Source organism: Hyperolius riggenbachi, chromosome 11, assembly GCF_040937935.1.
Source record: "Hyperolius riggenbachi isolate aHypRig1 chromosome 11, aHypRig1.pri, whole genome shotgun sequence".
Classification (NCBI taxonomy): domain Eukaryota; kingdom Metazoa; phylum Chordata; class Amphibia; order Anura; family Hyperoliidae; genus Hyperolius; species Hyperolius riggenbachi.
This window is the reverse complement of record NC_090656.1, coordinates 49510154-49582242: the sequence shown is the minus strand read 5'-3', so window position 1 is coordinate 49582242 and position 72089 is coordinate 49510154. Positions and strand designations below refer to the sequence as shown.

Below are 72089 nucleotides of genomic sequence, written 5' to 3'. Positions count from 1 at the left end.
TCAACCACATCAAAGAGGACAGCCAAACAAACCCCTTGACTCCGAGAGTCACGTTAACCCACCAATTTGGGTATTAATCTCAGTGGGGTTTTGGTCTGTCCTAAATTATTTTTGTAACTGTCGGGTCATCCCACCATCTAGAAATATAGACAAACCATAGTGAGATAAAAGATGAGGTGGGTATGACCCGAGTGAACTAAATAGTCTAATAGGCAACACCTTTACTCAAATTACAAAAACTTTATTAATCATGTATATAATCAAAGGTATTAAAAAATGTGCCCCCCCGGCCCCCTCCACATCCCCTGCCCCCTTCACCCGCAATCCTCTAATGCATAAGATGTTTAAGCTGGCCCTGACACACAATCTCACATACAACCACACATGCAGATCTGTATGATCAAAAAAATCTCATTCTCTTATTCCACTGAATATTCAGTCAAAAAAAAAAAGCTTTGGTTGGATCCAGAAAGATTATATGTATTCCTGCCAGTCCTACATATGTTGTAGCAGAGAACTTGTCCAGCCAGAAAACCGCAATATAAGCACAGCAGATAGATTGTTCCAGCCTCAGAATGAGATGACTCCCCAGTATTGACAGATATGCAACATACAGGCTGTAGCAAAGAAAAGCAGATTGATCAGCGTAGAAATTGTAGCACATGCAGGGATTAAAGCCAGGCAATGCAAGTGTCAAAGTTCCAGTTGTCAATGCATTTATATATACTGCATCACCAGTGCGATACTTGATAATGGCAGTCCACATACACAAACAAAAGTCATGCCCGTGGGGCTGCTTAGGTTTCCATAGTAGAAGTACTAGGATGCATTGTGACCATGGCCGCTGATCATGATGTGTCCAGAGGTTGATATCTGCAGTGGATAGAGTATCCAATAGTTTGTTGGAGGAGGCAGAGGCTTGGTCCCTATTAAGTTGAAGTATGCGGTAGATATAACGCCGGACTGGCTGAGGAAAGGGGTGAAGGCTCCCATTCACGCATGGAGGGAGATGGTGTGGCGGCCAGGACGCTGCACGTGCATCCCCTACCGGTTTCGCCGGAATTCCGGCTTCCTCTGGAGGTTTGTCAACTTCCTGTGTCCCCCTGACTTTATTCCCCCCTCGGCGAGACATGCGCAACCGGCCAGCCACGCCCGCCCCCACCAGCCTGTATATAAACCAAAAGTCTTTTTAAAGACACTGTGAGAGAGTTAAATAGAGTGTAAGCTATAGTACTAGCTAGTTATATTTGTGAGAGAGTGACAGATAGATTGTTAGTTTGAGTGATAGATTGTAGTGTAGTGTACTAGTAGTTGCTGTGTGGAGAGGGTTAGACAGAACCAGCCAGGCCACAGGCTTAGTGTTTGACAGAGTGAGAGTGAGTTAGGTGATTGATTAGTTGAGTGTAGTGCAAGGTTTTTTTTTTTTGTTTTGTTTTCTTTATTTCTTTTTTCTTTATTTCACCCCCTTATTTTCTGATCTGTTCTGTTGCTCATACCCCTTCCCCAATAAAGTTTGTGGCCCCAAAATAATGGAGCGAGAGCAGCAGCAATTTCCTGTCACTCCTAAAAGGAAATGGAGTGATGGTGGTGTTGGTGGATCACGTCAAGTACGTGATCAGGTTGAGGGTGGCAGCAGCAGCAGGCGTTACCCCCTGTTCAGAGATGACAGAGCAGGAGGCGAAGAGAGTTGTGGATTATTTAGATCAGGAACCCTCTACCCAGTCTGAGGAACTGGAAGCTAGTTGCAGCAGCACCGGCCGCCAGGTTCCTCATGACCAGAACCCGACCGCAGCTGCTTCTCTTGACGAGGTTGCTGCCTTCCAGTACTCTGCTCCAGAAGTAAAGCACACCTACATCGCTGAGAGAGATGTGGAGAAGGTTTGGGAGGAGGCATTGGAGGAGACCATGGGACCAAGCTCCCAAGAAGTGGTGGGTTCTGTGGTGACAGAAACGGCCACTGTGTTTCTACATCCAGTGTCACCAGTCAACATCATCACCAACACCAACACTCAACTACAAGGTGTTTGGTGGCCAGGTGGAGGGTCCAGAAGAGTCACTTATAGAACTGGATGATATTTTGGATGATGAGGCAGCTGATCGAACGTGGTTGCCACCTGTTTGTTTAGGCCAGGCCTGGGCAAACTCGGCCCTCCAGCTGTTACGAAACTACAAGTCCCACAATGCATTTGCCTTTATGAGTCATGACTGTGGCTGTCAGACTCCTGCAATGCATTGTGGGACTTGTAGTTCCTTAACAGCTGGAGGGCTAAGTTTGCCCAAGCCTGGTTTAGGCACTAGCAGGCATGAGCAGCTTGTAGAAACAGAGCAGACCACGGCCGTAACAATAGGGGATGCAGCCCATGCTCTCGCGGAAGGGGCGCTCAGGGCCATTTTGGGGGGCCTGGAGGAGTCGCAGCATAAGGGTAGAGCTTGGTGGCACGTCGGTGGAGAGGGGGGACGGTCCCCCCCCTCCCTCACCTCGGGCTCTCCCCTCCAGCATTGAATAAAGTGTATGAAGGCAGCGGGGCAGCGGCAGATACATACCTTTCCTGCACTCCAGCCCAGACGTTTCTCCCTCTACTGTCTGACGCGACCTACTGTTTATACAGGAAGTCGCTTCAGAAACTAGAGAGAGGAACATCCGTGGAACGCACGGAAGGTATGTATCTGCCGCTGCCCCGCCACCTGCATACGCTTTCTTTAATGCTGGAGGGGAGCGCAGAGGGGAGAGCCCGAGGTGAGGGAGGGGGGGACCGTCCGCCCTCCCCACCAACGTGCCACCAAGCTCTCCCCTCATGCTGCGACCCCTCCAGCCCCCCAAAAATGGTCCTGAGCAGGCCCCAGGGGGGAGGGGGGCCCGCTCAGAATTTCTGCAGGGGGCCCGGCGATTCCTAGTTACGCCCCTGGAGCAGATGGTTGGCCAGCAGCCTGCAAGTGCTTTCCCGTCTGTCAGTACTTGCCACCAGTCCAATGCTGAGCATCGAGGAGCTAGAACAGGTCGCACCACTGTTCCACATGCACGCACGTCCCCTGCATGGAATTATTTTACTGTTCTGGAAGAGGATGAATCCAGGGCAGTCTGTTCTGTGTGCCGCAAATCGGTGAGCAGAGGCAAATCAGGCACCGGGTTCGGCACTTCAGGGCTGATAAGCCATCTGCGCAACCACCACAGATGGGAGTTTGAATATGTAAAAAAATTACAATAAGATGGGTGGAGGAAAATCAGCACCAACAGGCCCCTCCTTTTTTTCTACTCGTCCTGTCCCTATCCAACCTGCTCAGTCCCATTCTACTTCAAATCCCTCTGCATGCCAGGCTGGTAGAGAACTCCAGACCTCGGCAAGCACCTCATCATCACCCTTGTTGGTTTCCTCTGAATCACCAGTGTTCCAGCGTCAGGCCTCTGTGCCAGAAATGTTGCTGAGGAAGTGGATGCTCCCTGCAAGTGATCTTTTTGTTGTCAAAAAATAATGCACTCCTGGCAAGGCTGTTGGGCCAACAGCTGCTGCCCTACCAGTTTGTGGACTGTGACCCCTTCCGCAGACTGATGAACAGTGTTGCTCCACAATGGCGGATCCCCAGCCGCCATTATTTTGCCAGAAATGCTATCCCTGCCCTTCACCAGCACATTGTGGAGTGTGTCGGCTGGTCTATGGATCACGCAGTCGGTGGCAAGGTGCACTTCACTATGGATGGTTGGAGCAGCAGGCATGGGCAGGGAAAGTATCTAACTTTTACCGCCCATTGGGTCACCCTCCATGGTGCTGCTGAGGAGGGTGCAAGATCTGGGGTATCTCAGCTGGTGGTGCCGCCACGTGGGTTGAAGGGGAGGCCTGTTCCACTTCCTTCTGCTACCTGTTCTGTACAAGGTCAGTCCGCCGTTGCTGAGCTTCCCAGCAAGTGGTCCCGCTCCTACACTGGTCTGCAGCACCATCGATGCCAAGCAGTGCTGAAACTGGAATCCATGGATGAGAACAGGCAAACCAGATCTGTAATCGGCAGCAGCACCAATAGCCAATCTGTGAACCTGCTGCGTATACTGAAGGAATTTTACCAGCCAATGCCAGATACTCCTTCTAGCAGCAGCACCACCAGCGTACAAAGTGGTCACCGCCAGCGGCTGGCCCGTATTGTGAATGATTAGGGGTTGGCCAGTGCTCCAGACAATATGGAGTGTAATGATAACCCCATGGAGTATTGGACAAAACAACTGGATACCTAGCCTGAACTCGCTCAGTATGCACTGGAGGTTCTTGCATGCCCCGCCGCCAATGTTCTTTCTGAGCGAGTATTTAGAGCTGCAGGTGGGGTGGTCACCGACCAACAGACACGTCTGTCCACAGACAATGTGGACATACTAACGTTCATAAAAATGAATGAGTCATGGATCAGTGACAATTACAAGGCCCCTCTCACTGATTCATAAGATAATGACTACTACAATACAATAATAAGATACTAACTACAATAACTGGCCTACGACAACTCCTGCTGCCCCAAACAATAATTTTTTATGAATGCCGTGGAACCACCTCTAGGTCCCATGGCCAAGACAACTCCCGTCTCCTGCTGCTTCAAACAACTATTTTTTATGACTGCCTTGGAACCACCTCTAGGTCCCATGGCCTACGACAACTTCTGCTGCTCCCAAAAAAAAAATTGTAATGACTGCTGTGAAACCACCTCTAGGTCCCATGGCCTACAACTTCTCCTGCTACTCCAAACAAAAATTGTAATGACTGCTGTGGAACAACCTCTAGGTCCCATGGCCTACGACAACTCCTGCTGCTAAAAAAAATAAAAAAAAAAATAAATGACCGGTGGAACAGCCACTAGGTCCCAAGGCCTACTATGTTTAAAAAACGAGGTTTCAAATGAGATGACTGAAATTGTACCGCCGGATACCGCCGGAATGTAACAGTCACGGAATTTCGTTCTGACGGAATTCCGGATTTCCGTGGAACTGGAAATTACACTTTCCGATCATCCCTAGTTCCCACAAAATACACTTAATGCTGCAATGTTCCCATAAAATTTACATAAGGCAGCAATGTTCCCACAAAATACATGTAATGTTGAAATGAACCCAAAAAATACACGCAAGGCGACAATGTTCCCAAAAAATACACATAATGTGGCAATGTTCCCACAAAATACACTTATTGTGGCAATATTGCCCCTTTAAACACTGGACATGTATCTGAGCGGCGCCAATCTGGACGTGCATACTCTTTCAGATAGGCTGAACCGATTAAAGCTTGCTTTGTAAACACATGTGATTACAGCATAGATCGTATTTCAGCAGCTCACTGAACTGCCCTCAGCCAATCAGTGAGGAGCAGGAATGTGGGAGAGGGGATCACAAGCTTCCTTCAGCAATGCACCAAATAGAGACAGGATGACAGAGCAGTGGCGGCTCCAGGAATTTTTTTTAGGGGGTGCTATGCAGGTGCTGGACCAATTTCCGGGGTAGCTGATGCAAAAAATGGGTGTGGCTACAACCTGTGGCATGCACAAAAATGGGCGTGGCCATGACCGGATGAGGGCGGGTCTAACTAATTTAAAGTGAACCCGGGGTGAGAGTGATATGGAGGCTGCCATATTTATTTCCTTTTAAACAATTCTAGTTGCCTGGCAGCCCTGCTGATCTATTTGACTGCAGTAGTGAACTGAATTACACCAGAAACAAGCATGCAGCTAATCTTGTCAGTTCTGACAATAGTCAGGAACCCCTGACCTGCTGCATGCATGTGTGAGCAGATTTGAACAAAAAACACATTCAATAATTTGGCAGATCTGACCCCAATATGCACAATGCTCAGCAGATCTGACCCCAATATGCACAATGCTCAGCAGATCTGACCCCAATATGCACAATCCTCAGCAGATCTGACCACAATATGCACAATCCTCAGCAGATCTGACCACAATATGCACAATGCTCAGCAGATCTGACCACAATATGCACAATCCTCAGCAGATCTGACCACAATCAGCACCACCGGTTGAAAAAAAAACACCCCATTTAATCACCTACAGTCAGAAGACCTCCTGTCCCGACCTCCTCCTGTCCCGACCTCCTTGTGGCACTCCCACGATCCTCTTCCTTCCCGACGTCACGTTACTTCCTGCCCGCTCAGAGCAGGGCTACGGGAAAATGGCCGCCCGAAGCCCTGCACTGCAGACTCCAAGTCTGCAGAACAGGGCTTTCGGAAGCCATCTTACCGTAGCCCTGCTCTGCTGCTTCGGGCTGCCGCTGTGAACTGACTTGGCGTCTCTTAAGACACCTGAAGTCAGTTCACGCCAGGGGGTGCTTTGGGGGTGCTTGGACAATTCTAGGGGGTTCTAGAGCACCCAAAAGCACCCCCCTGGCTGAGAGAAGATTTATTACAGCAGAAACTTTTATGATTAGATTGGAGTGCTTGTAATACAGGGTAAGGTTGCAGGCTGCATAATAAACACAAAGCCATGGGTAAATAGAATTTAATGTTATGGCTGACAACCCCACTTTAATATCTCTAGTGCCTGAGCAGGTTGTGGTTCTAAAATTGCAGCACACTGTTAAAGTAAACCTCTGGTGATCGTAAAATCAGTCCCCATGTTCCAACCATGCACCTGTATAAATACACAATGTATGATGAATCCTGATATAGTTAAAGTGGAACTGTAAGGTGGAAATTAACTCACCACAATGTGAAGCTGATGGCGGGTTTGTCAGGAAAAACCCAGGTTCTTAGAGAGGTAAAAGTACCACAACCAATGGATATCTAGCTGGGGGCACACACACGCAGCCACTTTCCACTGCCGTGGGCTGGCGGGAAGTAGTTTTATGAGAACTTTAAAGGGACTCCGAGCACCTCTCATAGTCATGCCTTTAAGACTCCGACCAGTACTGCAAAGTACTTAAAGATGCATACCTTTTCTGTATCTTGTGCTCTCCCCTTTCATTTGATGCCTGAATCGCCGTCCTACACCAACCAGTTTTCGTTCTATTACTATTTAAAAATCGCGGCTGCCATCTTGGCTATCTTATAACTCCCGGGTCACCCCTGTCTTCTCAGTTAGAGAAGTGCATCACTGAATAAAGCAGGAAGAGGAAGTGACACGCATGGCCATTGCAAGAGGCTCCTCCAGAGGGGTCATAGCACGACTTTATTGGAAGTCGTCTGTCTTAAAGGCTTGCCCATGAGAGGTGCTCTGAGTCCCTTTAAGCCAGACTTGAACTTGATCCCAATCAGTCAATATGCCCTTTCCCATGAAAAAACAAAAAAGAAAAAACACCTTTTCTCCAATCATAAAGGACATCTTTATGGATCATATTGTGGTGAAATCCCTCCTACAGTGTGCTGTCAGTTCCAGTTTGTGCACCTCATTGCATTGTGGGAAATAACAGCTGTTTACAGATTCCAAGCAAGCAATATACCAAACCTTTTAGCCCATCACATTGTTAGGTGTGTTTGTAAATAATGGCAGTTGATTTTCTTCTCTTTTCTGCCAGCAGTAGAGATGATGACCTTCAGGCTCAGGCCTGGAACCCACTAGCAGCGCTTTATGTGCTTGTGATTCCAAAAGCTCTTGCAAACGTAATGTTATGTGTAATGTTTTTTTTTTAAATCAGGTCCCTCAAATAGGATCACAAACACAGCATTACATTAGCAAGAGCTTTTCAAATCACAAGTGCTTAGAAAAGTGCTGCTAGTGCGCATCAGGCCTAAGGTGGATCAAACAACATGAACGAATTACACTGCGAGTATCAACCATTTTTTGATTAACCTATTTAACTTCTTTGGGTAATTCCTCTTAACTACAAATAAAAGTCGCAAATACTATAACAGTAAATAAGACCTACACTGTATTAAAGAGGCACTGTAGTGTCACATAGTAGAACATAGCAAATTATTCAGGATATCCATTTTTACAGTAGTTGTCCCTGGTTTCAGCACCAGAAACACTTGCTATAAAACTTAGAGACTCTGTAACAAAATGTTCGGCCTTATTTATTCTATCCTATAAGTTCCTAATTCCTGTTCTAATGTGGTCTGTCTTACTGCAGCCTTTCCTAGTTGCACTGTCTCTGTAATACATCTAATCTTTTCTTGGTCAAGCTTTGTGGAGGTAGAGAGAAATGCACTGCCTCTGCTGTGATAGGGACAAGTTATGCAAGCCCCCTCCACGCTGCTCTCAATTTCAGCTTGTCTGAGGGGAAAGAGAGCTTCCCATGCTGAGAAACTGTGAGAATCCCTGACTATTTAATAAAATTATAACATGAGATAAATAGATAGATGGATATACATACAGAAACATCAATTCCTGGTTAGCAGCCATGTTTTTTGTTTGTAAACACTGCCTAAAACTGGCGATTAAAAGCCAGGATCACGGCGGGGAGTGGCAGAAACAGCACAAAGGGGCCCAGGAGAACATAATGAAGAGAATGGTATGTTTTTTTATTGTACAAATCGGACAGTACAGATTATCTTTAAAGAGGAACTGTAACATGAAAAGATCCCCTGGGGGGTACTCACCTCGGGTGGGGGAAGCCTCCGGATCCTAATGAGGCTTCCCACGCCGTCCTACATCCGTCAGGGGTCTCGCTGCAGCCCTCCGTGGAGTCCGTGCAGCGGTGACGTCAATATTTACCTTCCTGGCTCCTGCGCAGGCGCTCTGACGGCTGTCGGCTCCGAACTACACGGAAATACCCGATGGCCGTCGGGTCCGCTCTACTGCGCAGGCGCAAGTGTCCTGCGCCTGCGCAGTAGAGCGGACCCGAATGAGATCGGGTATTTCCGTGTAGTTCGGAACGGAAAGCCGCCACAGCGCCCCCGCTGGAGCCAGCAAAGGTAAATATTGAACTGACAGTCGGCACAGTCGCCGGCTGTTCGAAGGGCTGCGGCGAGACCCCCGTGGGACAGAGGACGGCGTGGGAAGCCTCATTAGGATCCGCAAGGCTTCCCCCACCCGAGGTGAGTACCCCCCAGGGGATCTTTTTAATGTTACAGAGTCTCTTTAAAGGTGCGTACACACATGCGACTATAGTCGTTTGTAACGATCGTTCCCCGATCTTTACCAACGACGATCGTTACAAAAAACGAACCACCGACTATTAAGGCAAACGACGAACGAGCCAAATCGCTACAAAAGAAAGTTCTGTCTCGGCGGATTTTAACCAACGACGATCGTTTGCAAAAGTAGTACATCGTTGGAAACGATCGTTCGTACTAGGCTTGACATGCGCATTTCACTATTTCTCCATGGAACTTCTCATTTTTATGCGCAGGCGCAATAGTTGCTTTCTGTGATGTAACGTAATAGTTGCTTTCTGTGATGTAACGTTCGTTCTAACGATCAGATCGTTACACACATTTTAAAACTACCTTTACTTAGGTCGTTCTTTCATCAATTAAAAGTTCGTTCGTCGTTCTTAACGAACGATCGTTGTCGCATGTGTGTACGTAGCATAAGATTGGCTTGTAGTCCCTGCCGTTCCAGTGATGTTTAGCCCAGGCTGATGAGCACAACTATAAATGCTCAGTGTCTAGTCTTTTCTTCTAGTGGACTCAAAGCGCCAGAGCGGCAGCCTCTAGGATGCACTCTATAATATCTGATAAGCCATGTGGAATACACCTCCCAGAACATTCCCGAAAGACAATGTATATTTTTACTGGCTTCAGAACTCTTCGTAAAACATTCTGCAGAAATTACCTGACAGAACTAAAGAGGTCACCACCTGTGATAAATGTCATAATGTAAGTCGGGGTGAGGAAAGATTCTACAATGGGAAAAAACTACATTTATTGTATAATTTGTTATTTTCACTTCCATATTTCTTTAACTTGTTTGCGTTCCACCAATTTTACTTGTTTAACCACTTCACATCCAGACCTTGTTTAGATCCAGACCTTATGGACCAGAGCAGTTTTGACATTTTAGCCATGTCCCTATTTAATCAGCAATAATGTTATCCTTACTTATGACACCTAAATGAAATATATTTTTTCCCCAAGACAAACTAGGCTTTCATTGTATGTCATTTTCCCCCCTCAAACAATTGTTTACTATGCATTTTAATAGGAAAAAGAGAAAAATACAAAAAAACATTTCTGTTTTCCAACTCCAGCTTAAAAATAAAAAGCTCTACTGCAGATAAAAACACATCTTCTTTGGCTATGTCTACCATTCATCACAAAACTTAGATTATGTTCTTGTCACAATTTATAGTGAAGATATTGGATTCTGAAATAATGCTACAGCGTGTATTTTTCACTATGAACTGAGAAAATAAAAAGTATTTTTAAAAAGGTAAAAATAAATCATATTGGCTCAGGGAACATATATATCCTTTCACCAATTAGTGCTGCATCAGATAGCGCTGGATGTTTGCACAGGCGCAAGCCCAATTGTGCACACCTGTGCCTCAGCTACAAAATGTATAGCTACATCCTCGTGGCTTAGATAAAGTCACGGAGGACGTAGACATACTGTAATGGTGGATAAAGTGGTTAAAGGACAACTGAAGTGAGAAGAATATGGAGGCTGCCATATTTGTTTCCTTTTAAGCAATACCAGTTGCCTGGCAGCACAGCTGATCTATTTGGCTGCAGTAGTGTCTGAATAACACAAGAAACAAGCACACAGCTAATCTTGTCAGATCTGACAATGTCAGAAACGCCTGATCTGCTGCATGCTTGTTCAGGGTTTATGGCTAAATGCAGAGGATCAGCAGGGCAGCCAGACTCCAGGTATTGTTCAAAAGGAGTTAGACACTGAAGGGAAAAAAAATTATGATATACTGATTTGTATGTGTAGTACAGCTAAAAAAATAAAACATTAGGAGCAGAGACATACGTCTAATATAGTTTCCAGTAGAGGAAGCGTTAAGAAACTCCAGTTATCTATGCAAAAGAGATATTGAGCTCCAGGACTTTCAAAGTCACAGAGAGCTGTCTGTCTTCTGAAGCTTGTTATCTCAACTGTCAGTCATTGTATTTTCTTTTTCTCTGCAGAGGACCATTCAAAAGTTCACTGGCCTGCTCTGTAAAATCATTTAGAATGCTGAGTAGTCTGAAACTGCAAATATTAGGGAATGATGCAATGTTATAAAAACACTATAACACTGACCATAAAAATATGAGAATATTTTCTTTGCTACTAATGTTCTAGTAATTATCCGTATTACACAACCAATTCATCAATTTATTTTTTTCGCTTCAGTGTCTCTTTAAAGAGACACTGAAGTCTTTTTTTACCATATTTTCTTGTAAAGTCCTATTCAGCATTAAATTCTAAGCGGATTTGCAGCATTCCTGCAGCAGAACGGGTGATTTATTGCCCAAACATAGCCCTGCAAAAGTTCCAGGGCTTGCAGATTATTCTTCCTGGTAGAGGCAGAGCTTTGCGCAGTAGCTCTGCCTCTCCCCGCCCTTCTGTCTTCTTTCACTGAGAGGGGCGGGCAGAGGCAGAGATCAGCAGAGATTGACTGGATAGGACGCAGAGCTACTGCGCAAAGCTCTGCTTCCCCCACGCAGCAAAATCTGCGACCCGCAAAGTCCTGGAACGTTGAAAGGCTATTTCTGGGCAATAATTCACTCATTCTGCCGCCGGAATGCGGTGAATCGGCTTAGAATTGAAGTTTTTTTTTTTTTACCTTATTTTCTTATAAAACATTACGTGTCTCTAATTATGGCAGCCTCCATATCCCTCTCACTTCAGTTGTCCTTTAAAGTGAACCAAAGATGAAGCACCCTCTTGTATTTTACATGATAAATCAGTGGGAACATGACAGTAAACACCTAATCTGCTCTGTTTCATTGTTCTCTGTTTAATCTGACTATTATCACCTCTGATAAGAATCCTGATTGAGCACTCAGCTATAATCTTTCCATAGCAAAGCTAGACTGAGTCTGTCTTCTCTGGTGTCTTTTCAAGCCCAAGCCTGCCCCCTTGTGGCTCTGCTATAATGACTCAGCTATAATTATTCCCTGCAAAGCCAGACTGAATGCTCAGTCCGGGATTCTTATCACAGTTGTTAACAGACAATTTTAGCAGTGAGGATGAAACAGAGAGCATGGTAAGCGTTTTCTCTAATGTTCTTACTGATATATATGGTAAAATACACAAGGGTGCTTTGTCTCTGGTTCCCTTTAAGGTTCCTGACATTTGACACTTTAGCGGTGTCATTTCAATACAGCAGTAACTTTCCTATTGCTTGCACCATCTGATATATATATACTTTGTTTTTTTTAGTACTATTTTGGGTAATATTTTTTTTCCCCAAAACTATGGTATTTTAGGCCCCATTCACACTTTGTGGGAGTAATTTTTCCACGATTTCACGTGTAAAAATCACTGGACAGTGCAGCGATTTCTCTGATCACGCTCAGCGCTTCTATAGCACTGAAACGCGATCGCCGGGAAATCGCCTGAAAATGGTGCAGGCTATGCGTTTGCATTTCACAATTTTGGGCAATTAGCGCAAATCACCCAAGTAAGAACAGGCCCATAGGGTTTTATTACACTAGCGCTTTCAAAAGTGCTAGCGTTTGAGCGTTTTGCCGAAATCGCCGGCAAAACGCTCTAGTGTGAATGGGGCCTCAGAAGTTTTATGGGGAAAATTAGGTGTAAATGCAGAAAACCACCATTTTAACCCTTCCTAATTTTCACATCAGGTGCCACAATTATAAAATACATAAAAATGAATTCTTTGGCCATTTCTGGTTAAAACAATATCCCATATGCCAAATTTTATTACTAACTTTTATTACCAGCCTGCATCTGGCGACCGGATGTGTTCGGGGGCCATAGTGATGTACAAATGCATTGCTAGGAATTGGCAGAGCAATATATCTGTAGAAAACTTTCGCCCTAGCGTTCGCATCCGCGATTGCTACAGGAAGCAGTCATTAAAAGTTTATAAACTGGTATAGGTTTTGCGGGGGTTAACAATGGGGTAATAGGCTAGGCTTAAAGAGAGCCTGAGGTGGGCGCACAATAAAAAATAAAAATTATGCTAACTGATGCAGGGGGCTGAACAGATCAGGTAGCCGCCAAAACCGCCATTCTCCGCCGCTCCGGGCCACTTTCACGACCTCTGGGTCACGACGCTGCAAGGAGAGTGAGATCGATCTCTCTCCCAGCGTGCAGGGAGGCGGGGGAGCAGCAGGGGGCGCAGCCAGGGAGAGAGCTGCCCAATGGCAGCTCTGGAAGCCCTGCAGGAATGCCCCTAGCGGAGGTTTTGAACAGGGAATCCCTCGCCTTTGTTTACCCTCTGAGATAGTGACAAATATTATTGTCGCTAATTATGGGGGGCTATAGTGTGGCAGTGGGAGGGGACGGCATAGAGCGGTGGTGTGGGGACACAGAGGCAGGTCATGAGACAGAGAACATGCCTGTGTCCCATCTGTCCACCTCGGGTTTGCTTTAAAAATTAACTGGGGCTATAAAAAAAAAAAAAATTAAGGCTTATTGGGACCATCGGGGTCCCAACTTTATTGAATGATTGTTGCTATTTGTTATCAGCAATCATTCACAGCCCCGTGCATGAGAACACATCGGCGGCTGTTTTTAAAGGGACCCTGAGCATTAACCTAAATTCAAAAATTTCACTTACACGGGGCTTCCTGTAGGCCACGAGGTCCCCTGGCATCCTCTTGGCTCCCCTCCATGTCTTGCCAGTGACTCCAGTTACCGGCGACACCCAGGTCTGACCACTCTTCCTGGATCCTAACGCTCATAACGCTCATCACGGCGGCCAGCGTGACAGGCCTGCGCAGTTTGGAGTTAGAAAACAGCACTATTTAAGCTGTAAAATCTACGTCTTGGAACCAGAACCAATTAACCAGACTTGAAAAATTTAATTTGTTGGCTAAGAGTTCTACTTTCCTTAACCACCTCAAAACTGCGTCACGCCAAGGGGCGTGACCAAGGCGGCAGCCCCAGGACAGCCTAACGCCAATTGCGTCAAGTCCTGGGGCCGGCTACTGCAGGAGATCGCGTGTAGGCTGCGCGTGTATCTCCTGCTTGGGAGGCGGAGCTCCGCCCTTCAGTCTCTGAGCTGCGATCGCCACTCGGGAGGACTGGCGAAACCGCCGTCTTTTTACTAAGTACAGTGCTGCGATCTAAGTACATCGCTGCCTGGTGCACAAGAGAGCAGAAGCCTATGACAGCTGATTGCCAGGATTGGCTGGCTGGGGGGAGGGAGGGGTTTGCAAAAAATAAATAAATAAAATAAGGACACAAATATTAAAAAAAAAAAAACACACACTAGGGGGCGATTAGACCCCACCTACAGAGAGCTCTGTTGGTGGGGAGAAAAGGGAACACTAGTGTGCTATGTTGTGCGGCCTTGCAGCTTGGCCTTTTTTTAAAAATAGCCTGGTCTTTAGCGCTGTGGTCCTAAAGTGGTTAAAGTGACACTGAAGGAAAAAAAAACAAAAACAAACTTATATAACGAATTGTATGTGTAGGATGGATAAAGAATAACATTAATTGCAAAGAAAAGTCTAACTTATTTATTTTCAGTTATATAGCTTTATTATTATAACACTGCATCATTCTCTAATATTTGCAGTTCACAAACTATACTATGCTTTAAACTATGTAACAGGGCAGAGCTAATGACCCTTTAAACTTCCCTGCAGTAAAACATTAAACATGAAACAGTGAGACTGGTTGAGATAAGTGCTTCAGAAAACAGCACTGTAGCCAACCAAGCTTGGTCAAAGAGCTCAGATAAGCTATTTTGCATAGATAACTGAAGTTTCTCACTCTTCCTGTACTGGAAACAATAGGAGACTCATCTGTGCTACTAATGTTCTATGAAGCTTGGAAATACCAAATAAAGGCTCATATTTTCTCAGTATTCAGGTAGTCAAACAGATTTTCTGCTAGAGCTTGGACTGGCATCTTCTACCTGGAGATCTGCACCATGGATGTGACCACGTTTACCAGCTTTGCATGCAGAATTTAGTTGTTACTATCAAATTCAAGCTTGGCAGGTTCTGATCGATTCCTTTGTATGTTGCATACAAAATTTGCATAGGAGAGCCTGCTTTCTGCATACAGGAGGAAACAAATGCTCACCTCCCAGATAAAGATAAGCTGACCCATGTGCAATTTTGAAGTTATTCTATAAACTGCCAGATTAGTTAGGAAACACTGGGATGAGGATTCTCCACCCACAGCTCTGCTTAAAGTGGATCCGAGATGAACTTTTACTCATTGCATAATTGTGTTCCTTTCCTATTGTTTATAGGTCATTCCTCAAGACAAATACTTTTTTGTTTTAATACTCCAATTCCCTATAAAAACTAAACAAGCCACGCCCATAGGTTTTCAGAGAGCCAAGTCACTTTCAGACAGTAGCAAGGGCTCATGGGAGCTCAGTCTGGGCAGGAGGAGGGGGAGGTATTACAAGCCAGAGATTTCAGAGGCAGAGGGGAGGAGGAGGGGGGATTAGTTTTTTTGCTCAAGATGCAGATAAGCCTGCCTCTGTGTAAGGTTTACAAACAACATGGCTGCTGTCATATCACAGGAAGAAATAATCATATTCTATTAAAGCTGTTTGCAGCTAGATTTGCTGTGTAAACTATCTAAACTGTACATAAGATATATAGACAAGTTACTTGTTATAGTTAGTTTTTCATCTCGGATCCGCTTTAACCGTAAATTATTCAGACTACAGTACCTACTTATACATTAATTATCCTGGTTTCAGCATCAAAAACACTTCCAATATCTATAGATTGTGTGCAGCCCCACCGCCCCAATGATGTCATGGACCAGGCTGGTCAGCCATGCATTACATTGGTAGTGTTGTCTCGCACTCACTAATGCTGGGGATACACGGATGATCGTTTCTGAGCTGATTAGATGGTTACATAGATCATTTCCGACATGTCCGATTACCATTCAATCGCTTTGCCGCTCGATTTGTCAATGAAGTGAACTAAAAAATGATACGAAAAATTAGCAGAATCTAAGAGAATCGAGTGGCAAAACGATCAGGCGCAGAATCGAGCGCCAGAAACTGTGTACTCCCAGCATTAGAGAGACTCTGAAGCGAGAATAAATCTCGCTTCAGAGCTCATAGTTAGCAGGGGCATGTGTGCCCCTGCTAAACCGCCGCAATAGCGCCGCTAAACGGGGGTCCCTTTACCCCCAAACCCCCCACTGCAACACTTGGTCGCAGACTTGGTCGCTCCTGGAGGCAGGGCTAACGGCTGCAGCCCTGCCTCCAGTCACATCTATCAGCAGCGCATCGATGCCTCTCCCCCGCCCCTCTCAGTGAAGGAAGACTGAGAGGGGTGGGGGAGAGGCGGAGATACGCGCTGACAGACGCACGTGGGGCAGGGCTGCGGCGGTTAGCCCTGCCCCGACCAGGAAGCGCTCCCCCGCATTACGGAGGGGATTTGGGGGATCAGGGACCCCCGTTAAGCCGCGGGATAGCGGCAGTTTAGCAGGGGCATATATGAGGTCTGAAGCGAGATTTATTCTCGCTTCAGACTCTCTTTAAGGATCAAACCCATAGTCTTTAAGGGGAGAGCAAAAGCTAAAATGAGGGACGACGTCCTCTGCGCAATATTCAACAAGGAAAAGAGCTGGCACATCCAAAGTTAATCTTTATTGGTTCCATGTAAAAGATGGCCAATGTTTTGGAGCCACCTAGGACCCCTTTATCAAGGAAATATTTGCTCGGAGGCAAAGACCTGTCTGCTGCTGTGCAAAAGTAACTGCAAAGGAAGTGGGAGTCTGGCTCTTCTAAACACTCGAAGATAGCGATGTGTATTGTCTGGGCTCAGCAGCACCTGATCCCAGCAGCTTTCTGCGAGCGTTTAGAGGAGCCAGACTCCCACTTCCTCTGCAGGAACTTTTGCACAGCAGCAGACAGGTCTTTGCCATAACAGGGTCCTATGTGGTTCCGAAACCTTGGCCAGCACCTGTGATAAATTTCACAGTGGGCTGACAAAAGAACATTTAATGAGGACTGTAATAAAAAAAAATAAAATAAAAAAAAGTATTCACTACTTTTTCCCTTCACTACTAGTTTCTTAAAAAAAAATTTTTTTACCAATGAAGGAGGAAGCCTCTGGATCCTCCAGAGACTTACCACGCTGTCCTCTGGCAGGACCCACCAGAACATAGGGGGTCATGCTCTTCAGGCACACGCACAGTCTTGCTGCACCTGCACAGCATCATGGAGACGCTCCGGTTTACTGCGCAGGCGCTGCCATACTTGTCTGAAGAGGAGTGGGAAACCACAAGACGGCGCAGGAAGCCTCTATAGCATACATGTCAAACTACTGCCTGTGGGATAAATCTGGCCATTCAATTTGGGCCTCAAGGGGTTTCTCCACTTTGCATTAGGTTTGGCTAGAGCACCAGAGAAGCCATATGGGGGAGGTGGGGGGAAAAGCATGAAACACTATGGAACTGTATGGGGGGCTACTAGAAACCAGGGCACTGTATAGGGGAGGAAGGATCACTAGACACCAGGGAATTGTATAGGGGAGGGAGGAGGCTCGCTAGACACTAGGGAACTGTATAGCAGTTGGAGGGGGCTGTTAGACACCAGGGATCTTTATATGGTGACCAGTAGACATTGAGGTTGGCCCGCGGCTTGGTCCCAGTGTTCAATTTAGGCCCACTTTGTATTTGAGTTTGATAACCCTGCTCCATAGGATTCCCTCTAAAGGCGCATACACACGCACTATTGTAACAAACGACGGGTTCGTCAGACCCTCCCGCTGGGCGGACGTTCTGCTGACAGAAGGACGTGTGTACAGTCTGTCGGCAGACTGATAAGACTGTTTAGCGGGAGGGTCTGACGGACCCGTTGTTTGTTACAATAGTGCGTGTGAACGCACCTTTAGGCAAGTGTTTTTGTATCCAAGTTTTGCCTCCAGTACACTTTAAAATGTCAGCCCAGGCAGAGCAGCAGGATGCAAGTGACACCCGTCTAAATGCAGCATCTTCAAAGTAGCTGGGCAGGAAGTGCTGGTCCAAATGAAAAACTATTTTGTGTTACGGTGACTCAAGCATTTCTTTAACACATCCATATAGCAAGAATTGGAGTGGTTTCCATTTTGATATCTGGAGTTCAGTGGCATAATAATTTATGGAGCAACCCAGCAAAAAAAAAAAAAAAAAAAACTTTAATGGGGCCCTTTATTGCTCAAACTTTCCCTTGCCTACCCCTGGTGACCTGCTCAGCCTGGGGGCCCATCTTGCAAGGGTCATAAAACAAGTGTGGACACTAATCTTCACACTCATCAAGTGCAGCCACAAAAACACTTGATTTGAAGGATGAACCCCTTTATCAGAAGGAGTGAAATAATTGGGGTCCCCTTGCAGCTTTGCCCCCCCCCCCCCCCCCGGGACTGCTCCCCTGTAGTTATGCCCCTGCTGGAATAGCACTTTAGTTATGGAAGTCACAAAAAAAGCCATTCAATATAGACTAGGGATGGTCAATGAGGTGCAAATTACAATTCCTAATGACTAATGTGGACTTTGGTAGATGTAGGTTTTGGGCAGGACCTTTAATAAACACAGTTAAAGCATAGCTGACACAGGCATGCAACTTTTTTTTTTTTTTTTAACTAGCAGGCTAAGGGTTAAAGGGAACCTGAAGCGGGAGGTATATAGAGTGTCATATTTGTTTTGCCTGGTAGCCCTGCTGATCTATTTAAATGCAGTAGTGTCCGAATCACACACTAGAAACAAGCACGCAGCTAATCGTATCAGAGACAGCAGATCTGTCTAAGCTTGTTCAGGGTCTATGGCTTTGAGGCTGGAGATCAGCTGGACAGCCAGGCAACTGGCATTGCTTAAACTGTCAGGCATAAAATCAATTTTTGTATGTGGTAAACAAGTAATAAGGATGCTAACCAGGCAATTCAAAAGTTAAAAAATCACTATTTAGTTTCTAGTTGATAAAGTATCATTTCACAGTTTACCTGACTCTTATTTAGTACATTGCCACACAAAGGAAGTTGCAGGGCATGCTGGGTTGTCCTTTTTTGCTTCTTTACTTTCCCCTCTGACCTAACTAACGCAACATGATTGGCTGAAGCCTCTTCCCCCCCCCCCCCACACACCTCTGTTCCTCTCTGATTGGCCAATATTTGTCATGCTGAGGCAATGCACTTTCTATTGCAGAGATTGGTGCGAGTGCCTGAAGACTTGGAGGAGGGTGGGCAATGCATACACGATCAGGCAGAGGAGTGTAAGGGAGGAAATGACATCAGGATTGGCTTCAAGATAGACAGTTAAAATGAAGGATCAGAAGAAGGATTTTCTCTTTTTTTACTATAGAAAAATCACAAATCAAACCGCGGACAGCGCAATACACATGTTATGTAAGTCAAGCAAGTATTTATGTGTTTTTTTTTCTGAGATAGTATGGCTGACAGCTCCTCTAAAGAAAATAAATAAGGCAGCCTCCATATTCCTCACGTCAGGTTACCTTTAAGATGCTTCTGGTTTCCACAGCAATGTTTCTTAGCTATGAGAAGTTGTAAAAATCAGTCCAGAAAGGAGGGGGGGGGGGGGGGGGGGGAGGGGTGTAAATAAACATTCAGTCCACATGAATTGAAGAAATGTAACCAGTTTCACATTAAACAGTGTTCTCCCCAGAATTTATTTTTCCAGTCAGGTAACATGAAAAAGTAGCCGGGTGGGTCAAGACAGGGGGAATGCAGGGTCAGCGCAACTCTGCTTACAGCATATGGAGGAGAGCTGATGACAGCCGGATGCTCACTAAAATTAGCCAGGTTGAGCACCCGGCTGAAAGAGCCTGGGGAGAACACTGCACACAAACATGCCAACACCATTGGTGTATAGACCTTCGGTACACTCAATACAGATTGGTGGCTTTTTATCAGACATGCACAACAATAATATAATCAACACAGGTTAAAAAAGAAAACATTTTAATGTAAGATGTTTTTACAGAATGTTCAGGCAAGGAGAAAAAAAATATATATTAAAAACCGCAGACAGACACACCAAATACACAGTCTTGAGTATAAATGGTGCGACTACTGCCATCTTCCACTGACAGAACTCAGCCGTATTCGGCAAGTCACATTAAAGCTGGCCACAACTAGATGTGGTAAAAGATCGACATTCATTTACCACCAAGTCACAGCGCCTCGTTAGATATCAGATTTGACATTCCCCTCCCAGCTGTAATCTTTGTACGGCTCGATGTAGTACAAAGCTTTGGAACTTCACTCATATGTCACTTTTACATCTCTCTTCCCCATGCTGCAGCCTGGTCATTATTATACAGTTCACACAATCGATTGAAAGTGCCTCATTTTTTAACAACTTTCATTACATTGGATTTTAATTGAATCCGATGTTGTATCTGTAAAAATGTATAACCTTCAGCAGAGCTCCAGACAAATCACAGCCTAATGCAATCCTTGACGATGCTTCTTTTCTATCATACTAACCAGAGCTGCTTTGAGGACCCCTGGTAGAGATGAACCCTGTCTGAATATTCCCAGTACATTCCTTCCAGCCACAAGATCAGGGAAACGGAAATGTAGCAAGAATCTATCATTGCCTTTCCAAGACGCCTGTGAACAGAAGTAGTGCAGGTAAAACAGTGACTAAAACTAGCTGAAGTGTGCCGGCTAAGCACCAGCCAATCATAGTTTTATCTCACATGTACTGCTGTCTCACTACTATACTGTGCAATTAGATGTCACACCTTCACTTTTCCCCACTTACATAGCTGTGCTGGCAGTGTCCGAGCTTTGACCCTCTAAGGGCTGGTTCAGACTGCAAGTGCTTTTGAGTGCTACCCTATGGGAGAGAGTGTTCTCACAGCAGCATTTGGATTTAGTTGAAAACATTTTTCGGGATGTTTCAGCTTGGAGTGTGCAAAAACCCACATGCCTGCAATAATCACTCCGAAAATTGAAAAGCAAAAATCGCAATAACTAAGCAGTTAGCAATCGCGATTTGCAGCGAGAACTAAGCCTTATAGTCCGGACCTTTGTTCGTGACCCCTATACATTGTGATTGAACAGCATTTTTATTTATTGAGCTAAAAAAAGTGTGTTGAGTAGACCATAGAAATGCTGTTTAATCATAGCAGCTTAACCTGACAAGTTGCAAGGCAGATGCGCTTCTGTTGATACAACTACACAGCTGAAAGCATAGTGTAGGGCTACATATGGACTATGTGGTCTGATGACATGAAGAATGCAAAGTCTAAAATAAACAGTAGTTTAATGGGGGCCAGAATGAGGGCGGAATTCATGGGAACCTATAGGAGGGGCCTAATTTACATGTTGGATTTTCCAAGTGCCACGTGTGTATGCAAGAAAATGTTTGGAAGTCTACTTGTATTAAAATCTAGGATGTTCAGGTAGATGGACATTCAGTCACGGACCCGTCCACTAATGGAATTATGAACTTAAGCCAGAGGCAGTGCTAAAAAGGGCACTGACCAGAAAGGATCAGCACATGCCGCAACAAAAAGACTCCAAGTTTAAAGATATTCAGAGATATATTTGGTACAGGGTGGTACAAAAGAAGTTTCATTGGCATGTCATAATAAGTATACAAAAGTGGACTGCCTTTTTGTACACTGTGCATTGCAACATGATCACTACATGCAGTTAACAGTTACATTTAACACTGACACTCATGTACACAGCATGAATAACCGCTAAATCACTGAGAACTGCACTCATTTTAGGAGAGAAGCACACGGAGTAACTGCTTATCCTCTAGGCTGTTAAATAAATCTAGACTTTTAACAGGTGCCTAACCCCCAAAATTAATCATTGTCAGAATAGAGAGTTCATTGCACAAGTCTGAAAAACAAAAAAATGGACAACTTGCAGACTTCGTAAGAAACGTGTAGCTTAAGGGTAAGCGGATCTTGCCAACATTTGGAGTTTTTACCCCCTCCCCATGGAAGAGATATGTTATGAAATAATTAAAAAAACAAAAAGACCTAAGTACCCTTCTTGAAAAGGAATGATCATACAACACTCAGTTTTGGGGAGGGGGAGGTGGAGGAGCTGGTGGCATAGAGAATGGGGGTATGCCTGGTACACCCATGCCCATCATAGTGACATAGTTGGAAGGGTCTAACGGAGGTGGCGGAGGGGGAGGTGGCACATAAAGAAGACCAGAGCTTCCTGGAGGGGGTGGTGGAGGAGGAGGAGGAGCATTAGGAGGCAGTGGAGGCTGAACACCTGGTGGAGGGGGAACCATGGATCCACTATTTTGGATGCCAGTCGAAGCACCTCCTCCTCCCTGCTGCTGCCATGGGGGTAGAGAAGCCGCAGACGTTTGGTTTTGTGAAGCTGAAAAACAAAACCATTAAAATTAGAAAACCACCACTTTTTCATTTAACAAGATATCAGTGTTAGGACAATCGTTCAGACTTACTTTGCTGCCATGGAAGGTGAGCTCCAGGCTGGTGCGGGCCACCTGGTGTTTGCTGTTGCCAAGGTGGCAATGTAGGGCCTGATGGAGGAGGTGGTGGGGGTGCTGGCCCACTAGGTGGTGGTGGAGGAGGGGGTGGCATCATCCCCATAGGATGAGAATGTAAAAGACCTGCAGAAAGAAAAGTTACTAGTGCCATTCTTTACCTCCAAAAGAAAACCTTGCAGAACATGAAGCTAAAGGCTTACCCATAGGATGATGACCAGGTGGGTGTGCTCCAGGGTGTGGTTGCATCCAGTGGGGATGGGGACCAGCAGGATTGGGCTGCATGGGAGGGCCATTGCCCGCTCCTGCCATAGGTGCAGGGAATGAGTGAGGAGCAGCATGTAGGGCTGGGAATGGCCTATCATTGGCCATCCAGGGAGGACGGTTCTGTAAAGAAAAAGTATACAACCATTATTGGCATTTTCACCAAACAGGACACAGATGCCCAAAATGAATTAGTTTACACATTATTATGGAGATATAAAGTTATAAAACACAACTGGCTTATCTGATGCACACAATAGCCAATTCAGGCAACATTCTTTTAATCAACTGATAAAACTAAGTACTGACACAACTCCTGTATTTGATTTGCTGCTCAAAACTCCAGCTTGAATTGTTCCTGTTCAAACACATTAAAGCCAATGGGAACCGGTTGAAACAAAAACAAAAAAAGGCAGATACTTACCTAAGGAGAGGGAAGGCCTGGGTCCTGTAGCGCCTTCCCTCTCCTCTCCCGGTGCTCTGGTTCAGGCAGCAGCTCCTCCGTTCAAATCCAGTCTTTGGGAGCAGAGTCCTCCCGAAGACAGGCGGCTCCATACTGCGCTCGCGTGTGCACAGTATGGAGCGGCCCGTCTTCGGGAGCACTCGGACCCCCGAAGACTTCCAAAGTCTTCCTCTCGGCGGCGGAGATAGCAGCATTTGACCGAATTGGTCACATGCTGCTACAGGTAAGCCAGCGGTGGAACGGGCAACGGGAGAGGAGATATAAGGCTCATTAGGACCCAGGCCTTCCCTCTCCTTAAAGGGAAGGTTCAGGGAACTCTTGAAAAAAATAAAAATCCCTATCCACTTACCTGGGGCTTCCTCCAGCCCGTGGCAGGCAGGAGGTGCCCTCGCCGCCGCTCCAGAGGCTTCCGGTCGTCTTCGGTGGCCGACCCGACCTGGCCAGGCCGGCTGCCAGGTCGGGCTCTTCTGCGCTCCATGGCCGGGCTCTTCTGCGTCCCACGCCGGCGCGCTGACGTCATCGGACATCCTCCGGGCTGTACTGCGCAGGCGCAGTAGTTCTGCGCCGTACAGCCCGGAGGACGTCAGATGACGTCAGCGCGCCCGCGTGGGACGCAGAAGAGCCCGGCCATGGAGCGCAGAAAAGCCCGGCCTGGCCAGGTCGGGTCGGCCACCGAAGACGACCGGAAGCCTCTGGAGCGGCGGCGAGGGCACCTCCTGCCTGCCACGGGCTGGAGGAAGCCCCAGGTAAGTGGATAGGGATTTTTATTTTTTTCAAGAGTTCCCTGAACCTTCCCTTTAACCACTTCGTCCACAGGTCAGTAGATATACGTCCTCTGGGACTTCATCTAAGCCACAGGTCAGTAGATCTACTGACCTATATTGAAAGCAGTGCTGTGTAGGATTAGGCTTGCTCCTGTGCACATTTCTGGCATTATCTGATGCAGGACTAATTGGTGAACGGGAATATAAGTTTTCTGAGCTAATAAGATTGATTTTTAGTATTAAAAATTAAAAAAATTATTAAGTATTAAAAAAAAAACTTTTATTTTCTCATTCATAGTGAAAAACACACTCTGTAGCATTATTTCAGAATCAAATATCTTCACCAAAAATTGTGACAGGAACATAATCTAAGTTTTGTGATAAGCAGTAAGAATAGTCAAACAAAATTTGTGTTTTTTATCTACAGCAGCACTTTTTATTTTTAAACTGGAATTGGTAAAACTGAGAAATACATGTTTTTTCTATTTTTTTTTTCCCATTAAAATTCATAGAAAACAAAATGGCATACAATGAAAGCCTAGTTTGTCTTGAAAAAAACAATATATATTTTATTTCTGTGTCATAAGTAGGGATTAAGTTATTTCTTATTAAATAGGGACATAGCTAAACTGTCAAAATTGCTCTGGTCAAGCTGAAAACAAGGTCTAGATGCGAAGTGGTTAAGTATCTGCCTTTTGTTTTGTTTTACCGGTTTCCATTGACCAAGAATTTTCAAAAATCACAACTATTCTAAAACCAAGGACAAGCAGGTGGTGTTCCACTAACATCTTCTAGCGAAACCGAGCCAAAGCTCGAGTTCAGAAGTACATACTACCTAAGGAGAGGGAAGCCAACCGACAGTGACAGACTGGGAAAATTATATTAAACAAGAGTTACCTATCCTCAAAGAGGTATACATCCACTGAAAAATACGTAAAAAATTTGACAAAATTTGGTCGAAATGACTTGATCTATAAACAGTAATAGTTATCTAGACTTATGACTCTGAATGAATAGGCAATACATCTGACCTCTTGCCAGGTTTTGACATGGCTAAATATAATGGGGGCTTGGGCTTCTCACTGCGACAAGTCTAATTGTAAATAAGTTGGATGTCTCAACAGGTTATTGTTTTGTTCTGTTGCATCAGTCAGTTTGTGGATGCTTGTAAGAAGAAAAGAATGAGAACAGAGAGCCCAATATTGTGTACTAACTTCACTAATAGAATAAAAACGTCTATATATATATAAAAAAAAAAAAAAAAAAAAAAAAAAAAAAAAAACCCTTAAGGGGAAGCCGTGGACTTACCTCCCTCAAGGAAATAGATTCGTTATTTTATATCAAAAACATTAAAAAGCTCCACTTTGCAGCGCGTTTAGCAGGCACAGTCCCCCTTCATCAGGCAGCATATGGAGAAACGCCGGAAAGTCTAACATGGCCGAGTGCTTACGCTACAGACTTTCCGGAGTTTCTCCATATACTGCCTGATGAAGCTGGACTGTGCCCGCAAAACGCATTGCAAAGTGGAGCCTTTTAATAAATGTTATTTTTGATATAAAATAACAAATCTCTGCATTTCCTTGAGGGAGGCAAGTCCACCGCTTTCCCTTTTTAAATCTTTAAGACGTTTTTATTTAATTTTGGTGCCTCTGTTCAAAATTTCCAACAGTTGGCGGTTGCAGTTGTACTTTAACTGCAAAAAAAAATCTGAGCAGCTGATCTCTGGTCTCCTAATGCAGCTTGCAGACCCTCCAGCTGATTGGGCGGCACAAGCACAGCCAGTGCTCCTCCTTGAAGAGGAGCATGGCCTCGATCAGATTACTGACAAACTCTTGTTTGTAATCTTTGGAGGGTCCGTGCTCGGCAATGGGGGACCTGAGGACGAGTGAAGCCTCTTTAGGATACAGACGCTTCCCTCTCCTTAGGCAAGTCTGCAATTTTGTATCCGAGCAGCGGCCCCGGTACACTTTAAAATGGTAGTCAGCTAAGCTGATTTCTTAAGGGATGCCAAACATACAGTGGAACTTCATCCCCCCCCTTCCCTCCCAGTACCAACCGCGCCCCTAGTTTTAGTTCATCCCCAGTGTCAGGGAGCCGTAGCCGATGTGCTTCCCCCTCAGTACAATGCAAAGGTAAACAGAGGCGCCAGTGGGATAATAATAAATAAAAAATAAATAAATAAATAAAAAAAAAAGTAAAAATGTTTAAAAATAGAGGCAGAGGTGGACTGACCTCTAAGTAGACTAGTAATGATGTATCAACAAAGATAATTTATACACTTCTAACATTAGGGACAACGCGTTTCGCAGGAATGACCCTGCCAGCAATGCAGGTCTAGGACTAAGCGAATGCGCTTGGCTTGCCTTCGTCCTAGACCTGCATTGCGGTATACTCCATCCCTATTGCCTGATGAAGCAGGGTCATTCCTGCAAAACGAGTTGTACCAAATCTTGAGTGTATAAATAAAATTATTTTGTTGATACATCATTACTAACTTGTGTCTTGGGGGAGGTAAGTGCACCTCTGACTACTCTAACATTTTACTTTTTTTTTATCCTACTGATGCCTCTGTTTACTTTTACATTGCACAAGTCCACCCTTGGTGGAGGAGCGATACCCCTTTGCGATCTACAGAGAGCGACTTCTTAATCCTGAGTGGGGACAGGTCTAATCTCCCCACCTGCGTATACAGTGGTTGCCCAAGTGGTAACCCTCGTTTGCGAGTATAACAATACTTTTCATTATCTCATCCATAACCAGTAAATACTACACTATATTGGACTCGTCCCCTTTTCTGTTCCCCACCAGTATAGGTAGGCAGGTGTGTCCCAGTATTAAGTAGCCCTCTGAAATGTGCCACAGTATCATGCAGCCAGTTCACTTAATGGGGGGGGGGGGGGGGGGCGCACAGAATCCTAGTTTGCCCAACTGTTATAGTATATATAGCTTTATGAAAGAAGGCTTTTGCAACCTACCTCCTGATTTGAACAGTAGTACCCCTTAACATTTGTTGATGTGTTCAGTATTTAGTTATGTTTCTCAAAAATACTTTTTGCTTTTCATTTACTGAAAATACTCAGGCTTATTTTGATGTTTTTTCATCATTTACGTATCAAAACTTGGTGCAACAGACTTTGCATGACATGCTGAATGTACTCAGACTACGTTCACAGTGGCGCGTTGCAGAATGACAGCCACTTAGTAACGCTGCTTGCCGCACTGCAATGTACCATTTACAGTGGTGTGAAAAACTATTTGCCCCCTTCCTGATTTCTTATTCTTTTGCATGTTTGTCACACTTGAATGTTTCTATTCATCAAAAACCATTAACTATTAGTCAAAGATAACATAATTGAACACAAAATGCAGTTTTAAATGATGGTTTTCATTATTTAGTGAGAAAAAAAACTCCAAATCTACATGGCCCTGTGTGAAAAAGTGATTGCCCCCCTTGTTAAAAAATAGCTTAACTGTGGTTTATCACACCTGAGTTAAATTTCTGTAGTCACCCCCATGCCTGATTACTGCCACACTTGTCTCAATCAAGAAATCACTTAAATAGGAGCTATCTGACACAGAGAAGTAGACCAAAAGCACCTCAAAAGCTAGACATCATGCCAAGACCCAAAGAAATTCAGGAACAAATGAGAACAAAAAGTACTGTAATTGAGATCTATCAGTCTGGTAAAGTTTATAAAGCCATTTCTACAGCTTTGGGACTCCAGCGAACCACAGTGAGAGCCATTATCCACAAATGGCAAAAACATGGAACAGTGATGAACCTTCCCAGGAATTGCCGGCTGACCAAAATTACCCCAAGAGCGCAGAGAAAACTCATCCGAGAGGCCACAAAAGACCCCAGGACAACATCTAAAGAACTGCAGGCCCTTACTTGCCTCAATTAAGGTCAGTGTTCACGACTCCACCATAAGAAAGAGACTGGGCAAAAACGGCCTGCATGGCAGATATCCAAGGCGCAAACCACTTTTAAGCAAACATTAAGGCTCGTCTCAACTTTGCTTAAAAAAAAAATCTCAATGATTGCCAGGACTTTTGGGAAAATACCTTGTGGACCGATAAGACAAAAGTTGAACTTTTTGGAAGGCGCGTGTCCCGTTACATCTGGCATAGAAGTAACAGCATTTCAGCAAAAGAACATCATACCAACAGTAAAATATGGTGGTGGTAGTGTGATGGTCTGGGGTTGTTTTGCTGCTTCAGGACCTGGAAGGCTTGCTGTGATAGATGGAACCATGATTTCTACTGTCTACCAAAAAATTCTGGAGGAGAATGTACGGCCATTTGTTCGTCAACTCAAGCTGAAGCGATCTTGGGTGCTGCAGCAGGACAATGACCCAAAACACACCAGTAAATCCACCTCTGCATGGCTGAAGAAAAACAAATTAAAGACTTTGGAGTGGTCTAGTCAAAGTCCTGACCTGAATCCTATTGAGATGTTGTGGCATGACCTTAAAAAGGCAGTTCATGCTAGAAAACCCTCAAATAGAGCTGAATTACAACAATTCTGCAAAGATGAGTGGGCCAAAACTCCTCCAGAGCGCTGTAAAAGACTCGTTGCAAGTTATCGCAAACGCTTGATTGCAGTTATTGCTGCTAAGGGTGGCCCAACCAGTTATTAGGTTCAGGGGGCAATTTCTTTTTCACACAGGGCCATGTAGGTTTTGAGGTTTTTTTCTCACTAAATAATAAAAACCATCATTTAAAACTGCATTTTGTGTTCAATTATGTTATCTTTGACTAATAGTTAACGGTTTTTGATGAGCAGAAACATTTAAGTGTGACAAACATCCAAAAGAATAAGAAATCAGGAAGGGGGCAAATAGTTTTTCACACCACTGTATGCAATGTTCACAGTGCAGCAGGCGCATTGCAGTATAATGGTGTGTGGCATCCCGTGTGTTACCGCAAAACACAACAGTGAAGCATACTTTTCATTGACTATATGTTTCACTGTATGCAACGCAACAAGCAGCTAATGTGCAGAGTGACGCTCCAGTTCCTGCTGTTCCAGGGAACACAATGCCCACGATGAACCTAGCCATAGATAACAGTAGCCAAACACTAAATATGTAGTAACACAAGCAGCAACATACCAGAGGCGGTTGGTTTGTGGTCATGCCAGTTGGTCTCGGGGCTGTTTGAACAGGATTGTGGGATGAGGTGTTTGTTATGCCTACAGAGGAAGGTACAGGAGCTTCCCCCAGCTCTGCCATGAGGGAGAGATATTCTTTATCCATTCTTGCTTTATCTTGGGCTGACTGAGGCTCGCCAGGGCGCACTTGAACACTGCATAGGAGCAAAATATATAATGTTACAGAGAGGTGCTTATCATACACTACACAGCATGACATTGAAAAGTACAACCTGAAAACTGTGCATAGTGAGAACTATACTGCTGAGTCAGCTATGTTATACATTAAAAAAATACATATATCCAGGCACATCGCATCTAGTTAGGACATTAAATAAGTTAAGGAAAGGGAGGTGCTGAAGGGGGTGTGGCTAGAAAACAGCAAAAATCTATTAACCGTTCGCACTCTCGCATGCAAATGTTCAAACAAATGCATTTACAGATTCATTCATCCAGGCACTGACCCCTGTGGCTAGGGTCAAATTCAGTGCACTCCCTCCTTCCCCTGTATGTGTTTGTCAGCATGCACACAGCTTATGCTGGTGTATGTGCATGGTGCACATGGACACAACGTTAGCTCCCTTGTGTGATTGGTAAGATGCACTGTCTGTCCCAGGAGAGGACGTCAGGATGTGTGCTCCTAATCCATTGATAGGTTTGATGCAATGAATGTGTTTGCATGTCTGCACTATGCATGTTACAGGGCCAGAGTTAGGACACCTATGTTTACCTGGGTACTTCTGCGCAGTATAGGTGACTAAGCATAAGAATGCATTCGTCTGTGAACTAAGACCCCGGCTTTTAACTTAGCTGTAGGGATAACAGTTGTGCCTGGATGAATGAATCTGTAAATGCATTTGTTTGAACATTTGCATGCGAGAGTGCAAAGGGTTAATAGATTTTTGCTATGTTATACATTGGTGGTCCTACGGAGTAGTTTTACTGCTAAAGAATATATCAAGATATCGGTTTATAGTAACATCACAGACACTAGACAGTACAGCCCTTAAACTGGAAACAAATTCAACATTTCTCCTCTGCACCAACAGATGAACCACAGAATAATAGCCTAAACTTAGCTGCAATGGCTGTACTCCCCGTCATAGCAACACAACACATCACTAGCCTATAGCTTACCCTATATGGTACTCAGTCCCAAACTGTTGCTCTCAGGGATCTGCACTCGGTCACTCTTAAAGGGAATCTAAAGCAAAACCAAGGTCCTCAGTTGAAGTTAACTGGAGCTTCTTCCAGACTCCTGTGGTCTTCTCACCATCTTTCAGCTCTTATTCCTTCAGCCACTGTGCCCGTCAGAGCTGTAGATGCTGCCCCGGGCAGTGCACATCTCAATCACACTTGCATGCACAGAATGCTCCTTGCCACTGGAGCGTGATCAAGGCACATGCAATCCTGGGCCATGCATTCGCACGTGACTGGCTGAGTCGGTCAGATTTTTGAGGGGACAGCACTGACTGGAATAAGTGCTAAGGACGGAGAAGGACCAAAACAACTATAGGGGGCTGGAAGAAGCCCCAAGTAAGTTAAACTGGGGACCACAGTGTCATTTTAAGTACCCTTTAAGGTGAGTACCCTCTATATTAACCACCTACTGCACCCTATGCAGTATATCTACACCCTGGGAAACTTACTCTGAAGTCCCAGGTACATAGATACTCATCTTATTGCAGCGGATGGCTGCTCGCTCCCCCTCAGGTACTCGTCGCCGCCCGTTAGAGGGGAGATCAATGGATGGCAACGTAGTACCCATTCACTGATCCAAGTCCCCATTTCAATAATCGCCAGCATCAATGAGATGACCGCGGTCATTGTAATTAAGGAAGTAACGTCCACGCATTACTTCCTGTTCATGTACTTCTAGTACGCACGGGAAAGGAATGCGCAAGGATATCCTATGGCCAAATAGTAAAATTATACCTAAAACCATTTTCATAAAAAGACCCACACATGTAAATCAACTCCTTCCCTCCCACAGTACCCAAATACTTTTGCATGACCCCCCCAAAAAAAAAAAAAAAATTACATAAATCGTTACCATAGGGACTGAACTTCAATATGTATATCAAGAGGGTAGATTACTGTTATTTTTGAAAATATGGGCATTAGTGATGGACGCAAAAATGAAAAAAAAATGCACCTTTATTTCCAAATAAAATATTGGCTCCATATATTATACTAGGGAAATATTTTACATGTTGCAATAACCGGGACAAACTGGCCTAAAACTAAGAAATTATCTATATTGTGTTTTTCACCAGCAATTAGGCTTTCTTTGGGTGGTACATAATGCCAATAATTATTTTATTCCAAATGCATTTTAATGGTAATAAGAAAAAAATGGAAACATTTTGTTGTGATTAGTAGCGATTAAGTTATTGGCAAAAGAAAGGGAGGAGTGGTGAAGGGTGAAAATTGCTCTGGTCCTAAAGGGGAAAAACCCCTCAGTAGTCAAGTGGTCAAACTTGGCAGAGGCAGCCATTGGTGGATGCCTCAATCAAAAATTGAGCAAGTGTACAGGTGTTCCTTGACCGCGTTTAAAGATCCAAAATGATGGATATTTAAATGACAGTGACCCCCAAGTGAATTCTTCCTCCCCCTACCCCCATATCAAAAATTACAATGCAGGGGAAAAAATAGCCAAGCCTTCTTAAAAGTTGCATCTGGAACCCATTTTTTTCTGCTGTCAATGGAGCAGGTTCCTAAAAATGTGCCACAGGTTCCTGGATTGGACAGACTTCCACATTAACGTGTTCACTGTTGATCTAATGTAGATGGACTGATCATTTCAGCAGCTATATAGACTAAAACAACAACTATCAAAGAAACTGTTCTCCTTTAAAGGGACTCCGAGCTCACCCAAAAAAAGAAAGTTGTACTCACCAGGGGCTTTCTCCAGCCCAGTGCTGGTCGGGAGGTCCCACGCCGGCGTCCTGGCTCCTCTCCTTCTCCCCGCTCCGGAATGGCTGACAGGCCGCAGCCCGGGCGACACTCGGTAGAGTGTCGGGCTGCAGCTTCCGCGTATGACGTCACACGCCGGCCGCCTCGCGTCATCACGGCGGCCGGCGTGAAAACACTGCGCATGCGCGTTTAAAGCGCGCATGCGCAGTACTTTCACGCCGGCCGCCGTGATGACGCGAGGCGGCCGGCGTGTGACGTAATCCGCGTCATACGCGGAAGCTGCAGCCCGACACTCTACCGAGTGTCGCCCGGGCTGCGGCCTGTCAGCCATTCCGGAGCGGGGAGAAGGAGAGGAGCCAGGACGCTGGCGTGGGACCTCCCGACCAGCACTGGGCTGGAGAAAGCCCCTGGTGAGTACAACTTTCTTTTTTTGGGTGAGCTCGGAGTCACTTTAAGTCCAACATACCTATAGAGCTTTTAACCAGCAACACTAGAAAGCTTTTCAGAGGTCTCTCATCACAGCCTGTGTGAAAAAAAAATGCCTCGTTTACCATCTGTTTGTAAAAATGTATGTCGGCATTGGGGGAGGCAGAGCTGAGCATGTAGCTAGATTATACTTCTGTCACTATTCACAGAGGAATGATTTATTGTATCTTTCTGCCCTGCTTACACGCACTACTTTCTGCCAGATCATATGAAAACAGCTAAGGGCCTGTACACACTAGTGTGCTGCTGTCTGCTTTTCAGCAATGCTTTTTTTTTTTTATTTTTTTTTTTTTAGACAGAGAAGGATGCTTACCCCTCCTCACCCCCAAATTCAGAGAATTCATGAAATTTCAAAAAAAAATAAAAAAAAAAATTCATGGATTTAGGAAAAATTGCTCGTTTCAGACAAAAAGGAGGCAAAAATTAACCTGTCTGTATGTTTTTGGGATGTGAGAGGAAATTGGAATACACAGAGGAAAGCCATGTGTCTATGTCCGGGAGCAGGCTGTGCATCCTATCCTGAAGTAGCGATTACACACACACACAACACAACACACATTACCTTGTAAACTTGCAATCAGAAGCAATATGACCAGCTCCTCCACATTTTGTACACAGGGTAGTGTTGGTAACCGTACGGGATTCAGTACTCTGCCAGGGTCGCAATATTCTGTGAACAAGATGATATCGGTTAGTGAACTGTAGTTTAGATAGAACTGTAAAACGTAAATACCATGCAATATGTACATCTACCTGTTGTCATCTTCACGCAAGGTGCCATTAAGCCGTGCCAACTCACGCAACTGCATTTTACGCAGGTCATTCTGATCCTCTGGAGTCTCAATTCCCTGTTTGAGGATATTCCTTATCTAGAAACGAAAGTGGAGGGCGGGGATACAAGAATGAGCACTAAAACCCAAAGTACAAAACCTCAACATCTACAGGACGGCAGAGACCGGTCTCACCTGTGTCCAGTACTAGAACAGTACAATGCTCAAACAAAACCGGAACAATGAAAAGTCATATTTAAAATGGAATACTTAAAGCACAAAACAAGTGAGAAGAATATGGAAGCTGCCATCTTTCCTTTAAAAACATTACCAGTTGCCTGGCAGCCCTGTTGATCTGTTTGGCTGCAGAAGTGTCAGAATAACACCTGAAACCGGCATGCAGCTAATCTGTCAGATCTGACAATGTCAGAAACACCTCATCTGCTGTATGCTTGTTCAGGGTCTATGGCTTAAAGTATTAGAGGCAGAGGGTCAGCAGGGCTGCCAGGTAACTGTTACTGGTATTACTTAAAAGGAAATTAACATGGCAGTCTCCATATACCTCTCTTCAGTTGTCCTTTAAGGCTAGTTACACACCAGGACGTTGCGTTTAGGGGACATTATAGGGCACAACGTGCCCCTAACGCAACGCCTGGTGCTCTCTGATGTGGACGTCAGAGTGAGCCGCGTTGTGCAGCTCACTCTGGCGTCCGTGATGCGTACTCTTGGATGCATGCGGCATCACGTGGTCCCGCCCGGCCAATCGCCGCACAGAGCGGCAGCTCCAGGAAGTAAACACAGCACGTCACACCGTGCAGTGAATATTAGCCATGTGCCTGGCCTGCTGCCCACTCCTCCCCAACACTACTGAGCATGTGCGCACAGTCTAACGCGGATTAGCCGCGCATAATGCACAGCATGCAGCACTCTCAACGGATGTGCTGCGTTACAATGTAACGCAACGTGTGCAGTGTGAATGGGCTGATTGATTTTTCATTACTGTGCGGTGGGGCTGCGTTACAGGCTGCACTAACGTACGCCTGTAACGTCTTCGGGCTCGATTCACAAAGCGGTGCTAACCCAGTTAGAGACTTTAGGCGTGATAACCATTTTTATCATGCCTAAACTCAGTTTAGGCATGATAAGTTTAGGCATGATATGTTAAGGCATGATAAGTTTAGGCATGATAAGTTTAGGCAAGTTTAGATCGCATGCAAAGTCCCGCACGCAAAGCAGCGCCATTAAACTCTATGCAAAGTGCACCAGACTTTGCTAGCGCAAAACTTTTGATCAGCTGTGCACTACGGTGCTAAGCAAGTTGGTTCTTAAACTTATCACGCCTAAAAACTTATCACACCTAAACTTATCATGCCTAAACTTATCACACCTAAACTTATCATGCCTAAACAGAGTTTAGGCATGATAAAGGGCTTTTCACCACGGTGCTAACTGTTAGCGGGGGAGGAAATCGGTTAGTAGAGGAAAATGTTTACTCCTACACAGACTTTACAGTCTTCTGTAAGCTCAAAGGAAGTGATCACAGGGATGGTAGATAAGAAGCAGAGAATGCTGTTAATAATGGGAGAGAGCTATGACACTAACAGTGAGCATGAAAAGTTTACAAGATTACTTCCTAATAACTCCCCAATTATGTTTACAAAATTACTTCCCAACAACACCCTAATTGCTTGTGTGAAGCCTGGTACACACCTTTAACTCTGGCCAATCACTGACCAATTTTACCACTATAGTATGAGTTTACCTATACCAGAGCTGTCCAATTCCCATCCTTGAGGGCCATATCCATTCCAGTGTTTATGATGGACTTGAGAAATGAAGAAGTGTTTTCTACTCGATTAATCACACTTTTCCCGATTCCAACTCATCAATTACTTTCAGCTGTTTAAAAAAAATGTGCGAGGACCTCAACCCTGGAGGACTGGAGTTGGACAGGACTGATTGACAATACGTTCACAGCATTCAAAAAAAAACAAAAAAAAAAAAAAAAAAAAAAAACGGTTGGCCCTCATACTATATGCAGGTGGTGGCAACGTTGGCCAATCTCATCAAAATTAAAGGTGAACAAGGATTTAGGTTGAGTGCAGAGAATGCCTGGACAGACTGACGACTAAATAAACTGTATAATAAACTTTTTGCAAAAATGTCAGTATTTTTTGAAAAAAAATTTTTTTCTCCCTTTTAAATATCAGCAATCAAATCCCACCAAAAAAAAAAGCTCTATTTGTGAGAAGAAAAAGAGGTACAGTTCACTTGGGTGCCAAGTTAAAGTTGTGAAGTGCTGAATTGTAAAAAAAAAAAAAAAAAAAGTGGCCTGTTCACTAGGGGGGTATACATCTCTGGGGCTCATGAGGTTAAGAAGACTGCAGTAAGGGAACAAATGAACTTGCCTGTACCAACACAACAGAAAGGTTTTACCTGGTCAACAGCTTTCTTGACATTTTCCATAGTGTTGGCTGTTACTAAAGCATGGAGTGGCTCATCCTCTCCGGGAAGAGTTTGCCCATCCTTACGTGCCACTTTTCCCTCCTTCACAGAACCTTTGCCACGAATCATAATTTTTGCATTGCATTCCTTCTCAATATTTTTCAATGTGTTGCCTCTGAAATAAAGTACAGAAGACCAAATGAGACTAAGAAAAATAAAATAAAATACAGACTGAATGTATTAATGGACACATGGAAGTTCCGTACCTTGGACCAATAAGTAAGCCCACAAAGTTAATCTCTGGATATTCATCTTGAGGGATCATAACCTTGTCACTGACTCGTGTAGCAGGTGGCCTGGAAAACAATGTGACATTAAAAACAAAGAAAGTATCAACCACATACATATACAATCAGTTGCAATGGAACTCTAGCCATAAGGTTAAAGGGAACCTGAAGAGAGAAGACTATGGAGGCTGCCATATTTATTTCCTTTTAAACAATACCAGTTGCCTGGCAGCCCTGCTGATCTATTTGGCTGTAGAAGTGTCTGAATCACACACCAGAAACAAGCATGGAGCTAATTAGTCAGATCTAACAACAAATGTCAGAAACACCTGATCTGCTGCATGCTTGTTCAGCATCTGTGGCTCAAACTATTATGCTGGGGATACACGGTACGTTTCTGTACCGTGCATCGACCAGCTGATCCGGCCAGCTGATAATATTCAGCTGGCCCGATCAAGCCGCTCGACTCCCGCCTGCTCGATCCCCGCCAGCGGACAACGGCAGGGAATCGAGCGCTTATAAGGCAGCGCCGGCGGGGGCGAGCGGTAATCGATCTGCGCGGACGAGCGAGGCCGATCCAGCGGCTAATCGTGCCGCTAGTCGACCCGTGTATTCCCGGCATTAGAGGCAGAAGATCAGCAGGACAGTCAGGCAACTGGTATTGCTTAAAAGGAAAAAAATATGGCAACCTCCTTATTGCTTCAGTTGTCCTTTAGGGCTTGTTTACACGCAGGGCATTTTCGCTTTTTTTTAAGTGCTGGCGATTTTCAAAAATCACCCTTAACCAGCTGAGCGGTCTGGACGAGCTCAGCTCGTCCAACACCGCCAGCGGCTGCCGCTCAGGCCCTGCTGGGCCGATTTTAATGAAATAAAAAGCAGCACACGCAGCCGGCACTTTGCCAGCCGCGTGTGCTGCCTGATCGCCGCTGCAGCGCGGCGATCCGCCGCGTGCAGCGGCTAAAGAGGGTCCCCCCAGCCGCCCGAGCCCAGCGTAGCCGGAACAAACAGTTCCGGCCAGCGCTAAGGGCTGGATCGGAGGCGGCTGACGTCAGGACGTCGGCTGACGTCCATGACGTCACTCCGCTCGTCGCTATGGCGACGATGTAAGCAAAACAAGGAAGGCCGCTCATTGTGGCCTTCCTTGTTTATTATGGGCGCCGGAGGCGATCGGAAGAACGCCTCCGGAGCGCCCTCTAGTGGGCTTTCATGCAGCCAACTTTCAGTTGGCTGCATGAAATAGTTTTTTTTTTATTTAAAAAAAACCCTCCCGCAGCCACCCTGGCGATTTAATCAGAACGCCAGGGTGGTTAAAGCGATTTTGCAATGATTCCCTACGAAAGTGTTCACATCTGAGCGGTTCGATTCCGATCCGCTCACCAAAGTGCTGCCTGTACCATTTTTGGGGCGATTTGCCTCAATGGAAGGTATAGGAAAAATCGCAAGAGCGCCTTGTACAGCAATTTCCCAAGCTCTTTTAAGAATAAATACATTGCATTTGTTTCCGGGTCAAACAGTCCACTTCCTGACTTGCGTCAAGTGAACAGATAAAATCGATCTGCAAAAGCGCTTTACAAAAAAAAAAAAATAATAAAAAAAAAAAATCATAGCATGCAGGTAAGTGCTGGGAGGCGCAAAATAAATCACTCACAAAAAACGCTGGCTTCAGCGATTGCAATTTTAGATGTGAACAAAGCCTTAAAGAGAACCAGAGATGAAGCAACCTCATGTATTTTACCTTATAAATCAGTGGGAACATGACAGTAAACACCTAATCTGCTCTTTGTTACATTGTTCTCTGTTTAATTTGCCTGTTATCACCTCTAAGATAAGAATCCCGACTAAGCAGTCGGTCTGGCTTTGCTACAGAATAATTATAGCTGAGACTGTGTTCTTTGCTGTCTTCAAGTCCAAGCCTGCCCCCTGCTGGCTTTGCTCAGGAATCATTATAGCTGAGTCATTATAGCAAAGCCAGAATCAATGCTCAGTCCGGGATTCTTATCTCAGCTAGATAACAGACACTTTTAGCAGTGAGGATGGAACAGAGAGCATGGTAAATGTTTTCTCTAATGTTCCCACTGATTTCTATGGTAAAATACACAAGGGTGCTTCGTCTCTGGTTCACTTTAAGGCTAGGTTCACAGTGGCCATTACATTCCCTGCAAAAGTAGGAACACAGCAGAACAGGAAAGTCGCACCGCACGTTATCCACACACTGCATTGCATACAGTCAATGAAAAAGTATGCTTCACTGTCAATGCATGCCTTTTGCATGCAGTGCATTGGGAAGCCACACAGTCAGACCCCACCCCCCACTGCAGTGCGACGTATGCATAAATTACGTCATAATGAACCACTGAACATAGCCTTAGTTTTGGAATGCGTAGAAAAGGTAGCATCCGTCAGGTATTTGCCAGTCAGGAGAATCTGTCCACATTTTCTGCCACAGGGACAGGTTACCAAAAACAGGACACATGTGGACATCTCAGCAGTAAACCTCACAACCTTTCTGCCAAGGATGTGAAAACAAACCTGCCCACCGTTCCACTCTGAAGCCCTCAGTCATACTCCTGGATTCCTTTTTAGATTGTTAGTAAAAGATGAATGGTAGACTACGGCTCTATTCACCAATTTTTAAACAGCCATTCCAGAGAATTTCCCTCTAGAAAAAGCTGGACAAGTCAGGCACACAACTCTGCTCATTAAATAAATACGGTGCTGCTAGGAGAGTGAGAGCTGCTTCTCCAGCACAGGCTTGATCACCTGACCCCACCTACCTACTCCCTCCTGTAGAGCAGAGATGGGCAGACTTCTGAGCTCACAAAAAAAGGTTGGTGCCCCTTTCCAGCTCTTCCCCTATTACCTCACGAGTGATAATATGATAGTGGGAGGAGTTTGGGTACACTCAGCCATTGTTTCATGCAATAGGTTATACAGCACCAACATTTTCCATACCTTTTACAGAACATTTCAAACGTTGTCCATGAGAGGGGGCTCACAAGCCTAGAACTGAATACGGGCACAGCCAACAGCCCAGTAGGTTTATCAAAAGAAACCAGAGAGAGGAGGAGAACACCCAAACACCATGATAGTAGTGTATTTGTTCTGTGATGTCCTCGCTCCAGCTCGCATCTCCGGGAGCTTACTGTGCTACGTACAAGTAAGCGGCACTTTGTTTTTAGAACATCACAGAACCCCTTTTAAAGTTTTCACTCATCAGTCCCTTCTCTGGTAATCTAAAGGCCCATACACACATTTAAAGGGAAACTGAAGTAAGAGGTATATGGAGGCTGCCATATTTATTTCCTTTTAATCAATACCAGTTGCCTGGCAGCCCTGCTGGTCTATATCTCTGCAGTAGTATCCGAATAACACCAGAAACAAGCATGCAGCTAGTCTTCTCAGATTTGACTTTAAAGTCCGAAATACCTGAACTGCTGCATGCTTGTTCAGCTGCATTCCCCCCCCCGATCAAGCCGCTCACACCACCTGCCGCGTGATGTTACATCTACCCCGTGACCCTCAGCCTCCCAGCATTACCACAGAACACAGTCAGTTGTGCAGCCTCGATCCAGTGATGTCGCCTGTGGGATCAAGTTCCGATCCTAGTCAGGCAATATCAATTCTGCATGTGTATGGGCCTTAAGACCTCACCCTTCACTCCAAGCCTGCCCTCATCAGCAAATTTTCAGCATGTGAGATATGATTAGCGGATCATCAACGCTCCAGAAAAAAACAGTTAAATCCTATGGAGCCAGAAAGGGCCCATATTGTCAATGGTCAAGTGGGTTGGTCTCTTTCTTCACAGCCTCCAGACAACAAAAGAGATATCCTCCAATAATACATATAAAAAAGTAGTATTCATACTACAAAAATTCTAGATAAAACTAGCAAAAACTATGCTTTATCTGTCCCCTATGAGAAAGGACAACTATTAGTGTAACCATATAGTGTATTATGGGCTTAAACCAGCTGAAGAAGGAAATATGAAGGTCAACTTACGATCTTCAGTAGTATCCCATTCAGACTTTCTCACTCACACATCTAATCCAATCAGATATTTTTGCAAGTTTGGGAACAAACCTAAAAAAGGTACCCATACATCTAGGTTGCCCAAGAGACAGATCCGATTTCTACTCACTTGTAATCAGCAGGAGGCTTGAAGTCTGGATTCAACCCCACCATTTCTGTGATAAGGTTGTGTCGCTCCTCCTCCAATTTCTTCCGAGTCCTGAACTCGCGCGTGTTAAGACGCTTCCCCTCACTATTATAGATGGGCTCAGGAGACGGTGATCTGTATGGGTGGAGATTACAAGGTATCAGAAAGCACAAAATGCAACAAGGATATCTGGAGGCAGGAAACATCTACCTGGCAGTCTGTATAGCATCTGATTAACACATGGCACATAACAGTTTCAGATCTCAGCTATCTACTGGCTTTCCTGTCACATCAGCTGCATGGAAAGAACCGTTAAACTTTTTGTTTTTAGAAAGAGGCTTCAATCTTAAAACAGAACCTCATTGCTCGACAGAAGATTAAACTTAAAGAGAACCCGAGGTGGGTTTGAAGAACATTATCTGCATACAGAGGCTGGATCTGCCTATACAGCCCAGCCTCTGTTGCTATCCCAAACCCCCCTAAGGTCCCCCTGCACTCTGCAATCCCTCATAAATCACAGCCATGCTGCTGACAAACAGCTTGTCAGAGCTGGCTGTGTTTATCTCTATAGTGTCAGTCTGCTGCTCTCCCCGCCTCCTGCAGAACTCCAGTCCCCGCCTGCATCCCTTCCCTCCCTGCTGATTGGAGGGAAGGGATGGGGGCAGGGACCGGAGCTATGCAGGAGGCGGGGCAGCAGCTGAGACTGACACTACAGATGTAAACACAGCCTCACAGCACGGCTGTGATTTATGGGGGATTGCAGAGTGCAGGGGGACCTTAGTGGGGTTTGGGATAGCAACAGAGGCTGGGCTGTATAGGCAGATCCAGCCTCTGTATGCAGATAACATTCTTTAAACACACCTCGGGTTCTCTTTAAGACAAGTGTTACTGGATTTACCTTCTGACTACTACCTATTAGAGGATACACAGAGGGAGGTGTAGTACAAGAAAGTTTGAGAGACTAGGTTGGTCATAAACATTACTTCACTAAATTCTATAAGCCGATTCATTTACACTTCCTATATGTCCTTTTAGACTGAGCGAAATAAGCTAGAAAGATCAAAAGCAGGTTCCAGTTCACTTGTGATGGTCTGCTCAGAGGAAATAGGTTAAATCCTTTGAAGGGAATAGTCTTGGGAAAGCACTACATGTTATCCACTAGGCCCATCTACAACACACCACTGTGATGAAAAGGGGCAAAAACAATAGGGCGATGGGGAAACTCACTTGAGCTACTAGAAAGAAAATCATCAGGTTACGTCTGAAATGTGGTTAATTAAATCGACTGAATAATCAAATTTGAGGGCTGCTTCAAGAAAAGAAATCATTAGGGTTATTGATACCATTTTGCGAACAAACTTCATTTAAGTGGGGTACAACAGTTATATCCTGTTTCATAAAGCAAAAGCTGTTGACCGTTAAAATGAAAAAAGGTTAACCTATTACCTGTTTTTTGTGTTTTTTTTCAGGCAATATACAAAAGGAGGCAGAGAAAACAGGGTAAGGTTAAAATGGTTTAAGTAACTTCCCTCCCCATCCCCATAAAGTGCGCCTTTGTCGTATTGAGGACTCAAAGGGCTGCTGAAGACATTTGAAAGAAACTTTAGTTAAAAAAAGAAACGTTATTGGTTAAGAATTTCAGGTTTAGGTGACTGGCAAAAGAAGCCATGAGGACAGAATTAACCTTTACTACTTTAAAGAGGGCCTGTGATAAGGACAGACACAAAACACTTTAAAATGTGCAACCACATCTTAATTTTACAGTGTTTCATGATAAAAATTGATTTCTTTACTCCATAGAGGCAGAATTTCACTAGACCAGTATGTGTGAAATAGAACTGACAACATTACTAAGAGATGAGCATATTGTTACTAATCCTGAGCCAGGAAATGCTAAATCCCACATGTGCAATGCACCAACATGCAAATATTTTTACTTCAGTTTAGCTGAATTTCACTTTATTCCAAGTTACTCTCCCACACATGCTCCCTTCAAACACCAGAAATGTCTTGTGACTGCAGGATGGGCTCTTCTGGTTACATGGGCCAACAGACCACATGTGGAAGAAGAATTCGTGCCTAGCGATTTGGATGTACACTCGACCATTCAATTATGTTATCGAATCGAGAGAGAATAGAGTGCATGCATGAAACGTGGCCAGTATGTTGAATCGACCAATCTAATCGATCGAGCAGGATGGAAGATACCGTCGATGGCGCAGGAATCAGCTATTATTTGCAACTCATTCAATCAACACTGAATGGATTTTTGCATTGAGGGCATGGAGGCACAACATTGGTCAGATCAATTAGTGAAGTTGAATCGCATAAGATATCGCTTGTAGTGTGTGGGCCACTAGTTGAGCATCTTCCGATCAACCACACTGATGTTGATTGCCCAATAAAGTTGATCACTTAGGAATTTCATTCAGACTATGCGTGCTGCGCATTTTGGCAGCATGTATTGTGTACAACTGGCAAGAATAGTAGAAGGCCAAAGACGGCCCTTCTACAGTTCCCATCGTATGTGCTGCGCAGCAGTACAATGCGCCATCGCGCTGTTGCATGCATTTTTGGGAATCGCATGCATTTTTATTGAATTGCCATAAAATTGGATCATTTTATCAAATCGTGTGTGGCCATCTTAAGGCTTGGCAAATATCTATTTTATAGCTGTAGACAAATTTGTTTGGTTTATACCAAGTGCCCTGAACATCACAACATGTATGAGGAAAAAAAAAAATCAAATGCCAAGGCTCAGAACTAGTAAGAATTGAGAATTTCCAGGCCGTAATCGTGCATGCATAAATAAGCATGAGCTGGTCTTACTTGTTATATTATGCCTATCACTGTTTCAACCAGGTAATGTATTAATTTAAGGTTTAATTAAGGGTGCTTTTACATGAGCTATATCTTGCTGAAGCCTGAGTGCTTTACCTACTTCAGGTTGTCAGTCTGTTTATGATGCTAAACTACGTCTATCTTTTCTGTATGACAGCATGATCCAGGTGGGCAGAACAACTAAAATGCTGCTTCGGCAAGATGCACGTAGAAGCACCCTTACACATACAGAAAGGTCAACCAAAACTAGGATAAATGTCAGCTTAGAGAACAGCCTGAACCTCACATTGGATCTTCATCTTTTTATGCACAAAGTGGGAGGTGTTACATAGGATGAGCAGTAAAGTTGCACTGTGTTTACATCAGACACCTGCCCATATGGAGGGAAGTAAAGATCTCTGAAGTAAACACAGTGATATTACTGCTACGTTACCACCAATAGATCATAACAGTGTCACAAAAATCATTAAGGAACATCCCAAGCATTTTTCTTTTCTGGGTGACTTGCCAAAATGCTGAGCTAAATAAAATAATGCAAAAATCTCTAGACTGAAGCTAGCCATACACATGAATGATATGCTGTCATCATGGTAGTCATGCATCTAAACTGACAGTGGGTGAGAATCTGCTATCATGCTCATTTCACTAAACTGTACAAACTAATATCCTGCAAGAACATTTACATCTAAACCTTATTTTTATAGAAAGAAAAACATGCATTAAATATTAGCAAAGCTGTAATGACGACTCGTGTTCATGTACATCTAACGATGGGCACGCGGCAGTCCAAGCTTTTTTAAGACCATGATGCTCTGCATCACACTACAGCTCTCTACACACTGCAAATTTTGCGATTCCGTTTCCGATTTGCAATTCTGATTTTACCTGAATGCAATCAACGGGAAAACAGAGGAAAAACTGCAGCATTCAGTGACTATTAAAAATCGGATGTAAAAACCGATTAAAAATCGGAATCGCATGCAGTGTGCAGGGATCCTGAAATGGACTGAACATAATCTGATCTTTTGGGCTAAACAGAGATGGCCCAAAAACGCTCAGACTGCTGCATCTGTGGCCAGTATAAAATCATGTTTAGGCCACAAACCCACTAGGAGCGATTTTCTGAGCGCTTTTTGATTTGAAAAGCTCTTGCTAATGTAATGCTATGGGTTTGACCCACTTGAGCGACGCGATTCTATAAAAATCCCCTCTAGCATTGCATTAGCAAGAGCCTTTTCAAATCACTAGCGATTAGAAGTCGCTTCTAGTGGGTTTCTGGCCTTATGGAGGTTGTGTATGGCAAGCTTCAAAATGAAGTCAGCAAATTTAAAGACAAGTAATTTGTGCTCTTTTGTGACAAATCTAAGGCCGGAATTATAATTTAATGCCCAACTCCAGGAATTAAAAAAAGATGCTCCTTGCATTCCCATCCACTCCAAAATAGTTATGAAACTGAATATATCTTCCTGCATTTACCACAGCCACCTGAACCCTTTTGGATGCAGAGATGCCACAGCATCCAGTCCTGAGAGGAAGTGTATCCTGGGAGTGGCCATTGCTGCCAACCACATGCTTTCACTTTTCTTTATAGAAGGATGGCATTACATCTAGTTCCACTTGTTCTTTCCACCTACCCCAGTGTATTCTGGGAGAAGATGATCCAGGCTGTCCCTCAGTGTCTTATTGACAACCATAGAATGGACAGTGTCCTGGCAATCGGGCTCACACAGTACTGGCAGTTTGCATCAGGCAGAGGGGTAATGTGGCAGATTTCATTGAAATACAACTGAAGTGAACCCAGGGGTTAGATATTCACATACGTAGAAGTAGGTCTCTGGATCCCAGTCTTCCTGGGCCTCTTTCTGTGCCATCAGTCCACCATTGTCCCCCTGTGGAAGTTTTTTGACCAACTGATTAAATACACCTTTTGAGAGTCCGTCAGAAGGCTTCGGATACTCCCTCATTCACGAGACCCTCCAAAATGAAGCAGGTCCATACTACACACACACACACACACACACACACACACACACACACACACACACACACACACACACACACACACACACACACACACACACACACACACACACACACACACACACACACACACACACACACACACACACACACACACACACACACACACCTAAGGTGTGCCGAAGGTGCAGACTTTTGGGGGATACAGCAGTGGACCAAAAGCACAGAAGGAGGACTGACTCTGGGCAGGCTCTCTAGAATCCAGACCCTTACCTCTACATAGATGAGCATGTAACTTTTTCAGGGTGGCTTCAGATTTGCTTTAATTAGAAGAATGGTAAATGCAGAAATTAGTTTTATCCAGATTTTTATTAGTAATCTACTATAAAGGACTGGGACTTGCCAGGAGCACTGCTTAATTCTTGGAATGTGACTTTAAATGAAACCAAGTTTGCAGCAACTACAAGTCATTTAGTGGAAATTTCCCTACTCCCCAAACAATTCTTTAATTACCATGTGAGCAATTCTGAAAGGGATGATATATTAAACATTTAGAGGAGAAACAGCTAGAAAGGTTGGCTTTTTATAAAACTTCTGTGGGGGAACTGCTCATACTGAAGGTAAATTTGAGTTAGTTACCAAATACGCAAAAATAAGAGTATTATTGGATACTATTGCTTGAGTGGCCCACATATCTGCACACAGAAGTATGCAAATTGCAATTGAACAAGATTTGGAAAGCTCTTGAAGCAAAAATAAACCTATGAGATAATGAATGTCTCTGTGTAGTACAAATAAAGTATACATTTATTACACCAGAGCGGTTCATTTTTTCCACAAACGTAAACTTGGGGCTTGCAGAATTTTTTTAGATTTCTGGAGGTGCTTCTGCCTCAATGTTAAAGTATAGGAAAGTGGAAAACAGCTCTGAAAAACGATAGATCAGAGCGGTTTTCCAGACCTTTTTGTTACAGAAGCTGTTCAGTAACAGCCTTACTGTAACAATATATGAAATCTGCTACAGAAAAACGCTCCAAAAAATGCTAGGCATGTTTAGGAAACCTCTCTAAAACACGCCTAGAACCGCTCTGGAAATCTGCTTCAAAAACCTTCAGCATTTTGCAGATCTGATAGAGGTTTTTGGTGTGCACTGGCCCACTGAAGGTTTGCTTTCAGGTGGACCTTTACCTACATGCAGGGTTAGAGGCCAAAACAGTTTATGATCGCTAAGTTTCATTTCATTCTTATACAGTCTCCCCAACAGTCACAGCCAGGAATACCTTAGTTTATGCATAAGGGAAGGACTACATCTAATGTTGGATTTTTTATATCTGTGTTCCTGTCAGTTATCTTCCCTCATGCCACACCTTGGTAATAAGACATCAGTCATGTAACTGGTGCTCAAATCCAAAGGATTTAAGGCAAATAGGTGCTCCAAAAGTCTGTTCACTTATAAATGTAATCATTTTAGAGAGAAGTGCAGATTCCCTTCACAGTCTCAAAAGATACAAAAATTCAGTGAGTCCTAACTAAAATACCTCGAGTGACTGACCCATCGAGATCAACAATGATGCAAAACATCATAAACTTATTCTTGCAAATTTTTGTTTGTCTGGAAAGTATAAGATAATTCCACTAAGTGAAAAAAAAAATTCTTCATGTGATAATTCACATTTCATAAGACATTACGAGTCCAAGAGAAGATGAAACTGTTACTGTCTGGTGTTACAAGCGAATGTCGGGGCATTCCCAACCTGTCTTCTGGGTTAGGGGGTATTCCCAGGTCTCCAGTGCGAAGCTTGCGCGTCAGATCCTCAATTTGCAGTTGAACTGGAAGAAAGCAGGTTAGAAAACAAAAAAAGGAATGGGAGAAAATTGTTACAAACCCAAAACGGAGATAAAAATTAACCCACAACATTGTGCAAACAGTTGACCAGGATAACATTAAAAGTCAATAACGTTAGGAGGATACATCTTTTTTCTGTCTCTTCCTTGCTACACGCTCAGTATTAGTTTCCAATCTAAAAGAGGTTACCTGAGTATGGTATGGACAAGTGTTTTCTGGCATCTCTGGAACCAAGGCTGATGGAATGTAAACATCCATTTGTGGAAGGAAAACTTATCCCCATTATTTAAAAACCTGAAAGCGGGACGCAACTAGGAAAATGGAAGATGAAACCACCGTTCACCATTCCAATCCAAGACCTCAAAAGGAAAAACCTAGATAAGGTTATTTTGCAATGTAAGAATTAGAAGGAGATTGCTTCCAGGAGTAGACTAAACTTTAACCCTTTCTCTGCTTTTCTACATTCAGGTTGTTGGCATGCTTTTAGATACATACTGAACCTCTGAACATTTACAGAAGCTGCATGTTAAAATTAACCTTAAAAATGAGACCAAAGCTATAAAACTTTCTAGAGTCCCATGTAGCTTGTTTCTAGTACTTACAAATGAGCTTAAACTTGATATATCTCCATAGCAGGTTGCCGTAGCTTCACATAGCAAACCTGACACTGCATGCAGTCACACAAATCTCAAACCGGAAACTGTTTCTTCCTCCCACCCGTCTATAGCCATGAATCATAACAGGACACCCTAGTGGAATAAGCAGTAGAGATGGGAGGATGGATGAGGCACAATGTCACTTAATGCCCATAGCAGGAAGAATTTATTTTTTTTTAGTTGAGTTCTATGCAAATGAATGAGAAGAGTTTGCATGGATGCCGCTAAGGAGATATCAAATAAAGCTCTCAAAAAACTACAAGGGGATACAAATCTGTTTATTTCCCATTTCAATTTTACTTTTTACCCAAGTTGTGCCCCCATCCCATGACACAAAATGTTATATTTTAAAAAGGAATCTAGAATGTTAAATAAAAACAATGGCCATATTAATGTGAATTAAAGGCTAACCGTTCGACAAGTACCATTTTGAAAACTACAAGGTGACAAATAAATTGGTATGTTATAATTATGTTAAAGAAAACGTAACTCCAGGGGTGATTTACAAATTATACACAAAATGTTAAAATCATTAAAACTAAGCTGTGAAATGATTGAGCAGAACTGGTTTTAAAAACACAGCAAAACAATACTAAACCTTATTAAAAAATAAATAATATTGCAAAATTCAACATATTTACACAGTCCTGCAAGTTTGACATTCACGTGTGCAAGCTAAAAATTATTAAAATGTTTTATTAGAATACTTCATTAACAAATGCCAGCACCAGAAACTATTTACTAAACCATCTACGTAGAGAAAATGTGCAATGTAAACCTACTAGGCTAAATTCCACACAATGATTACGCCATTAGGCCGCTGGGGTAGCATTGGGGGATGCAGAGGTTGTGACCACACAAGAGCTTCTGTACCCGAGAGGGCCCAGCACAGTCCCTCCTGCAACCACTGCATTAGCTTTACACTAGCGCTATGCCAGTAATCACTTCTATATGTTTTGAACTGTGAAGGGGGGCAGGCATAAAACTGTTACCAGTCCTGATGCCTACTGCTCCCTCCATTCTCCTCTCTGATCTCACAGTCTACCTAAATGCCCCTCTGGCAGCCTCTTCCGGGTCGCCAGAGTCAGGATGTACTGCGCAGGTCTGGCTGCGCATCCTTAACAGTGCGTGCCCGTGGCCAAAAGCGCTCTGCGCATGCATGTGACATCACTAAGTCATGCACATGACGTCAAATGTATGCACTCCCGGCCACTGTAGGGCCGGCCAGCGCAGCAGTGCCTGACTCCAGCAACCTCGGAGAGGCTGCCATAGGGGCATTTAGGTAGACTGCGAGGGCAGAGAGAATGGGGGAGCGATAGGCATCAGGGCAGGTAACAGTATATGCCTGCTGCCCCCAATTCTCTAGCTTAATTCACATCTGGTATCCTATAAAGCAGTGTTCCCCAATCCTGTCCTCAAGGCCCACCAAAAGTACAGGTTTTGCAGAAAACCACAAACATACACAGCTAAGGTAATTAGTGTCTCAGCAGAGCTGATTACCTCTGTGGATTTCTATAAAACATGCACTGTTGGTGGGCCTTGAGGATAGGATTGGGGAACACGGCAAAGGGCAACTATCAATACTATCTGCATGAATATAGGTGTGAAGTGCGGACAAGAAAAGGATCTTCTAGATTTAGGTCTGCTTTATCATATTTCTTGGATTATTAAAATTGATTTAGGGCAGGTTTCTACTAGTGCCGGCCATCTTTGAGACAGGCGCATGTGCACTGCGATTATGCATCCAAATCCCAGTAGCTGTACCATGCACAGCTATGGGAATTCAGAAGCGTTGTCCAGAATTCTGAAGCAGTGCTTCATAATTTATTCACGCATGTAAATTCAGAAGCAGCCTATTGATTTTAATGGGTTGAGATTCCAAATGCAGGTGCATGAAATTGCACAACCATCCTAGAGGAAAGGGGCCTCTAAGTATCCCACTGACAAGCGCCATATGGCTAGGAGACCATTTCATGAATGCTATTTATATGTGGATAATATTGAGCATGGTATATTTCTGCATTTCACAAATCTTGTTAGGTTGAGACTTATTGCACCCTTAGGGCTCCTTCACACTATGTACTGTCAGGAGTAACACACCACAGATGGTGTGCAATCTGTGTGCATAAGACAGTCCGTAGACTAAAATATTAATCATTCACATATGTAAATTTATAGGCAACGTGTTAAAACTGTGCATGCTTTTATGCATATGTTTAACCAGTTTTGTTTTTTTCTTTTTGCTCTGTAAAGAAAAAAAAAAACTTTTGGCTTGATTTATCTGAAGCAGTGCAGCTTAACCTCTTGACGACCAGCTAACGCCGATCGGCGTAAACTGGTCGTCTGCGGGTTACCATGGAAACGGCCGCTCGATCGAGCGGCCTTTCCATGTCAGTTCACGGAGGCTGTCTCCGTGAACAGCCGGAGAGCCGCCGATAGCGGCTCGCCGGCAAAATGTAAACAGGCGGGGAAGAAATCCCCGCTGTTTACATCATACGGCGCTGCTGCGCAGCAGCGCCGTAAGGCAGATCGGCGATCCCCGGCCTCTGATTGGCCGGGGATCGCCGGCATCTGATAGGCAGAAGCCTATCCTTCAATGCGCAGGACGGAACTCCGTCCTGCGCATTACAGAGAGAGGGAGGGAGGTAAGGAGCCAGAGGGCGGAAATGGCTGCGGAGGGGGGCTTTGAGGAGCCCCCCCCGCAAAACGCAGATGGCCGGCGGCGATCAGACCCCCCCCCGGCAGGACATCCCCCTAGTGGGGAAAAAAGGGGGGGGGGGGGGGGGAAGTCTGATCGCCCTGGCATAATACTGATCTGTGCTGCGGGCTGGAGAGCCCACGCAGCACAGATCAGCCAATACAGCCCTGGTCGGCAAGTGGTTAAAGTGCACCTAAACTGAGAGGGCTATGGATGTTTCCTTTTAAAAATACCAGTTTCCTGGCAGTCCTGCTGATCTCTTTAGCTGCAGTAGTGGTTGAATTACACACCTGAAACAAGCATGCAGCTAATCCAGTCTGACTTCAGTCAGAGCACCTGATCTGTATGCTTGTTGAGGGGCTGTGGCTACTTGTATTAGAGACACAGGATCAGCAGGAGAGTCAGGCAACTGGTATTATTTGAAAAGGAAAAATCCATATCCTTCTCAGTTTAGGATCCCTTTAATGAGGAGTGCAAGTTCAGTGCACGCTCCGCTACAGTAGTGCAGCATAGCGAGCGCTGGTAACTTATGCGTGCTCCTCCTCCTCGTAATTCACTGCGGCTCCACTCATCCCGCCTTGAGCCTCGACTGGTGCAGTGGCTTTAATGTGATCCCCGCACAATGATTGGCCCAATCGGCTGCCTGTCCAGCGACAAGCAAAGCGCCAGTATCATGTCCTAGAAAGCCACTGGACCCGCCGGGGCTCAAGGCGACAAGTGGAGTAGCTGTTAGTTACAAGGAGCGTTCACTGAGCTCACACTCCTCAGTTTCTGGACCAACACAGTTTAAATCTACGTCCAGCAGGTGGTGCTGCCGCTCTGACTGGACGTAGATTCAACGTCCTGATGAACAGAGCTTCCCCGCCGATACCATCGCTCTGAAACCACCGCAATACGCTCACTCTACCGTCTGTAAGACAGCAGAGGTGTGAAGGCAGGTCAGGAGCCGCTTTCATTGGCTCCTGACCACAAGAGCCAATCACATTGGCTCCCATTAATAGACAGCGTCAGGAGGCAATGAAAGCGGCTCCTGACCGGCTGTCAGCACTCTGCCGTCATAGAGACGGCAGAGAGAGGTGCATGCGGCGATGGGGCAGCGTCATGACCGGCGGGCATGTGCGGCGATTCTTCAGGAAGCGGCGGTTTACAGTACCAGCAGTCTCTGGTCCTTAAGGGGACAGAGACTACTAGCACGGAAGTGGTAAAGCTGTGCTGCTTTAGCAGCGCAGATTGATGAATCACGCTCTATATGTGCAAGGGAACGTAGTGCAAAGACATGCAAGGAAATACATTACAGAACAAAAGAAAAATGTGTGAAAACATGCAACGGTGCAAGCGTTTTTACATCCTTTTCAAGAACTGTACTATAACTGCAAATTATATTCTTAATTGTGCTCATGATATTTAATCATGGTAAGTTTATCAATAGAGGATTAGTGGCGTAATTTCTGGTGCCAGCCTTCTACAAATGATGCGTTCTACTGGTGAATTATGATCAACTGCTCACTTCTCATTGGTCAGGAACTGTGCAGGAGGAAGCTAAGATTTCACTCCAGCAGTCACCAGACTACAGAACAGCAGTGATAAATTCACCAGTGTCAATCAAAATAGTTTTCACTTACACACCAAGAATCAAACACATTGTTATACCATATAAAAAAAAAAAAAAAAAAAAAAAAAAAAAAAGAGCTCTATACTCAATGCAATACCATTATCATAAACTGACTCTCCTGCTTACAGAAAAATGTTATGTATCCTATGTGAAAAGTAAACAATTTACTCACTAAAGTTCTTTTACAAGACAAAAATGCAAAGTAATAACATTTGCTCATAATAAACAGTGAAAATATGGCAAAACTGCTAACATTGCATGCAAAATGACAAAAGGCTATTACCGATATATGCCCTCTCCTGCTCGCGGCTGAGCCCAGGGGGTATTACGGTTGGCATTCCGGGAATAATAGTCTTCTGATCCGGAGTTTCATCATTCCAACGACTGCGCTTCCGTTTACGACTGAAGTCTGAACATGACGAATCTGTGTTAGTTTTTGTAAATCTAAATTTCCCTAACAATATATATCAGCAGAAGCAAAACACATTGGGGTTGATTCACAAAGTATCAGCAGCGCAATTACTACAGTGCTTAATAATTATAAGCACACACTATGCAGTCATAGCGTGCGCTGCAAAATTACGCTCTTCATTGCTATTTTAATGATCGGCTTGTTAACTTAACAAGTGCTCCACTGAACCTGCCCATAGCCCGGCGGGACCAGTAGCTTCAAAGAACAGTATTCCTGCACTCTAATTGGCCCTGTAGGCTGCCTGTCACTTGACAGTGACAGTATGGCATATGGCTACCTTTAATTTATTGCTTATTTTACAGATTACTGTCCATCCCATAACCTTTTTAGGCAATTTTTTATTTTTGGATGTTACAACCCCCTTTAAGATGCACCATTAATTCTTGCCCTTAGTGATAGAACATAGACTGTTATGGTGACAGTTTGAATACTGAACCATATGCATGTGTAGCATGTTCTGGTCAATGGAGAGGGCATGAGGGGTGACTGGGTGGCGCACAAAAAACAACTTTTAAAAAAATAAAGTAGGTAGAACAATGCAATGTTTAGCAACCCAATGTAAGAAAGCTAAATGGCATGGGGCCGGTAGCTATGGAGACTGAGCGTTGTGCGCATAGCACTCCCGGATTCATACCGCCAGGCCAGTACACTAATGCCCAGCCCAGAAGTAGCTGCAGGGCATACATATGAAAACGGCGCCGGTAGACTTGGGCGCAGGATACAGCCGGTATATGGCTGGTCCTGCTTCTGCACAAGTCCAGGCTGTGTTAATTACTATTCCCCCCTCCAGGCCGCCATGGATAGTGGGGGAATGATATAATTTGGCTTCCAGCGATTGCTGGAGGCCGAATTATTGCGTTTTTTTAAGCAACTTCGGCTCCGTCTTCTGACGGCGTCAACGTTAATCACCGAGCGCCGCTATAGACCGATTCCCATTATAGTCTATGGCGGCCTCTCTGCACCCCCGCAAAACCTCTGATGAGACAACCAATGTTGTGAAACAGCTGTCAGGTAGGGGGGGGGGGGGGGGGAGCGCTCTCCATCGGGGGCCTCCTCTGCTTTTACCATTTGCCACCAATAAATGCTTTTAAGGTGATACGAGCACCAGTGCCCGCTCTCTTTCTTGTTTCTTGGATGAATAGTCTATGGCGGCGCTGGCTGCGCCCAAATTTAGCAGCGCTGAAAAGCATTGCTCCGGCTGCAGGGGGCATTTGCTAGAGAAAGGAGGGGAATGGAGAAAGGGGGGGCATGGTGGACATAAAGACTGCTGCATATACACGCCTGCTTCCCCCCTTAGGGCTCTTTCAAATCGAACAACGCGTGCAGGAGCTGTTTTCCTGCACACGTTGAATAACCTGCAGCGCATCATCGGGATGTTGCAGCATGACGCAATCAGCGGCAGTAGCTGTTAATTCACCCGATGGGAAACCGCCGGCTCCCAACGATTAAATTCTCCCGGGAGCATCAAACCACAACGCACCGAAATGCAGCGTTGGGTGTGAAAAATAAAATGAAAGTCTATGACAGAATCTCCAGTTAAATAGCAGGACATTTTTTTTCCAGTTAAAGTGTACCAGAGACGAACTATTATAAAAGACTTATACCTCCCTGGGGCCTCCTCCACATCAATCACTACTACAACATCTTCCTCCGCCTTCTCCTGGTCCCAGTAGAATCCCAGTAAATTTGGCGAGTCTAGGTCAGTTGGCGCATGCAGTGCGGCTGCACCCAGCTGGGAGCATTCTGCGCCTGCACTCCAGGATACAGGCGCACAGCGATGTGCACAGCTGGGCATGCCCAGTGCGCCCTGACTCACCAAACCTCCGGAGCTTTTACCGAGACCAGGAGAAGGCAGAGGAAGACATTGCAGGCGCAATCGATGCAGAGGGGGCTGGAGGAAGCCCCATTTATGCATAAATCCTTTATAATAGTTCATCTCTGGTTTATTTTAAGTGTCCACAAAAATGTGCCACAGCATGAGGCTGGGCTACCAGTCACCAAACAATGAATGAGCAGGTAGGCCAAAAATAACTACCTAACGCAATCTTCAGTAAAACCGGCCACATCAAAGACCATGCCACCCTCCCAATCCCCAACTAGTTGCGTGTCCCTGCAGATTGGCCTACACCGTCGCACAAACATACATGGTTGTCCCATTCACACACACTGTAGTACAGGCAACCCTCTCACTCTTCCTTACCCATGGAGCCGCCTTTCCTTCCTCACAATGCCACTACCGCACCTGCTGTCGCTGCCTGAGACGTATGCGCATGCGCCGCCAGCAAGGCCTGAGAGCCACTCCGTCACTCCGCCCACCAAGCAGGAAAAGACACGTCATTACTATGCGACTACGGGAGCGTCTGCATGAGGCGCTCTGTGACTGGACGAGAGACCTGCCAATCACGCTGCAATTAGGGGGTAGAGAGGGAGGAATATGTAAAAACGTAAGCTGATTGGTCCGTTGCGATACGCCCCTTTTGGGGACTGGAAGTGCGCAGATGCTGATGAGCGGCGCGCGTGCCTGATGATGGGCCTCGGGCGCCATCTTGCGTGTTGTTCTTTTGTGGGAGGATAAAGCCACGTAAAATGGCGTTGGCGCGGCTTCATTTGGGTGATATTCAGCGGCTGCCAGTTTAGAGACGATCGCTACGTGGTTTTAGGTTATGAGAATGAAAGCTGCTGTAAGCAGGACTGATGTTGCATGTTAAGCTAGTAAGGGCAGTACACGTGACTGTATGGTCCTCTAGCAACTGCAGGGCGGGGCTTGTGCTGCACGTGGTGATGATGCAGGCTGAAGAGTTCTGACCAACTGTTACAGTGTTCCTTTACCAGTAATAGCAACTGTAACTCTTTTACACTTACTCTTAACAGAAAGAAGACTGATTTTCAAAGCAATGCCCATGTTTTCATGTGGCTCAGTTCCCAGTATACACATTTTAACAGAAAGCCTTTTTTTTTTTTTTTTTTTTTTTTTTTTTACAATGCACTGTTATGAAAAAACACCTACTAATGCATTAAAGAGGAACTGTCGCAAACATCTTAAAATTTCAAACACATACAAAATAAAAGAAGTAAATTTCTTCCAGAGTAAAATGAGCCATAAATAACTTTTCTCCCAAGTTGCTGTCACATTGGGTAGTAGAAATCTGACATTACCGACAGGTTTTGGGTTAGTCCATCTCTTCATGGGGATTCTGTGCATGACCTTTATTCTTTATAAAGACAGTCCCTGAAATTGGAAAATTGTATACTCACCTTCCGTAATTTTCCTTTCCTGGATCAAACGATGGCGGCATACTACTGGGTTTAGCCCCGCCCCCTAAACCCGGAGGACAGTCCACTTCAAAAGCCTGAACCACTCCCCCCACGCCATTCTCGTAAAAATAAGTCCTCGAATGGACAAGGAGGGAGGGATTCGTATGCCGCCATCGTTTGATCCAGGAAAGGAAAATTACGGAAGGTGAGTATACAATTTTCCAATTTCCAGGATCAAACATGGTGGCATACTACTGGGATATAAAAAATCACACACCAGGGAGGGATCTACTGCAAACATAACTGAACAATTTATTTCTTGGCTGCAGAAATAACAGATTCTCCAAAATTTAAAGTAGTAAGACAGGCAGGATTTACATGGTAATGTGACATGAATGTGTTAACAGAGGACCAGCTAGCTGCCTTGCATATTGTATCAACTGACACCTTAGAGAACGATGCCCAAGAGGCTGCTATTCCCCTGGTGGAATGGGCTCGGATTTCCTTAGGCACCTGCAAACCCCTTAGCTGATAGCACTGCTGAATGATCTTCACTAACCAGGCTGAAATAGTTCTGGAGGATACTGACTGCCCCCTTTTACACCCCTGATGGTTAATAAACAAGTTTTCTGAAGACCTAAACGGTGCTGTAGCGGCCATATAGGCCTTAAGACATCTTCCTATGTCCAAGGGATGTAAACCTTCATTGGAGGAAAAGGTTGGCAATGTGAGTTCCTGGTTAATATGGAACGAAGTGGAGACCTTCGGTATGTGATGAAGGACCGGTCTAATGACGACTCTGTCTGGGAAAAATTCCAGCAAATTGCCCGTGCATCCCAAGGATTGAAGATCCGACACCCTTTTAGCTGATGCGATGGCCACCAGAAAAACAGCTTTTAATGTAACTTGCTCCACTGAGGCAGATTCCACCGGATGAAATGGACGAGAGGCTAATACCTCTAGAACTAAGGACAAGTCCCACAGCGGGAAGAAAGGCTTCCTTGGAGGACGGATCTTTGTGACTGCTTGTACGAACTGTATGACTAGTGGGTGCTGTGCCCATCTTATCCCGGTCAATGCGGACAAGGCTGATATCTGAACCTTAATTGCGGCTAGGCTCAAGCTCTTCTCCACCGCAGATTGCAGAAACTCCAATATATTATGAATTAGTGGAACTCTAGGATCAAAATCCTTTTCTTTTGAAAAACCGACAAACTTCTCCCAAATCCTATGGTAAGTATTGTTCGTAGTTGGCTTTCTCGACTTTAGCAAAGTTGCAATTACTTGGTCTGAGCATCCCGCACTTAAGAATCTTTCCCTTTCAAGATCCATACCGCTAACCTGAGCTTCTTCAGGTCGGGGTAAAGTAGATCTCCTTGGGTAATCAAACCCGGAATCTGTGGTAGGCTGTAAGGTTGCGACACACTGAGGCTCATGGCTAGGGAGAACCAAGGCCTTCTCGGCCAGAAAGGAAGAATAGTTATGATCGTGCATAACTCTGTTGAGACTCTCTGGAGAAACTTCGGTATCAATGGAAACGGAGGGAAAGCGTACCCCAGCTTGAACGTCCAAACTTGAGACAGACAGTCCACACCCGCTGACCGGGGATGATGGAATCGAGAGAAGAATCTCGGGAGCTTTGTGTTCTCCGGAGTTGCCCAAAGATCGCACTGCGGCAACCCCCATCTCTTCACTATGTCCCGAAAGATCTCTCTGTTCAAGGACCACTCGTGCGGACTGTAAAACTGTCTGCTTAGGTGATCTGCAAGTTGATTCTGGGGACCTGGAATGTAAAGTGCAGATAATCCCCTCAAATTCCTTTGGGCCCATAGCATTATGTGGCTGGTCTCTTGGAGAAGAGTCCGGCTTCTGGTTCCCCCTTGCCTGTTTATATAAGACACCGCTGTAGTATTGTCTATCCTCAGGAGTACGATCTTGTTCCGGATCACGTGAGAGAAGGATCTTAGGGCCAGAAAGGTTGCACGAAGTTCTAGCAGGTTTGACGGAACCCTGCTCTGAGACACATTCCATTTCCTTTGCACACACGCTCCCTCGCAGTGGGCCCCCCATCCTTCCTGACTGGCGTCTGTAGTTATTACTACTGGCTTGTCCTGTACAATCTGATGGGAGTTCTCGAGATGTGTCGGTTTGAGCCACCAAGTCAGGGACTTCTTCACATCCTGGGGTAAAATTAGTCTCTGCGACATATCCCCCTCTTTCCAATTTTTTAGGAAAAATTTTTGTAGCCCCCGGAGGTTCCAGTGAGCCCACTTGACCATGGGAATGGTTGCCGATAAAGACCCCAGGGTGCTTAGGCACTCTGAGGCTGTCAGGTAACTGCGAGAAAGAACCCATCTGATTTTCTGAATTAAAGATAACATCTTTTGATTTGGTAGACATAACCTGTTTTGTGCCGTCATAAATCTCGCTCCCAGGTAGATCATATCCTGGGCAGGGGTCAATTGACTTTTGGAAAAATTTATAATCCATCCGAGAGACTGGAGGAAGTCCAAGACTATACTCTGATGTTGTAGAAGGATTTCTCGGTCCTGGTGTAGCAATAGGATGTCGTCGAGATAATGAAACACTCGGACCCCTCTCAATCTGAGAACTGCAATAGCTGGCAGCAGCACCTTGGAAAAGGTTCGCGGCGCTGTGGATATGCCAAATGGAAGGCACCGGAATTGAAAGTGTTGCCCATTTACCGCGAATCTGAGATATTTTTGAAATCCTTCGGCAATTGGTATATGAAGGTAGGCGTCTTGAAGATCGATTGTACACATCCAGTCCCGAATCTGCACTTGCTTCACAATTGTCTGGAGAGACTCCATCTTGAAATGACGAATATTTATGAACCTGTTGAGGAACTTCAGATCCAGAATCGGCCGCCAACCTCCTGAGGCCTTTGGGACCACGAATAATGGAGAATAGATTCCAGAGAAGCGTTGATGTCCTGGGACTGGGATTATTGCATTGCTTGCCTGAAGAGTATTTACAAAGTCCAGGCGTACCCGCCTCTTTAAGGGTTGAACCGGAATGTTTGTTGCCACAAATCTTGCTCGAGGAGGCTTTCTTTTGAAACTCCAAGAGTGCCCCCTTTGGATGGTTCTCAGTACCCATGGATCTTTCACAACATCCACCCAGACCGTCCAGAAGAGACCTAATCTGGCACCGACTGGAGATGCCCGGGTGGATATCCCCTCAAAAGGGCTTCTGTCCTTGTTGGGAAGACGAAGAGGCTTGCTTTGACTTGCCCGCCTTGAGAAATGAAGACTGAGTCCCCCTCCAATTCCGATTAAAGGGCTTCCCCGGCCTGTACGACCTTGCTTGTTGTAGTCTACTTGTGTACGTCTTCTTAGGCTGCTGAAAAGATTGTCGAGGTTTCCGATCCTGCGGAATCAACCCCGATTTCCCCCCTGTTACTTTGGCAATTGCCTCGTCCATCTCCGGACCGAACAGATGAACACCATCGAAAGGGATCTTGCACCAGTTATTACGCCAGGAAGGATCCGCCGACCAGGGTTTTAGCCATAAGGCCCTCTTCGCCGTAACATTGTACAGCATGGCTCTTGCAGAAGATCGTATCGTATCTATTGCCGCTTCCCCTATATAATCTCCCGCTAACTTAAGCTCATCTAGTGCCTTTATTATTTCCTGCTTTTCCAGATCAGAATTGACCGCTATCTCGATGTTATTCACCCATACCTTCACCGCCTTAGCAAGAGAGGTCAAGGCAATTGCAGGCTTACAGGCCGCACCTGATGACAGAAAGGCCTTCTTCATGTCCAAATCAATTTTCCTATCCAAAGGATCTTTGAAAAATACTGCATTCTCCTTCGGCAACGTAACATGTTTAGCGAGCCTCATAATGGAAGCATCCACAATAGGAGCGGAATCCACTAACTTTGAATCCTCCTCACTTAAAGAGTAACTGTTAGCCCCCAAATTGAAATTTAAAACACTATTGCAATGTTTTATTTATTATATAAGTGAGCCAAAAAGCCAATGTACAAGTTAAAAATCAATCTAATTTTGTTACTATGTAACCTTTTCCCCCAGCTCCGGACGCAAGCCGCATATCAGATACTGTAGCATGCAGAGCATGCCTATGTCTGGCCGACCCCCCTCTCCCCCCCAGGACCAGGTGCCAATATATTCTCCCCACCGCAGCTGACCGCTCTGACACGGAGACAGAGCGGCAGCACTTCCAGAGCAGCACCGCAGAGCAGCCGCCGCCGAGTCACATGTGAGAGAATCACATGTGAGAGAGATGCACGGCGCTGGCTGCTCTGCGGTGCTGCTCTGGAAGTGCTGCCGCTCTCTCTCCGTGTCAGAGCGGTCAGCTGCGGTGGGGAGAATATATTGGCACCTGGTCCTGGGGGGGAGAGGTGGGTCGGCCAGACATAGGCATGCTCTGCATGCTACAGTATCTGATATGCGGCTTGCGTCAGGAGCTGGGGGAAAAGGTTACATAGTAACAAAATTAGATTGATTTTTAACTTGTACATTGGCTTTTTGGCTCACTTATATAATAAATAAAACATTGCAATAGTGTTTTAAATTTCAATTTGGGGGCTAACAGTTACTCTTTAACGGATACAGCTTGGAGAACCGATTACCCAGAGAAGGCTTCTGGTCTACCCTTTTCCACTCCTTCATCATTACCTCCTTTATCACCTTCATTAACGGAAAGGAGTTTGGCTGCGTATTGAGATGGGGATAATATTTATCTTGCTTATCCTCCGATTCTTTATCCTCTTCCCACTCAATTGCCGATTTAATAGCGGTAAGAAAGGCAGGAACAAGAGCAAAGTCAAATCCAATCGGAGGTGCTTCTGCACCCTGCCCTGAACCCTCTTCCTGAGGATGAACTACAGAGGCTGAAGCCGATTGGGATGTAGATAACTTTTGGAATGTGTCCTGAACAGCCTGCTGAATAAAGCTCAACACTTGCTGGTTGTCCGCTTCCTTATCTCTCCCTAACTCCTCAAAGCATAGTTCGCAAACCATTTTGTCTGGCATAGCGGGCCGCCCGCAAGACCAACAGAGAGTCTTGTCCGGCCTCACATGTTTCACAGGAGAAGGAGATACAGATTTATTATGCCCCCTTGAGGCCACGGCACTTGGACGATATCTCTGAGGGGAATAATTCCTAACATAAAGTTTATCAGGAGATTTTCTCCTATAATAATCAGAAGTATCTCTTCTGTAGTAAGAGTCCCTTGAGGATTTCCTCCTTGGACTAAGTCTGAAATAGTCTCTTGAGTAAGAGGAAACAGACAAATCTCTTTCTGAAGAACGTCTCTCATGTGAGCGTCTCCTGGGCGATCTTCCACGTGTAGATAGTAGGTGAGAAGATGTGCCCTCCTTAGACCTTGATCTTGATCAATAGTCTGTTGATAGGGACTGGAGTCCTTTAGACACCCTCTGTCCCTGCAAACCTCCATGCGGACTGTGAAAACATAACAAGAAAAAAAAAAAAAGACTATGCATCCACAAAAGACCGCAAAAAAAAACCTACGGGAGGTCGCTGCACTCTTTTAAAAACCCCAGTGACATCTAAAAACAAAGGGATCACCCAGTGAAAAATATACAAATAAAGGATGCATCGTGCACCCCATACCTGGGATCCTTAGGCGCCCTATGGGCTTGCATCTTGAACTCTGCAAACATAACAAATGGCCGTAAATGTACCTTCTTCTTCTCCCAGGCAGTAACCAAAACAGCCATCCTTGATAAAATATAGGAAAATTTCCTCCTACCTTCGCCCAAAGGCTGATCCCTGTGAACTGGTGACACTCTCAGACCTCAGAGGAGACGCAGAACGGATCTCTCAACCGCTGCCGAATGGAAGGCAACACAGCTTTCAGCACAGCTCTCTCTCCACTGCCGCTCTCCGCTTGAGAGTCCCTTGCACGCTAGAGACGCCGGAAGAAGCCGCATCCATAGACGTCAGGCGGCCAATCAGACGCGTCCCGCCTCTCGCGAGACCAGTCCAGCCAATCCAGCGCTCCCTCCTGCTGTTATCCTGATGGTGGCCCGATACATACTTAGTCTCATTTAGAGACTGTGATGTGCCACTCCGGCTGTGCGGGAGAGGCTGAACCCGCACAGCGTACTGCTCCGCAAAAGGTAGGGAAAAACGAGCAGGCCTGGGGAAAAAAGTGAACTTGTCCAGAGAGGACAGGGAAAAAAAAAATGGCGTGGGGGGAGTGGTTCAGGCTTTTGAAGTGGACTGTCCTCCGGGTTTAGGGGGCGGGGCTAAACCCAGTAGTATGCCGCCATGTTTGATCCTGGAAAAAGATTTATACACCGATTCTGGTCAGCCTCCCTCCCTATAAGAAGATGGGCTAGTCCAAAATCTGTCGGTAATGTCAGTTTTCTACTACTTACTGTAAGTGACAGCAACATAGGAGAAAAGTAATTTATGGCTCATTTTACTCTGGAAGAAACGTAGTTCTTATTTGTATATGTTTACGGCTAGTTACACACCAGGATGTTGCGTTTAGGGGATGTTATAGGGCACATAACGTGCCCCTAACGCAACGCCTGGTGCTCTCTGGTGTGGACATCGGAGTGAGCCGTGTTGTGCAGCTCACTCTGGCGTCCGTGATGCCGTGATGCGTACTCTTGGACGCATGCGGCATCACGTGGTCCCGCCCGGCCAATCGCCGCACGGAGCGGCCGCTCCAGGAAGTAAACACTGCACGTCACTGAGTGCAGTGAATATTAATTAGCCATGTGCCCGGCCGCTCTCCCCTCCTCCCCAACATGACTGAGCATGTGCAAACAGTCTAACGCGGCTTAGCCGCCTAGAACACACAGCATGCAGCACTTTGCTGCGTTAGGATGTAACGCAACGTGGGCAGTGTGAACAGCCCACTTGTGTTACATTGCTGTGCGTTGGGAGAGCGTTACAGGCTGCACTAACGTGCGCCTGTAACGTCCCTGTGTGCAAGAAGCCTATGTGTATTTTAAATGTTAAGATTTTCACGCCAGAGGTCCTAAATTGACTTGACAAGGGGACACACTTGACTGTTTTCTGCACAGAACAACTGATTAAAAGTAAGAACTCGTGTTAATCAATGGGGTAGTTAACACTTAAGGCCTATTCACACTTGCTGATCGCAAAACGCTAGCGATTTTGCTAGCGTTTTGCGCTGGCATTTTTTGGCATTTTGCTCTGGCGTTTTTTTTTTGCTATGCCTCTCACTTCTATCTGAGCATGCAGATTGCACCAAAGCAGGAGAAGAGTGTGTGTGTGTGTGTGAACCCTGCCTTCATCATTCCAGTGCTAGCTGTCCTGAGCTGCAGTGCCAACTATTTCCCCCCCTCCTCTTGCTTACACGCCAAAAAAATCACCATTCACACCTGGCAATTTTTTAGCGATCGCGTTTTGCACTTCTATAGCACTAAAACGCAATTGCTGGGAAATCGCCTGAAAAGCGTTAGCGTTTGAGCGTTTTGCTGAAATCGCCGGCAAAACGCTCAAGTGTGAATGGGCCCTCAATGCATTTTTCGTGTGGAAAAAACTGACATCCTGCAGGATAATTCTGCTCATTTTGTCGGTTTTCTCTATCAGTTACACTAGCTGCTGTGTAAAAAGTGAGTTTTTCTGCATACAAACACAAAAGGTGTGCAGAAACCGCTTGCAGAAAACTGAGACAAGTGTGTGTCCCCTGCCCAACTCTTTTTTTAAGTTTATATGTAGCTGTTAGTTGCCATTCATGTTATATACTACTTTTACATCTGTAAACAGAACAGGCATTTACTATTCGATTTTTAAGTGCACCTTTAAAGAGAATCTGTATTGTTAAAATCACACAAAAGTAAACATACCAGTGCGTTAGGGGACATCTCCTATTACCCTCTGTCACAATTTCGCCGCTCCTCGCCGCATTAAAAGTGGTTAAAAACAGTTTTAAAAAGTTTGTTTATAAACAAACAAAATGGCCACCAAAACAGGAAGTAGGTTGATGTACAGTATGTCCACACATAGAAAATACATCCATACACAAGCAGGATGTATACACCCTTCCTTTTGAATCTCAAGAGATCATTTGTGTGTTTCTTTCCCCCTGCAGTTCTCATGCACTGAAGTGTCAGGCTGCTCTTTTCTTCCTGCAAACAGCTTTGCCCTTGTCTGTAATTCTTCACTATGTGAAAGCCCAGCCAGCTCAGAGGACGATTTATCCAACTTGTATAAGATAAGAGAGAAGAGAGAAGCTGCTCTCATCTAAATAACACACAGGCAGTGTGCAGAGAGGGGCCTGGAAGGGGAAGTTCATAGCAGAACCACAACACTGAAGAACTTGGCAGCCTTCCAGACACAGGCTGACAAGTCTGACAAGAGAGAGATAAGTTGATTTATTACAGAGACTGTGATAGTACAAAGTGCTGCAGTAAGCCAGAACACATTAGAATAGCTTTTGGAACTTGTAGGATGATAAAAAACAGGATGCAATTTTTGTTACGGAGTCTCTTTAAGGGGCCCATACACCTAACGATTTTCCCACCGATATACAGCCGTTTCGATCACAGTGATCGAAACGGCTGTGAAATCGCCGCGCACACCGCTGACAGACTGATCAATTTCCGTCGGAAATCGATCGTTCCCGTCGATCCATCCGTGCGGAAGATTTTTCTCGGTCGCCAGAAGGGTCGGGAGTGCGTCGATAGCGGCGTTCGAATGCCCGACGACCGACGCAATGCAGCGGGTATACATTACCTGCTCCGCCGGCACAAGTCCCGCTGTCACTGCTGTCTTCTCCGCTCTGGTCTGGTCTCCGGCATGCTCCACTTCTTCCTGCCCGGCAGGAAGTTTAAACAGTAGAGGGCGCTCTGCTGTTAAAACTTCCTGCCGGGCAGGAAAAAGTGAAGCATGCCGGAGACCAGACCAGAGCGGAGAAGACAGCAGGAGGGCGCGGCTGCGCCGGCGTAGTGGTTTTCCAAATTTAAAGTCGCAAATTCCGGAAGTGAACTGGAGGTGGGGACAGGAGCATCGGTGAGGGGACCATTAGAAGCCCCAGGTAGGGTCAACTCTTTTCCCCCCTACAATAGTCCTGTAAGTGAAGGTGGCCATACAGCTAGTGACTTTGCGGCCGATCGGCCATCCTATTTAGTAATCAAGTCGGATGGAAATTGGTGCTGCCACAAGCATGACTGATCGATGATTCGACTGATTTTTGGCCAAAATTGGCTGAATGTATCGTTTGGACATACTGGGAAATCTTGGGGTGCGTGGTGGTAATGATATCCAATAACTGGGAATGACAAACATTTCAGAAACCTCTGGCGCTGTCAACCCAAATGTAAATGTGCCCCTGTGTCAGTGCATTTATAGTTTACCGCTGATGCCTGCCATGGTGCCCATCCATCTTCCGCATTCGAGCCCCACTCACTGATTGAGTATAGCACATGGTGAGTGTGTGATGTCACACACTTGACCCACATACTATATGCCTGTAGCCGGGTCTTTTGGTCAAATCTGACCCTACATCGCTGGATGTATGGGCATTTTAAGATTTTCAATAATATACCACTGAATCCAACAAAATTCACTTATGTGTAGGGCACTCAAAAGATCTTTCATTTAAGTATTGGTTTGATGAGTAAAGGCTAGAGTTGGGTTGGGTAGAGGGGAACAATGCACTTGACCATCTCTGGCTCTTAAAAAAAAATCTGACATGCGGATATGCTATTTAATTTTTTTTATAATGGATGTGGTACTGTATTTTTAGGAATACAGGATGCACCCAAGTTTTCTAGATAAAAAATAAAGGAAAAAAATAACCTAGGTGGGGCTATCGTTCAGGGGCGTCTTATGACCCTTACCTGTGTCTAACCTAGTCTAAAGCTAAGTAGACACTTTCAATTGCAAAGGTCTGTGACTAAAAAGCTGTTTGATTATTTACATCAAATTTCCATGTATTTTGGTGTGCTGAAAACAAATAAAATATTGAAAAAACTCCTAGATGTCTTGATTTGCCTCAAAATGCAAAATTGTCTTCAAATTTATGGTTGGGTTTTTTTTTCATTTTGGTATTTTTTTTTATATCATGGGTTTTTAACCATTTTAAGTCCAAATTACTATTACTTAATTAACATAAGTGCATTTAAGATATAAAATGCCAAACAAAAAAACCTTAAAAGGGTTGTCTGAGTAAGGTAAAAAAAATATAGCACTGTAAATCTCATGGTCAGCAATATATACATAAGCTAAGCAAGTTTTAGGGAAAACCATCACTCAGCAATTCGTCCCATTCCCCCATGGCACAGATATACCAGTACCCAAGCCCCCTGCTACCTTGGAAGAGATACCTAGCTCCGATGAAGGTGAAGTCATACCTGAACCAGATGACAAATTAAGTTCTGACTTTGAAGATGATATCAGACCAAAATTGTTTTCTCAGGAAGAGATGCATGATTTGGTAAGAGACTTGAATCTTCACAAAGATGCCACTGAGTTACTCAGATCAAGGCTGAAAAGCAGGAATTTATTGTTGCCGGGAGTGTCCTCTTCATGGTTCGGACATCGTGAAAAGGAGTTCGTTCCTCTCTTCGTCCAAGAAGACAAGTTTGTTTATTGCATCGAAGTTGAATGTCTGATGAGTCAATTTAAAATCCACTGCGATTCATAGGAATGGTGTCTTTTTATAGCTTCTTTAAATAGAAGTTGTCACTCGCCCCATTGTGGTCAGACCGCTCAATGCCTTCTAAGCTATTTCAACCCACAGACTGTCCAATCTCGTGGGTGCAATCAGTGCACTGAAACCACTGGAATTTGGTAGCAGACAGGCTTGGAGGAAGCGCGTGAGCTGCAGTAATTCAAAACTACACAATATTTGAGGTATCTGCCACCACTCCCATGTGCCAGCTGAGAGAAACCGGCTGACAATTCTAGACCTGCAAAGAAAGGTTAAAACACTCTACTCTGGCTATAACAATACAATACTTCCGGGTAGTGAATCTCCAGAAAGGCTAGGATTCTTTATGGTTGGCTGAAAAGCAGGGTTGCAGAAGAGATAAAATGACTTAAGGTATTTTATTATAAATGCAATATAAATAATTAATATATAAAGAACAATTATTATTATAAGTAGCAATTATAGAAACAATGATAACCCAGATAACAGACAAAAGGGAAATGAATACTTAAAGTTAGAAGAAATATGTCCTTTGTGGAAGCTCCAAGCACATGGAAAAGTCCTTTGTTTCAGAATTAAAAGTTCAAACAAAATGGCCGCCAGCTTAAAGGATTACTGTATGAGGCAAAGGGGGAAAAGAGTTAAACTTGCCTGGGGCTTCTAATGGTCCCCTGCAGAAGTCCTGTGCTTGCACAGCCACTCACCGATGCTCCGGTCTCCGCCGCAGTTTCACTTCCGAAATTTGCCCCTGCGCCTGCGTGGCCTTCTCCTCGCTCCCTCTGACTGGGATGCGCCTGCGCAGTATGCTCCCAGGGACGTCAGCGTGAGTGAAGAGAAGGCCGTGCAGGCACAGTAAGCGCAAGGGCGTAGGGCCCGTGGTCGCAGCGGTCGCCTTGGCGACCGGGCCCGGCTCCTGAGGAGGCGGGGGAGGGGCCTGGGGGGCCCATCTCCGTTTGGAGGGCCATGCGGCCCGTGCGCGCTGGTAGGGGGGAGCCGCGGGGAGGGCAGCCCGACCTCTCCCTCCCTTCCTCTCCCCGGGCCCCCCCCCTCAGATGCAGAGTGAGCGGCTCACGGAAGCGCTGTAGGCAGAACTCACCTCCCTGCGTTCCACTCGCCGCTGATCTCCTCTCTGGCTGGCTCTGCATAGATGCTGTTACACACGCAGCTTCCGGCTAAACAGGAAGCTGCGTGTGTAAGCATCTATGCAGAGCCAGCCAGAGAGGAGATCAGCGGCGATTGGAACCAGGGACGGAGGCGAGTTCTGCCTACAGCGCTTCCGTGAGCCGCTCACTCTGCATCTGAGGGGGGGGGGGGGGGGCCCGGGGAGAGGAAGGGAGGGAGAGGTCGGGCTGCCCTCCCCGCGGCTGTGGCCCCCCCCCTCCATTATGGGGACGGGGTACCTACCTACCTAATCTATCCTGGGGGGCAGCTACCTAATCTATCCTGGGGGGCAGCTACCTAACCTATCCTGGGGGGCACCTACCTAATCTAACCTATACTGGGGGGCAGCTACCTAATCTTTCCTGGGGGGCAGCTACCTAATCTATCCTGGGGGGCAGCTACCTAATCTAACCTAATCCTGGGGGGCAGCTACCTAATCTATCCTGGGGGGCAGCTACCTAATCTATCCTGGGGGGCACCTACCTAATCTAACCTATCCTGGGGGCACCTACCTAATCTATCCTGGGGGGCAGCTACCTAATCTATCCTGGGGGGCAGCTACCTAATCTAACCTATACTGGGGGGCACCTACCTAATCTATCCTGGGGGCAGCTACCTAATCTATCCTGGGGGGCAGCTACCTAATCTAATCTAATCCTGGGGGGCAGCTATCTAATCTATCCTGGGGGGCAGCTACCTAATCTATCCTGGGGGGCAGCTACCTAATCTATCCTGGGGGGCAGCTACCTAATCTAACCTATACTGGGGGGCACCTACCTAATCTAACCTATACTGGGGGGCACCTACCTAATCTATCCTGGGGGCAGCTACCTAATCTATCCTGGGGGATCTATCCTGGGGGGCAGCTACCTAATCTAACCTATACTGGGGGGCACCTACCTAATCTATCCTGGGGGCAGCTACCTAATCTATCCTGGGGGGCAGCTACCTAATCTATCCTGGGGAGCAGCTACCTAATCTAACCTAATCCTGGGGGGCAGCTACCTAATCTATCCTGGGGGGCAGCTACCTAATCTAACCTATACTGGGGGGCACCTACCTAATCTAACCTATACTGGGGGGCACCGACCTAATCTAATTTATACTGGGGGCACCTACCTATCTAACCTATACTGGGGGCACTTACTTATCTAACCTGTATTGGGGGCACCTAGCTAGCCTATACAGGTGGCAACTAAACTGGCTGCCTATATTGGAGGCACCTACCTAACTAACCTATACTGGGGGCACCTACCTATCTAACCTACGCTGGGGGCAACTATTCTGGCTACCTATAGTAGAGGCACCCACCTAGCTAACCTGTACTGGGGGCACCTATCTATCTAACTTATACCGGCGGCGCCTGCCTATCTCACCTATACCGGGGGCAACTATACTGGCTTACCTATGCCTGACTACCTATACTGGGGGTACCTATAGCTGGCTATAGGGATTTTGATATGTGTGTGCATCTGTCGGGTGTTGCCGGGGGAGGGGGGGCTGTTGTTGCGGGGGGGGGGGGCCACATCCAGATTCCGCATCGGGGCCCAGAGGTTTGTAGCTACGCCACTGAGTAAGCGTAGTGGTTTTGCGACATAAAAGTCACAAATTCCGGAAGTAACTGGCGGCAGGGGACTGGAGCATTGGCGAGTGGCTGTGCGGGGGACCATTAGAAGCCCCAGGTAAATTCAACTCTTTTTTTTCCCCCATACAGTAGTCCTCATGCTACCTGCTTGCAATCCTTATATGATGGTAGAATGGAGGACTGAACTCAGATTTCAGTCCTTAGCTTATGAATGATCCAGCTTTTAGGGCGGGATCTCAGAGTCAGCCCCTGGGCTGGACTGGGCATTATTATACTCTCGACGGGAAAATTAAGCCCAAGAAATATTATATTTTCAATATTTCAGCCAACGTTTTCCGCACACAAATAATAACAAATTCATAATTCTCAAAAAATATCAATCTTATTGACACTAGGCATGGGTATTTTATGACTTTCTGCCACTGAGAAGTTTAATAATGCGGCCATGGCTTGCCACAGCTCCTTAAAAGGGGTACCAAAATGTTCAGACACCACAAATCGAATTATATAACTTCCATAACTATCCTAGGTAGGGCATCTCTGAAAGAGGCAAAAATCATACAACATGTAATGATCCGCTCAGCTGGCTGCACAGGCAGACAGCTGTTTGACCATTCCTCTAGTCTGTGGGCTGCAGGTCTCTGGAAGAGAGACCTGTCTTTTCTTTGCAAGTTCCAGATCTGCTCTGCTGCTGAGGAATTTGCATACATTGGTTATGCAAATCATCTAGCTGCCTCCTTTGTAGGCTGGCAGTATAAAACGCTATGTTTTCCCAGAGTCCTTTGCTGGTCATCCCTTCATGGTTTGTTGAAACACTCCTAGAGTGTTAGCCGTGCTATTTCTTGTTAAAGTTATCTTAGAGTAATTCTTGGGACTGCACTAGGCAGTTTCCCTAGTGCAGTTAGTTTGCTATCTGTTTTGTCTGTATTGCCTCGCTGTTGCGATTGTCCTGTCGCCAACGGTGGTCGTCAGGAAATCGTTCTGTCTGTCTGGGGGTGCTAACCAGAGCAGCGGTTGCTACTGGTAGCCCCTTCTGTTCATCTGTCTTGCTTGGATTGCACCAGCCTCTAGCAGTAGCGGCTGTGGATCCTTCTGATCTGCTTTCTTGGAGTATAGCTGGAGCAGCGGTCGCTACCAGCTATCTCACCTGTCTGTCTTGCTTGGATCGCACTAGCCTCTAGCGGTAGCGGCTGTGGATCCTTCTGATCTTCTTTCTTAGAGTATAGCTGGAGCAGCAGTTGCTACCAGCTATCTCATCTGCCTGTCTTGCTTGGATCGCACTAGCCCCTAGCGGTAGCGGCTGTGTATCCTTCTGATCTGCAATCCTGTTTCTGTACCTGGATCGCACTCGCTCTGGCGGAAAGAGCAGTGGATCTTCCCTTTCCTGTTCCTGAACCCGGATCGCACTCGCTCTGGCGGTAAGAGCAGTGGATCTTTCCTAGCCTGTTCCTGAACCCGGATCGCACTCGCTCTGACGGAAAGAGCAGTGGATCTTTCCTCTCTTATTCCTGTTTTCCGTCTGTCTGTCTTGTTTGATTCGAACGCTTGCTGTAGGCTCGGTGAGGTAACCGTTAAGCAAGAGCTCACGTCCTCTGTTTCGTGTTTGTCTGTCGGTGGTTAGTTAGGCGTGCTTGTCTCTGTTGCGCTTAACGTGCGGAGATGTCGCTGTAAACGCGTTCGCTGTTGCGAGTGAGTGCGGTGTTCGAGTTTAGTTAGAGTTTGTTGTTTTCGTTGTTTTCTCATTGTTGTTTGCTGTGCCTTTGCTCCTCTCGTGTTCTGTTCTGATCTGTCTTGTGTCACTTCTGGCGATCGCCTTTCTCGCAATCTCGTTCTTGCTTTTGTTTCTGCTGATGTGTGTTCACCTTGCAGGGTCGCGACTAGATTGGTGAACACACATTCATCCTGTATCTGTGCTCTTTCTCTTTAGGGGCTGTTCAACCCCGCATTGTCTTAGATCTGTACAATTCTCATCTGGCATTTGTGGCTGTGCAGAGGCTGTGCTCGTCTGCACTCCACAGTGCCATCTGGGAATTGCCCTCTGCTGGTGCATTGCACCTAGCCTGGGTTCACTTAATTATACGCTTGTGGAAGGTTTTCGTTGTGTCAATGCGCATCTTGTGCGCTGACCGCGAAAACGATTCCGCAAACGTTACACAACACATTTATTTTATGTATGCTTAGAGTGGCTCCATAATGGTGTTTTTTATGCTTCCATACCTGTAGGTCATTCCATACACTTGAAGGAAGCCTACGAGATCTTAGAATTGGTTCTTCATAAACTTATATATGAAGACCATGGTTGGCAAGTTGGATATACCAAATACCCTTGTTTTCTGTGTCTATGGGACAGATGAGACTGACAAAATCATTGGAACAAGATGAGTTAGCAGCCGAGTGTGCTAACAGACGGTGATAAAAATGTTCTCTGAGAAACATTGGTACCTTCCCATAAAGTTCTTCTACCACCTCTCCCCACAAAATTGGGATTGATGAAGCAATTTGTAAAATCACTTCTAAGAGATGGAGAATGCTTTAAATACTTGGTCACCAAGTTTCCAGGCCTGTCGGAGGGAAAATTGAAGTAAGGTGTGTTCATCGGACCAGACATTAGAAGACTTCTAGTTGATCAAATTTGTCAATGCTATGACGTATGCTCAGAAAGAAGGGTGGATTGCATTTAACTACTTAAGGACCAAGCTATTTAAAATCTACGCCCTGTTTTAGTGGTCACCTGGCTGGCAGGGCGTAGATTTCAATTAGCCGTTACACGCTTCCGCCGTTTCCGTCGCTCCCGACGATCTTTCTTATTCCCCGCCGTCTGTCGCCGCAAAAGGATGGATCATTTTAAAGAATCTTGGCTGAAAGAGAAGCCTTTCAGACTGAAATCAAAACTAGGGGTATTGTATGCATTCTTCAGTGTAACCCTTGCTGACTATAATAATGTCTCACATCATATTTCTACTGATAGACACACTGGAACAGCTAAATCTGCCACACAGACGCCACTGGCGACCACATTTTTTTTCCTGTGCTTAGTTCATAAGTGGACAAAAAAGAGTTACAAAAGCTGAACCAGTGATCATAGGCCCTTATTACAAAAAAAATATTTCCTGTCTCAAAAGTTATGTCTGGGCAGCCACTAAAACTGCACATATCACACAAGGAGCTATACAGGGGCAGACTGA

The 72089-nt window shown here is 45.3% G+C and overlaps 1 protein-coding gene across 2 annotated transcripts; it reads right to left on the bottom strand.

Moving 5' to 3' along the window:
• Nucleotides 1–19905: 19905 nt before the first annotated feature.
• Nucleotides 19906–54585, bottom strand: SF1 (splicing factor 1). Of its 2 annotated transcripts, XM_068261213.1 has the most exons (12): nucleotides 54458–54585; nucleotides 52069–52194; nucleotides 46728–46803; nucleotides 40135–40287; nucleotides 35976–36065; nucleotides 35701–35884; nucleotides 33248–33363; nucleotides 33057–33164; nucleotides 29055–29247; nucleotides 22653–22836; nucleotides 22408–22575; nucleotides 19906–22322 (listed from the first exon to the last, which is right to left on the bottom strand). In XM_068261213.1, exons 1-12 carry the CDS (start codon nucleotides 54459–54461, stop codon nucleotides 22006–22008), a joined length of 1719 nt encoding a protein of 572 aa, XP_068117314.1. In that variant the 5' UTR covers nucleotides 54462–54585; the 3' UTR covers nucleotides 19906–22005. The 2 variants fall into 2 exon arrangements, with proteins under 2 accessions (XP_068117314.1, XP_068117315.1); XM_068261214.1 differs by lacking the exons at nucleotides 46728–46803; nucleotides 54458–54585 and having other exon boundaries at nucleotides 52069–52152.
• Nucleotides 54586–72089: the final 17504 nt, after the last annotated feature.

Coding starts and splice junctions, on each gene's coding strand:
- SF1 (XM_068261213.1), bottom strand. Junction 40,288..46,727: donor CCCCCTAACCCAGAAGACAG/GTTGGGAATGCC, acceptor CCACCCATACAG/ATCACCGTCTCCTGAGCCCA. Junction 33,165..33,247: donor TTGCGTGAAGATGACAACAG/GTAGATGTACAT, acceptor TCTTGTTCACAG/AATATTGCGACCCTGGCAGA.